At 36.6% G+C, this 72,089-nt stretch overlaps 2 protein-coding genes across 3 annotated transcripts in view; one reads left to right on the plus strand and one right to left on the minus strand.

Moving 5' to 3' along the window:
• Positions 1 to 734: 734 nt before the first annotated feature.
• On the plus strand, positions 735 to 57,600 carry DECR1 (2,4-dienoyl-CoA reductase 1). Its single transcript, XM_065895529.1, has 10 exons — positions 735 to 785; positions 10,676 to 10,878; positions 12,440 to 12,497; positions 12,625 to 12,711; positions 13,687 to 13,834; positions 47,580 to 47,679; positions 51,986 to 52,058; positions 56,768 to 56,914; positions 57,376 to 57,438; positions 57,541 to 57,600. Exons 1-10 carry the CDS (start codon positions 735 to 737, stop codon positions 57,598 to 57,600), a joined length of 990 nt encoding a protein of 329 aa, XP_065751601.1.
• Positions 57,601 to 63,692: 6,092 nt separating this feature from the next.
• The window catches only part of CALB1 (calbindin 1), a 22,621-nt gene continuing 14,224 nt past the window's right edge, over positions 63,693 to 72,089 (minus strand). The window contains exons 6-11 of one of the 2 annotated variants that reach the window (XM_065895089.1): positions 69,526 to 69,603; positions 66,985 to 67,040; positions 66,856 to 66,895; positions 66,673 to 66,726; positions 65,708 to 65,779; positions 63,693 to 65,364 (exon numbers count right to left, since the gene is read on the minus strand). In XM_065895089.1, coding sequence (XP_065751161.1) covers positions 65,251 to 65,364; positions 65,708 to 65,779; positions 66,673 to 66,726; positions 66,856 to 66,895; positions 66,985 to 67,040; positions 69,526 to 69,603 — 414 coding nt within the window. In that variant the 3' untranslated portion in view covers positions 63,693 to 65,250. The remainder of the gene's footprint in view (positions 65,365 to 65,707; positions 65,780 to 66,672; positions 66,727 to 66,855; positions 66,896 to 66,984; positions 67,041 to 69,525; positions 69,604 to 72,089) is intronic. The other variant, XM_065895090.1, reaches the window with a different exon arrangement.

A 72,089-nucleotide genomic window follows, 5' to 3' on the forward strand; every position in this document is an offset into this window, starting at 1 on the left:
AATCTTAACAATAATCTTGAGTTAGGTATGAATTATATTCACATTTTAGAAGTGAGGAAGAAATGTGATCTGTGCTTATGCAGGATGTCAACAGGTACATTACATTAAGATGAAGAATGATAAACCAGAGATCTGCCCTTAATTCTGAAGTGAGTATTATTAATCCCTTAGAGAGAAAAAGCAAAAGCAGGAGGGTCAGAGCCCCGCTGTCTCGGCGATAAGATAAAAGTCGATGTGTCCTTGGAAACATCAAAGCTGCCCGGAATCTGCAACTTTTATTAGATTTCAGCCACTTCCCCTTAGGAATATGGAGGCTGTCTTAAATATATTATTATTCTGATGATGTGTGGTTCAGCTTGGACTTAAACATGCACTTCAGGAATAGACATAAATTACTGAAAAGGCATTAGCACTCCGGCAGTGTATACATGCCTTTTGTTTCTGCAGTCTTCAAACTTTTCTGGCACAGTAATTCGTCCACCAACACAAGGACATATAAACCGCCATTACCAGCCCTATAAAAAACAATCGGGACAACACAGGGAAAGACAGCAAGAAAAAGCGTGAGAGAGGCCAAGTGAGGCAGCGCCCTGGGGTTCAGACCCGGGTGGAAAGGCGCAAGGCGCCTCGGCCTCCAGGGCCCGCCCGCTCCCAGCCCAGCCCCCATAGCTCTAGGATTTCTGGCCCGCCCCCCGCGCCGCCCGCATTTCCGGCCAGATGTTGGGAGGCTCTACATGGCGTTGCTAAGCCGTGTCCTCTTTGCTTGGGGCCGCGGTCCTCGGCGGGTAAGGCGGTGCTGGAAGGGCCGAGGGCCCTGCGCTCTCCCCGCAAACGCCCTGTCCGGGGGACTAGCGGAGCGAAGCGCAGCGCAGAGCGTGCATTCGCGTTACCGGGGCGCTAGGAGCGAGGACAGGGTATCTCGCGGAGAGAGTACAGAGGACTGGGGTTTCTGGGGAATCTCGCGAGGAGCGGGAACCCGGGGACTGGGATGAAGTGGGAAGGTCGCCTTGGGTTGCTGTCGGAGGAAGTCCTGGTGTATGTTTGTGTTTGGGGTGGGGATGGGGGTGGGGAGGCCACGCCGTGGTTCTCACTGGTTCCCATTCCTAGTACTTTCAAAGTTGTGTGTAAGTAGAAAGAGAGGACACTGTACACACCGGCCTTTAGAGGAGTGGGAGAGGGACGGGGTGGGGAGTGGGGCCCAGCGGGAGCATTGGCCTTATCTGTAGTTTTTTATTTTTTAATGAAGGAAGTCTTTCAATTGTTAGTCCAGTTAAACATTAATACAAACATATTCACATAAGAAACTTCCCTTCCTAGAGATAATGCTGGGCGAGCTGCATCTCAGGCTGGCTTCCACCACTTTCACCCTCATAATTTTGTTTTGTTTTGTCAGCATCTCTCCACTAGACCAATAATCAAAATAAAGTGTGCAAGAGAAGACAGCTGGAGGGGGGAAGAAAGAGATAGGAAAATAAAAAAGTCATATCCAAGACAGCCCCTTCCCCCAACTAAATTAAAAGAAAAAATATCTTAGTGAGCTAAACTAAAGGAAACCAGAGTTCACAATTTCCTTAGCCAGGTAGAAAAATTAATCTGCCAACTGTGAAAAAACTTTTTTTTCAGTTAGAATGGGCAGCCATGGTTTTCTTTTTTGAAAAACATGGACAAATTCCAAATGTGAACACAAGGAAATGGTATAAGGAGTCTCTGAAGTAAGAAAGAACTGCCTTTTAAAAAGTGAAATTTGTTCAAGGCTAGGGTTTTGTTGATACTGTTTTCTCTTATAAAGATTTAGGTTATAGGTTATTGTAAAAGAAAGCTACATTTTCAGATCCCTTCTTAAAGAACTCTCTCATTTGAATCCTGCAAAGTCTCTGTGAAGAAGAAAAGTCTTCAGAGAATTTTTTTTTAAAAACACAAATCATTAGGCTTGTAGTAATAAGGTCACACAGACTGTATCCCAGCTCTTCTGACACCATTAGACAATACAGCATGAGAGGGAGAAAATGAACGCATTTAAAAATTAACTGTAATCTGACAGTTGTGAAATTCCTTTGCTTAAGAAAAATGGAAGTTTTGAGGATGGGGGTTTGAAGGCAAGAGAGGCCCTTATAGGTGGTGTTTCTCTCCTTCCTGGCACATGCAGGCTTGGGTGTGAATTATTGGGAAAGGAAAAGTCTTCACATCTGTTAAGCGGGAGATTGTTCCAGGCAGCATAATGTTTCTGTGAGCAAATACAGGTTTTTTCAGTTGAAGCCCCTGATTTGAATATTTTAGTTAGCAAGAAACTGAGAAATGTTTCATTTGTCATACATCCTATTTATGAAGTGCTGTATTGTGCTGTTAGCTAGTACGGTTCCGTTCAGTGCAGCGTTTAATGAGAACTGGCTCTGTGCCTGCCCTGGGGATGCAAAGGTTAAAAAAAAAGTATGAAACTTGCTCTCAGTTTTTTTTTTAATAAATTTATTTATTTATTTATTTATGACTGCGTTGGGTCTTTGTTGTGGTGTGAGGGCTTCTCATTGCACTGGCTTCTCTTTTTGCGGAGCACAGGCTCTAGGCACACGGGCTTCGGTAGTTGTGGCACACGGGCTCAGTACTTGTGGCTCATGGGCTCTGGAGTTCAGGCTCAGTAGTTGTGGCACACGGGCTTAGTTGCTCCATGGCACGTGGGATCTTCCCGGATCAGGGCTCAAACCCGTGTTCCCTGCCTTGGCAGGCGATTCTTAACCACTGTGCCACCAGGGAAGTCCCGCTTTCAGTTTTAATGAGGAAAACATTCACTCATTCAGTAGTTTATCAAGAAATGCTAGTTAAGTGCCTACAAAGTGTTGGGCGTTCTTTGGCGATCCTTACTTGAAAAGTATCTCTACTGTCCTTGAGCTAATAGCCTCGTGTATTTTTCAAGTTATGGATAATAACTCATGAATGGACCTTGAAATAATTTAGTGGAACAAAATGAGTTTAAGAAAAATAAAGTGGAATGGAGTAGAAAATAAAGTAGAATAGAGTAGAAAACCTAATGTAGTAAGGTTAAGTTTACTTTGTGAAACTTTGTTTTTTAAATTTACTGTTCTTCCTTTCATAAATTCATTCTTTGTATCTGTGGTGCACATTGCTTTTTCTTTTTCGTTTTTTAAATCAAGAGTAATAACTACTGTTTTTATAAAAATGATACCTGGCCAATATGAATTCAAGTAATATAGTTAAATTAAAACAAGCAAAGTAACACATGTTCCCAAACTGGCCACCCAGAAATAACTGGGGTTAACATTTGGCTAACATCATTCCAGGCATCTTGTTTGTACTGGTAAAAGGATGGGTAGATAGGCATAATTTTGCTTGGACGTATCACATTTATTTTTCCCATTGAACTTCATCAACATTGCTTCATTGTTTTCTGATGCTGATTATTGTCAAGAAGAAGTGTAAGGCCAGCTGTTTTTTTTTCCTCTTGTTTGTGTTTTGAGTTTTCTTTCTTTCCTCCCTCCCTCCCTCTCTCCCCCTTTCTTTCCTTTTCTTTCTTTTTTTTCTCTCTTTCATTTTTCTATCCAGAAAGCCTAAGAAATCTTTCTTTACCCATCTCAGAATTTCAGAATATAAGCTTCCTGGAGGCAAGGGTTTTCATGTGATTTGTTCACCTGGGCTGTATGCCCAGGTCTAGAGTAGTTCATAGCACAGAGTAAATATGGAATATCTGTCACACGACTGAATGCATGTACTGTGTTGTGTATAAGGCATATTTCTTACTAGATCCTCATTCAGAATATGTCTGAAAAATGATATTCTAGTGGGTCATCACCAGACATCAACAGACGGTGAAAATGCAGATGTTTATTAGAATGCATATATGAACAAAGCAGTGTGTGCCTAGAGGAGGCAGGGAAGGCTTCATGGAGGAGGTGGGCTCCTAGAGCTCACTTTTGAAGGAGTTGCAGTGTACAGAATCCCAAAGGTAATCTAGATGTAAGGAATAGCATGTATCAAGAAGTGAAGGAGCATGACCTATTTTTAAAAATTCAAGTGTTTTGGCATTGTGGACTTTGCAAAGTATTGGAGTCAGAGAGAAGTTCATGGAGATGAGATGGGACAGGTTGCTGGGGGACCAGGGCATGGTGGGCTTCACTTATTTATGTGGCAAATTGAGCATTTACTATATGTTAGGCACTGTACTAGGGATATGAGCATGAGAAAAAGAGCTGATTCCTGCTCTCAGGAAGCTTAAGAATCTAGTAACATTATAGTTTATTATGGTATGTGTTATTTTTTTGCGGTATGCGGGCCTCTCACTGTTGTGGCCTCTCCTGTTGTGGAGCACAGGCTCCGGACGCGCAGGCTCAGCGGCCATGGCTCACGGGCCCAGCCGCTCCGCGGCATGTGGGATCTTCCCGGACCAGGGCACGAACCCGTGTGCCCCGCATTGGCAGGCGGATTCTCAACCACTGCGCCACCAGGGAAGCCCATGATGAGTGTTCTTGATCTTAGAGGGGGTACAAATAAATAGCATCCCTCTTCTCCCATCTGAAAAACCAGAGTAAAGATGGAGGCCAAAGTACCACTTGTTACAGTTTGATATTAGAGCCAATGCTAACTGGATTTCCTGAATTAGGCAGACTTATTATCTGAGGAGGAACATTTGCTTTCTGAGGGCAGCTAGCTCCCAAGAGGGAGAAGGTTTAAGAAGGACTACTCATGCCCAGTTATTCTCTCAAAATTTGCTGGTCAGATAAACCATTTCCAGGGGGACAGGGTGACTAAGGGGGCAAAAAGAAGCCTGGAGTTTAACTCAGCTCCCCTCCTGGAGGGAAATGAAACATCAGGATTAGGGAAGAAACATTTCCCATCCACAGTGGGAGAAGTGTACAGTTTTAAGGAGTATAGGGGCTTCCCTGGTGGCGCAGTGGTTAAGAATCCACCTGCCAATGCAGGGAACACACGTTCGAGCCCTGGTCTGGGAAAATTGTGCATGCCATGGAGCAACTAAGCCCAGCAGCTAAGCCCATGCGCCACAACTACTGAGCCTGTGCTCTAGAGCCCGTGGGCCACAAGAAGCCCACGCACCTAGAGCCCGTGCTCTGCATCAAGAGAAGCCACCGCAACGAGAAGCCCATGCACTGCACCAAAGAGTAGACCCTGCTTGCCGCAACTAGGGAAAGCCCGTGTGCAGCAATGAAGACCCAATGCAGCCAAAAATAAAATAAATAAATTAAAAAAATCACTTTAAGGAGTATAATTTTTGGGTTTTACATATAAGCTGGGACCTGAAGGATTAGTAGAAGTTAGTCAGGGGGAGGAGTAAGAGTAAGAAAGTTCTAGGCAGGAGAGTGGCCTATGTGAAGGCCCAGACTAGATTATAGGTAGCAAGTAAGGAGGCAGGTGGTGAGAGACAGGCTAGGGAGCAGCCTGTGAGCCACATTAAGGAGTGAGAGCTTTGTCCTGAAGGCCTGGGAATAGGGGTGAGAATGGAGGCAACCTGGGTAATCTTCTCTCCAGATGAGAGGCCGTGGTGGCTTCAGCTAAGGAATGGCAGTACATGAGAGACTTGAAGTCTGGTGATATTTAATAGATATATTGAGGGGTCTTGGTGATTGGTGGTAGGGGGTGAGGAAGGAAGATTGGGCCATGCTGAGGAAGTGAATGGCACCATCAGAATTGTGAGCCGGAAAGTATTATCATCAGGTGAGACTTGAGATGGGGATACTAGAGTGCAAGTATAAGTGGTAAGGGTCAGAACTAAGGGCAGTTGTTGGAGCTATTTAGGACTAAAATGAACCGAACTTAGTGGTTTGAGTATGTGGTGTGAGATGAAGCCCAGATTTCTATTTTTGACCCCTGAGCTAAGGGAAATGTTACTCTCTGAGAGAGAGCATTTATGAGAAGGAGCCAGAGGGAAGAGAGGGGTAAGTGATATATCTTGAACATGTTAAAGGGCCTCTAGGACTTCCAAGCTGGTATACAGATAATTTGATTAAGTTATAGAGATGGTGGTGAGAATGATAATTCTGTTGGGAGTGTTAGGGAAGCCTCAGCCTTGAATGATGAATGTTGAGTGATGGTGGGGATCAATTTTTATAAAGGTAGAGAGGTGGAAACAATTTGTGTTTGGGGAACCCTGCATATTTTGTTTTTTTGAGTATAAATTTCAAGGTGGAAAAGCAGAGGGAGATGAGGCTGGAGAGATGGACAAGAGCCAGGTCGTAATGACTTGCTGTGCTGGGTGAAGCTAAGGAATCTGGACTTTATACAGGGAGTCACTGAAGGATCTTAAGGGTAGAAGTACCATGAGCAGGTTTGCAGTACTCTGGAGCGCAGCATTGCAGATATGTTGGAGTAAAGGGAGACTGGAGGACAGAGACCACATAATGGATGATGTAGCATAGGCCCTTAGTATTTGTGAATGATGGAAGATAGGGACCTTTGAACTCAGGCAGTGGACGGAGAGTAAAGATACTGACTGGGGAGGTAAAATACATGGGACTTGGAGAGGGATGGAATATATTAGGTGAAGAGAAAGAGGATGTGAAGGAGTCACTAGAGGGAATCTCATGGATGAATGGTAGCCTCAGAGCTCAAATATTAATGTGAAGAAATTTCAAAACAAACTCCCTTCCAAAACTATAAAGCTAACTTTGTAATGTTAAAAAAAATCTAGATCTCAGATTATTCCCCACAGGTCATTATAAAGCACATCAAAAAAAGGAGGGGAATTCTAAAGTTAGCCAGGGTTTCCTAGAGCTCATATTAGAAGGCATTTCATTGGTGTTTGGCAACCCTTACTTTTTAAAGAAAATTCCAGGTAGAAAATAATCAATCTTAGCTGTCCTATATTCTCTTCCTAAGATGATAACTTACTTTAAGATTAGAAATGCCTGCGTAAGTATAAGTAAGTTAAGAGTAAGGGGACAGCTATACTTTGATCCCTTCCAGCATGGGGAAACTCCCACATTGCATTGCATCTAAAACAGTGATAGAACTGTAGGCTTTCACAGTTTGTGAAATGATGTTGCTGTTTAGCTTTAACCCTGATTTATTTTATTCTCTGTGCTTCAAAATTGTATTTCCAACTGCAGATTAGATATCTCCACCGGAATTGTCCACAGGCATCCCAGGTGGAGCGTTTCTAATACAGAACTGGTTATCTTCAGTTCTCCACCTTGAATCTTTTCGTGTCAGCCCAGTCATTTCAGTAACAGCATCACTCCACATGCAGCTATTTAAAGTAGAAAACTGTCATCTTCAGCTCTTCCCTTCTTGCTCACCATTTCCAGTTGGTTGGCTTCTGAGTTCAGGCAAATCAACATGTTAAATATGTGTGGTAAATGTTGTCTTGATTTCTGCTGTCCTCATTATTTCTCACTTAGACTAATGCCTTTTGTCTGACTCATATCTATTTCCTTCTAGCTCACAGTTAAATCTTATTCTTTGCAAAACACAAAGACAATGCAAAAAAGTAGCAGAGGTATTGAGGTGAAGGTGAGAGAAGTGGAAAAGGCTCTATCTGCCAAATGGCCTTGATCAAAGGGAGAGACCTCTTTGTCTGCTTTTAGTGAAATAGGTCAGTGTGTTGCTGAGGTTGGACTTTGAGGCAAGAAGAAATAATTGGATCAGGCAATATTAGGTACAATAGTAATTCACTGTATCCTCATTTTCTGGGACCTGCCCATCTGCAAGTAATTTTATTTGCTAACTTCTTACCCCTTCTATGATGGCATCCAGTCTAAATCATCATCTCTTGCCTGGCCTGGCATAAAAACATTATACTTACTCTCCCTGCTTCCAGTCTTGCCTCCTACGTTCCATTCTCAACTTAGTAGCCAGAACAATTCTCTAAAAACTTAAGGCAGCTCATGTCAATCCACTGCTCAAAACTTTGGAGAGTTTCCCACTTGACTTGAGTATAATTGTAAGTGGTTGACTCAGCCTGTGTGACCCAGTCCCCTTTACCTCATTGACTTCACCTCCTGTCCCTCTTTCTCTTCCCTCCTACTTCAGCCACACTCGCCCTCTGATTCTTTCTAATGTGCTAGGCATGCTTCCTTCTCAGGACCTTTGCTTTTAGTTTTCCCTCTGCCTGAAAGGACCGTGCAACTCATCCCCTCACTCCCTTTAGGTCTTTGCTCAGATGTCACCTCGGTGAGACCTTTGCTGACCACTCTATTTAAAATAGCAACACCCTACCCATATTCTATGCCTTATCTTTCCCCACAGCAACATATTAGCTTTTAATATACTCTATATTTCACTTAATTTATCTTCCCTCCCCCCAAAGATAATCTCTTTTAGGGTAGAATACTGTATCTGTTTTGCTCACTGCTGTATTGCCATTGCCTAGAACAGTGTCTGGAGCATAGCAAATGCTCAGTAAAAACATGCTAAGGATAAATAAAATGAGTTAACACAATAATCATAATATCATGTTTATCTCTAATACTTTTTCATACAAGCAAATTCCCAAATCAGAACAAACCCTTTACAAGGGTTTGTTATGCTATGTTGTAACCTGTTACATTGTAGACATTTATTAGGAATTTTTATTTCAAATGTGATTATTTTTACCTTTATAACCTTTCCTCTATGAGGTTGAGAAAATGTTTTAAAATAATAAGAAAAGAAAGTTTATATGCAAATATCTTGCTTAATTTATCTTTCATAAAGTACCAGATAAAATTCCCTATACAAATCAATACTAAATAAATAAAAATTCATCTTAGTGCTTTTGGGAAATTAGAACACATTTTTTCATTATTACTAGGTAATGATAAACTCACCAGCCTACTTGTGCAAATTTCCTGATTCATCATCTTAATGTAATAGTTCTGGAGTTGGTGGCAGCCTTAAGTAAAACTGCCATTTATGCAGAGAAAGATTATTGTAAGTTGCTTGGATTATCATGCTTTGGCAAAAGGGTACCAGAAAATGCTTTGTCAACATGAAGGTAAATGAAATATAATGACTGGCATGGAGGATTACCAGATTTGCAAATTTATCTTTCACAATTATTTTATACATGTTTTCAAATTTTATCTTTCACTAACTTTTTTCCCTGGTTAAAAAATCAAATTTATTGAATAGATTTTGAAATTACTAAGAACCAATCAAACTAACAAAAAGAACAAATCTTCCATTATCCCATCACCTAGACATACACAGTAACTGAAAGGTAATGAATGGACTCTGAAGTCAGACACATCTTCGATTTGAGTCTTTACTACTTATTATTATTTGTCTTTAAAAGTTAGTTACTTGACCTTTCTGTGCTTCAGTTTTCTCATCTATAAAATGGGAGTAACAATAGAATTTACCTTATAGGGTTGTTGAAAGTCCTTCATAGACCTGGCACATGGTAAATATTGAATCTACTACTAACTGTTGTTATTTTCTTCTAGTCTTTTTTCTAAGTATATATTTTTATTTATAGTTAAGAGCATCCTGTATATTTCTTTTTTTACTTAACATCATATTATAAGCATTTTCTTGTTCAATTTCTAGTTGATGAATAGCCTTATCCTAAATCAGTGACAACATTTCTATTTCCTTAGGGTAAATTTTAGATATCTCAGAACAACTAATGGCAGCCCATTTAACTTATAAGAATGCTCTAGCAGGAAATTATCGATTCTGGAGTTTTAATCTTATAACCATAACCTGATGGGGAATATCAGATACCCGACTGGTGTGATCATTAAACTCAGTAGGAGCTCAGTGAGTAGAGGGAGGCAGTATACAAGGTCATTATAATCTTGGTTTTGCAAGTTGGGCAACATACTTAACTTTTCTGGGCCCCTCCTGAACAATGGGGTAAAAATAATACCTATCTCATGGAGTGGTGAAGATTAGTTTCTAATCCTGATAAATGGTAAACACTTAATGAATATTAGCTCTTTATTGTTTGTTATTATGGTTAACACTTAAAAGTTTGTTTTCATAATGAAAAGTGAGAGAATAGCAGTGATTTTGACAAGTAATATGAGAGTAAGCTGTAAAATATAAGATAGGGCAGTATAAATAGTTTTCAGTTGAAAATGGTTTGATTTTATCCCCCCATTTTAGATATAACAAATATTTTTATCTGTTCTAAATTTATTATCCAGAAGACAACATGGGAAGAGGCATTTGGTTTAACAAATCTTATAAAGGACTTTTTATAATTTTCTTCAGTGATTCAAAGATGGAATGTGATTTTTATCCAAATTATTCTTGTTAAAAGACAAAAATGCTTTATGTAAGTTTTTTTGAAGTTAAATTTAAGCTAAACACATAAACTAATAATGCTAGCATTTATAGAGTGCTTTCTGTGTGCTACATAATTTTCTAGGTTTATTATTCATATTAACTCATGAAATCCTTATAATGTCCTATGAGGAAGGTTCTGTTATTATCTCCAATTATAGAAGAAACTGAGGCAAAAAGAGGTTAAATAACTTGCTGAAGTTTACTAGGGAGAAAATTCTGCCCTCTGTAGTCTAGCTCCAAAGCCCATGCTTTTAACCACTCTATGTTACTTAACATTCCAACAGAAAAAGGATAAAAATTGATTAAATACAGTACCAATATGTTTACAGTGAGTTTGTGTTAATCCAAGAATTTGATTAATATTAAAGAGTATGTTTAAAAAAATTCATATCTTTTGTGGGACTATAAGTATGCAAATTTCAATTCATTTTTTTTCTTTTAGTTTTTTAGGTATGGAACAAAAATATTATATCAAAACAATGAAGGTTTTCAGTCTAAATTCTTTCCACCCTTTCAAAAAGTGATGCTACCACCAAATAGTTTTCAAGGAAAAGTAGCATTCATTACTGGGGGAGGTACTGGCCTTGGTAAAGGAATGACAACTCATCTGTCCAGCCTAGGTGCACAGTGTGTGATAGCCAGCCGGTAAGTCAGTCTCAGCAAGTTGCCTGGCAAGAGTCTATTGATGAATAATTCTGTGCCACAATATTGAAAACACTATTTGCCAGAGTTGTTTGATTTGCGTCGTAATCGTCTATGAAATATCCTTTAGATTATTTAACTAAATCTCCTTGGAAAAAGTCAGTTATAATTTGTGATGATAGGACTTCCCTTGTGGCACAGTAGTTAAGAATCCGCCTGCCGATGCAGGGGACACGGGTTCGAGCCCTGGTCTGGGAAGATCCCACATGCTGCAGAGCAACTAAGCCTGAGCGCCACACTACTGAGCCTGTGCGCTAGAGCCCACGAGCCACAGCTACTGAAGTCTGCGTGTCACAACTACTGAAGCCCGTGCACCTAGAGCCCATGCTCTGCAACAAGAGAAGCCACAGCAATGAGAAGCCCGTGCACCGCAACGAAAAGTAGCCCGTTCGCTGCAACTAGAGAAAGTCCGCACACAGAAATGAAGAACCAATGCAGCCAAAAATAAATAGATTAATTAAAAATATAATTTGTGATAGAAATAATGATTGATTATGGAACTGATGATATATATATTTCACAAATTCAGTGATAGAATTTTTTCTGTATATGAAGTTAAAAAGTACTATATTGAGGCTGCTTTGTTTTCAGTGAGATTGATTATAATTACTGATTCAGTGGATAGTTAACCTTGTACCAGGATAATGAATATAATGCTTCCATTTTCTATAAGATGGGCAGATATTTCAAAACAGCTGTTGTGATGAATGTAGGGAGGGTGAGACCATGTGGAAAGAATTTCTTATTTAGGCATGTCCCAGTACCTTATAACAATGTAAATATAGAGGTTTAGCGACTGGTCAAAAAAATCTACCCCTTCTTCCAATTTTGAATAGTGTACAATTCTTAGGTAGGCTAAGTAGTAACCTGAATGACAAGTCACTATGTAATTTACAGGGGGCAAAAGGAATTTCTTTCAGATGTTGTTTTTAATGCAAATTGGCCAGAATATTTTTTTTCATGTTGTAATGTGTTTGAGTGTTAAACTATTATTTTTTTTATAACACTACATAATTTACATTGTTTATTTTTTGTGTTTCTCTCAAGAGCATAAGATTTTGACTATATATAGTTGTCCAGACCCATCAATTTGATCTAAAATCTACTAATGTCGATTTTATACATAACATAGATTTTTTTATAGTTTAACATAAGCTTACATCATTCCAGGAATGTATTTTCCTTCTCAAGCAGGCTTGGGCAAGGAAATACATAGAAATGAATATAATTAAGGAAATAGTTTAAAATCTATGAGTAGATATAAAATAACTGGCTTAGAAGTAATTTAATAAATTAGTGTCACATATATGAAAATTGCTTAAATTTAACTTCTAGAAAATAAATGCATTCAAACTACCTTGCTTGTAGATATAGCTTTTCTATTGTCTCAAAAATTCATGTCATTAAGCTGTAGATTCTCTTTTTTAATTTATGAAATTAAAAAGAAAAATGTAACATGAAGTTATTTCAGAACTCATGCAAAGTACCATGTGTTTTTTTCTAGAAAAATTGATGTTCTGAAAGCAACTGCAGAACAAATTTCTTCTCAAACTGGAAATAAGGTACATTAAAAACAGTTACTTAAATCAGATTTAGGAATTATAGCATGCTTAAGTAATTTACTCATACTCATGGATTAGGAAGTCTGAAAAAATGTAGGGTTCTTTTTTTCTCTTTGTTATTTTGCAGGTTCATGCAATTCAGTGTGATGTGAGGGATCCTGGTATGGTGCAAAGCACTGTGTCAGAGCTGATCAAAGTCGTAGGACATCCTGATGTAAGTGTAATGGTAATGAGGCGAAAGTGTGAGGCCTTTGATGTTGATATCACCTACCAAGATGTATTAAGGAAATAAAATATTGATGTGAGCCAATGCTGTGTTAAGAAGCATCTATTTTCCATTGCTAGCAGAAAGCTAGCTCTGTTTAAACCAGGGAATAGATTAGGTGGACCGCTACACCATTTCCTTTCAGGAGTACTTAAAAAATACATTTACAATCATATAGAACAAACGATTTTACTTTATTTAATAAGATTATGAAATAAAGAGCTGTTATCCAAGAGCACAATATCTAGTTTAAATGATTCATGCTGTTTGCTTTTTTAAAATAACTTGATTATCTCTGTCAGTGGAGGAGAATAATACAAACAAAGAAACCTACAAAAAACCCTCCAGATTTCTTCTTGTAAGACCTGAGATATGCATGGGTATTTTACTTTTGTTTGGTGCACATATTGGAAAGAAACCATTTCTTCCAGTAGTCTCAAAGAGAGCACTTTTCTATGTTAAAGGTATTTTCAGACAAACCGATAATGTATTATATTATTGGTAGAATAATAATATTGGAATCTTTATTGATATTGAAGAAGCAGGTCATCAACCAAGAATTTCATTAGCTAAATTAAGCCAAAATGATACCAGAAATTAAAGGCATTTTAATTAAGATTTCTTGAAATAAAGTATAGTCACATGGTAGATATGCTTAATCTGTATTTATATTTTTAATAATAGACTGTACCCTAATTTTGAGATGGGGATTAGAACTCTAAAATTTGGTAAATAATAATAGGAAATTTTCACAGGCTCAAAAAAGGTAAAACTGAACCAAATCTCATGGTATTTTTTCATAGCAGACTGTGAACTTTAGCTTTATTATATTATTTGGATTTATAAGTTTCAAAAATAAAAGCCCTTTAGGGAAAATATTCTTCCTCATCTAAGTTTCTGTAACTTGCCTTAATCATTTATTAGATTGTGATAAACAATGCAGCAGGGAATTTTATTTCTCCCACTGAAAGACTGTCTCCTAATGCTTGGAAGACCATAACTGACATAGTTCTAAATGGCACAGCCTTTGTGACACTAGAAATTGGAAAGCAACTAATCAAAGCACAGAAAGGTATGTATATTTATTCTTTACATGTTTATTGGATTCGTACTTGTGCAGGCTCTGTGCTAAGCCCTGGGATACGTAAAAACGTCAATGACAGTGTCTATTCTTGTACAACTCATAAGCTAGTGGGGAAGAAAGATACTTAAATAGTTACCATATGCACTTAAATATTTACCATATGCTGTGATCTAAGCTATATTAAATGCTATGTTTCAAGTGCATTGTAAATCCAGAGAAAGAAAGAAAGAACTCTCCCTAGGGATGATTATCATGTTGAGGAACAGAATGCAATTTTAGCTGAATTTTCAAAGATCTAGACATGGAGAAGGGGGAAGGAAAGGAAATGTGAATGTCCATGGGAAGAAGCTTGGTGTGGGAAAAGCAGAAGGGTTTAGGGACTGGTTACAGATGGGGAGGGAGATCAGTGGGAGATGATTATGGGAGGTGGGTTGGATGTAATTGGGAAAGTTCCCAATACCAAAATGGGGAATTTGATGTTAATTTTGAGGAAATGGGGAATTATTTCCTTATGGCTTTTTCTTGAAGGTGTCTCATAAAGAATGTGACTTGATTAGAAAGGTTACTGGGAACAATGTAGGGGCTAGAAAAGATTAGAGAGATCATTTAGGAGGGTCTTGTTTTCCTTTTGTTAGGATAGATGGCATGGAGGATAAATTAGGAGATATTTAGAAGATAAGATCAATAGGCCTTACTGATTAGGTGACAGTTTTTAGCTGGAGTGGATAGTTTAGATGATGATGACATCAATGAGAAAACTGGAAGGAGAGTAGATTTAGAATGTACTAGAACATTTTTGTTTAGTACTATAGGAACAGACTTCTTTAGAAAAGTTCATACAATATAAATAGTGAATATATTTGTAATGTATTTATGTGGGTATATACATATATGTCTAGAACCAGTGTACATTTATTCATTTAACAGAAACTTACTGATGACTTTTGTGTACCAGGCCCTGTGCTGCATGCCCACATGACAGGTGACTGAGACACTGTCCCTGAGCAGGTTGTGGTTGGAACTTGAAGGATGGGGGCATTTTCTCAGAGAGGTTGGAGAGTATTCTGAACCAGGACAAGGAGGAAGAATCCTTGTGTTCCTTGAAGGATGTCCTCTGGGGCTTGAGGGGAATGGCATAAGCTGACCAGTTTCCTTCTGTTGGTTCAAAGCCTTTGCCTCATTAGGTTCAGTTTCTTCTTCTTTACAGCGTGGATAATTCTCAAATCAGCTTGAGAAAGGATGTAGGAACAGACAGAAGGATGCTAGAGAGGCACTAGCTTTTTTTCTACACATGTGCTAATAACTTCCATCTTTTCTCCATGCACTCATTGAAATTGAAACCCCGGGTCACTCATTCCCATTACAACAAAGTGGATATGATTGAAATTTGGAATTTACATATTAAAAAAAAATTTTTTTTTTAAAGGGGTGGATGATTGGGAAGGGAGACAGAGAAGTGTGGGCTGACTTCTCTCTCTTCTCTGTTCTAGGATCCTTCTATCTCTTCTCACTCTGCCTCTGTCTGATTTTCTCTCTCCATACCTCTTACTCATTTCTCTATTTGTTTCTCTCTGTATGTCTGTCTGTCTCTCTCTTTCTCTCTCTCTGTCAACTCTTCACTTTTGCTTCTGTTTCTTTCTTCGGTCTCTCTCATCACTTGGTGTTTCTCTGCCTTGTCTCTTTTATTTCATCCCCTGCCCATCTGTGTTACTCTTGATTTCTGTCTGACTCTCCCTTCTTTTCTCATTATTGTCATTCATTTTAACGTAGACTTTGATCTATTTTTATTCATCACATTGGTTAAAATTCTATGGGCTTCATTAAAAATACATTAGCTAAGGCTTCTTAAAAGATGGAGCCAGTTTTCATTCTTCCAAAATTCCTGTCGGTTATAGATGCTGTAACCTGACAGGGTTTTAAGGACTTGTATTAGTGAGCTGTGGAGAGTACAATGCACAGGGTCTTTTCTGGTTTTGGAGTGATAGTCAAGGAACTCAGGTGCTAATGACCTCTGAGGTGTGTCAAAGTGGTAAATACAGAAGTCAGTTCAGGGAGCAGGCAATCTGTAATAATCTGTGATCAGAAGTATGTTAGGTGGTCTGGTATCTAGGAAGGTGGTCAAGGTAAGGTATCCGGGAAGTCAGACTAGAAAATATAAGGGCACCAGCAACTAGAAGCCAGATGCTCACTTGCTGGGGACAGGAATTGGTGATGAGGTGCACTCAGAGAGGGGCTAGCAGATGACTGAAGATCAGGAGAACTGTGGCCTTAGCAGGGGCAGAGAAGCTAAAATTAGAGGGACACTGTTAAAGTATGTTTCTAGGCAGCACTGATGCAAAACTAACAATTTTGAACAAATAAAAGATTTAGGAAACTCCTAAAGACCTTAGCCCAATGTGCTCTTATAGCCACAAAGGTCAGTAAATACATGGCTGATCCTTTCTGGGGAGGATTTGAAATTATCATGCTGAGGTTCATTCATCACTAAGATGTCATGTATAAATTTAAAATTTTTAGTAAATAGTGTGGAAAAGAGTACCTAATTTTATTAAAAATTTGAGAGAACTTGAAATGAGGAAAGACTAAAAGAATAATACAGAGTTTTATTTAAGAGACTAGTCATGAAGGACATGGATAGGATAAATATTGAATTTTTCCATCAAACCCTAGAGATCACTAGAAGCAAGAGATACCTCTTGAAACTCTTAAGAGGTTATTTTAGCCGCTTAAAGTAGCATTATTATTTAAGTAGCATTAATAATACTTTATACCACAATAGTGCTTTGTAATTTACAAAGTATTTTCATATATCAGTATAGAATCAGTATGAAATGCAGGATTATTGTATGCTGAAATACAGATAGATTAAAGAAAGAGTAAATCAATGCATAATGTAGCTCTAATGTATGTATTATTTTTAGTTTGCTAAATGGGAGGAAACATTTATATATAGTAAAATCCACAGATTTTCTATATATAAATTGATACAGAATTTTGATTGTTTTGTAAATTTATACACTTAGGTAACCATTACCAAACCAAGACATAGAACATTTCTATTGCCTCCAAATGTTCCCTCTTGCCGATTTCTACTTAATCCTCACTATCTGTGTTTTTAATCCATTTTTTATTGAGTTATTTCTCTTTATTATTTTAAAAATTCTAGATTTATTTTTTATTGAAGTAACATTGGTTTATAACATATATAAATGTTTCAAGTGTGCAGTATTTCTACTTCTACTTACACTACAGTGTGTTTACCACTAAAAATTTAGTTTCCATCTATCACCATACAGTTGATCCCCTTTACCCATTCCTCCCTGCCCCTTCCCCTGGTAACCACTACTCTGTTCTCTGTATTTATGTGTTTGTTTTTGTTTGGTTTTTTCATTTATTTTGTTTGTGTGTGTGTGCATGTGTTTGTTTTTTATAGTCCACATATGAGTGATATCATATGTATTTGTCTTTTTCCATCTGACTTATTTCACTTAGCATGATACCCTCAAGGTCCATCTGTGTTGTCACAAATGGGAAAATTTTATCTTTTTATGGCTGAGTAGTATTTCTGTGTGTGTGTGTGTGTGTGTGTGTATCACATCTTTATCCATTCAACTGTTGATGGGCACTTAGCTATTTTAATATCTTGGCTATTGTAAATAATGCCATGATGAACACAGGGGTTCATATATCTTTTCAAATTAGTGTTTCTGTATTCTTTGGATAAATACCCAGAAGTGGGATAGCTGGAAAATATGGTAGTTCTATTCTTAATTTTTTCAGGACCCTCTATACTGTTTTCCATAGTGGCTACACCAGTGTATATTCCCACTAACAGTTTACTAGGCTTCCCTTTATTCTGTATCCTCACCAACATCGGTTATTTATGGTCTTTTTGATGATAGCCATTCTGACAGGTGTGAGGTGCTATCTCATTGTGGTTTTGATTTACATTTCCCTGATGATTAGCAATGTTGAGCATCTTTTCACGTGCCTGTTGACCATCTATAAGTCTTCTTTGGAAAAATGTTTATTCAGCTCCTCTGCCCATTTTTTAAATGTTTTTTTTGTTGTTGTTGTTGAGTTGTATGAGCTCTTTACATATTTTGGATGTTAACCTCTTATCGGATATATCATTTGCACGTATCTTCTTCCATTCAATAGTTTGTATTTTCATTTTGTTGATGGTTTCCTTTGCTGTGCAGAAGTGTTTTAGTTTGATGTAGTCCCATTTGTTTATTTTTGCTTTAGTTTCCCTTGCCTGAGGAGACATATCTAGAAAGATTGCTAAGACTGATGTTAAAGAGCTTACTGCCTATTTTCTTCTAGGAATTTTGTGGTTTCAGGTCTTAGATTCAATCTTTAATCTATTTTGAGTTGATTTTTATGTATGGTGTGAGATAGTGGTCTAGTTTCATTTTCTGTCAGTGACTGTCCAGTTTTCCCAACACCAAGTACTGGAGAGATTATCCTCTCTCCATTGTATGTTCTTTGCTTCTTTGTCATATATTAATTGTCTGTATATACATAGTATTATTTCTGGGCTCTACTTTCTTTTCCTTTGATCTGTGTATCTCTTTTTCTTTCATTACCATGCTGTTTTGATTACTATAGCTTTGTAATTTACTTTGAAATCAGGGAGTGTGATACCTCCAGCTTTGTTCTCTTTTCTCAGGAGTGTGTTGGCTATATGCTGTATTTTGTGGTTCAATATAAATTTTAGAATTCTTTTGTTCTATTTTCATGAAAAAAGTCCCTGGGAATTTGATAAGGATTGCATTGAATCTATAGATTGCTTTAGGTAATAAGGACATTTTAACAAAGTTAATTCTTCCAACCCACGAGCCCAGAATATCTTTTCACTTATTTGTGTCTTCTTCAATTTCTTTCAACAATGTCTTATAGTTTTCAGTGTATGAGTCTTTTATCTCCTTGGTTAAATTTATTCCTAGGTATTTTATTCTTTTTTTTGTGATTGTAAATGGGATTGTTTTTTAAATTTGTCTTTCTGCTAGCTCAGTGTTGGTGTATAGAAACACAGCCGATTTTTTGTATGTTGATTTTGTACCTTTCAGCTTTACTGTATTTCTTTACTATTTCTAATACTATTTGGGGGAGTCTTTAGGGTTTTCTATATATTAAATCTTATCATTCACAAATAGTGACAATTTTTCTTCTTCCTTTCCAATTTAAATGCCTTTGATTTCTTTTTCTTGCCTAATTGCTCTGGCTGGGGCTTCCAATACTATGTTGAATAAGAGTGACAAGAGTGGATATTCTTTCCTTGTTCCTGATTTTAGAGGGATAGTTTTCAGTTTTTCCCCATTGAGTATGATGTTAGATATGGGCTTGTCATGTATGGCCTTTATTATGTTGCAGTATGTTCCTTCTATACCAACTTTATTGAGAGTTTTATCATAAATGGGTATTTAATCTTCTCAAATGCTTTTTCTTCTTCTCTTGAGATGATCATATGGCATTTTAAAATTAACTTTATTGAGGTATAATTGATGTATAAAAAACCGTACATATTTAATGTATACATTTGTGTATACCCATGAAACCACCATTCAATCAAGGTAATAAAACATATCCATCACCTCCATGAGGTTTCTCATGTCCTTCTTCTGTGTGTGTGTGTGTGTTAAGAGCACTTATGTGAGAACTACTATCTTAATAAAAAATTTTAAGTGCACAATACAGTATTGCTAAATTTAGGCACAGTTTTGTACCTAAAGAGATTTTGCAGATCTCTAGAACTTATTCACCTTGCATAACTGAAACTTTATAGTCATTGAACAACCCCCATTTCCCCTTCTCCCCAGGCCCTGGCAGCCACCATTCTACTTTCTTCTTCTATGAGTTTTACCTCTTTAGATACCTTATATAAGTGTAATCATGCAATATTTGTCCTTCTGTGATGGGCTTATTTCACTTAGCATAATGTCCTTCAGGTTCTTCCATGTTGTTGCACATGACAATTTCTATTAAGGCTTAATAATATTGCATTGTATATGTATACCAAATTTTCTTTTTTTCTTTATCTGTCGATGGGCCTTTGGGTTGTTTCCATATATTTGCTATTGCGAATAATGCTGCAATGAACATGCATGTGCAGATACCATTTCCAGGTCTTGATATCAGTTCTTTTGGATATATACCCAGAAGTGAGATTGCTGGATCATAAAGGTAGTTTTATTTTTAATTTTTTGAGGAGCCTCCATACTGTTTTCCACAGTGGTTGCATCATTTCACATTTACACAATGGTTGCACATTCACCAGTAACAGTGTACAAGGTTTCCATTTTCTCCATATCCTTGCCAACATGTATCTTTTTTTTTTTTTTCCAAATAATATCTGTCCTGGCAGGTGTGAGGTGATACCTCATTGTGGTTTTGATTTGCATTTCCCTGATGATTAGTGAAGTAGAGCACCTTTTCATTTACCTGCTGGCCATCTGTATATCTTCTTTAGAGAGATGTCTATTCAGGTATTTTGCCTATTTTTTAATCTGACTATTTGTTTTTTGCTACTGAGCTGTTGGAGTTCCTTATAGAATTTGGATATTAACCTCTTACCAGATATGTAATTTGCAAATATTTTCTCCCATGCTATAGGTTGCCTTTTTATTCTGTTGATTGTTTCTGTTGCTGTGCAGAAGCTTTTTAGTTTGATATAGTCCCACTTGTCTATTTTGGCTTTTGTTACCTGATTCCTTATGCATCCTTGAAAAAAGAACAAAAATTTTATTCTTCTGTGTAACACCATACCATTATTTTACCTAAGAAAACTAATAATTCCACAATGTTTTATTATCCAGTTCATATTCAAATTTCACCAAATATCTCCACAAAATATCTTTTTAAATTGAAGTATAGTTGATATATAATATTATATTTTACAGGTGTGCAATATAGAGATTTACAAGTTTTAAAAGTTATATTCCATTATAGTTATTATAAAATATTGTCTATATTCTCTGTGTTGTACAGTATATCCTTATAGCTTATTTTATACATAATAGTTTGGACCTCTTAATTGTCTCCCCTAAATTGCCCATCCACGCCCCCCTCTCCCCGCTGGTAACCACTAGTTTGTTCTCTATATCTGTGAGTCTGTTTCTTTCTTGTTATATTCACTAGTTTGTTGTATTTTTTAGATTTCACATGTAAGTGATAACATACAGTATTTGTCTTTCTCTGACTAATTTCACTCAGCATAATACCCTCCGAGTCCATCCATCTTGTTACAAATGGCAAATTTCATTCTTTTTTTTAAGGCTGAATAGTGTTCCATATATACACACACACACACACACACACACACACACATATATATATATATATGTTCCATATATATTTTACATATATATATAAAACATCTTTTTCTTTATTGGAGTATAATTGCTTTACAATTTGTGTTTCTGCTGTACAATGAAGTGAATCAGCTACATGTATACCTATATCCCCTCTCTCTTGGACCTCCCTCCCACCCCCCATCCCACCCATCTAGGTCATCACAGAGCCCTGAGCTGAGTTCCCTGTGCTTTATAGCAGGTTCCCACTAGCTATCTATTTTACACGTGGTAGTGTATATATGTGAATCCTAATCTCCCAATTCATCCCACCCTCCCCTTCCCCGCACTGTGTCCACATGTCTGTTATCTACATCTCTGTCTCTATTCCTGCCCTGGACGTAGGTTCATCTGTAACATTTTTCAAGATTCCACAATATGTGTTAATATACGATATTTGCTTTTCTCTTTTTGACTTACTTCACTCTGTATGACAGACTCTACATCCATCCACATCTCTACAAATGACCCAATTTCATTCCTTTTTATGGCTGAGTAATACTCCATCATACATACGTACCACGTCTTCTTTATCCATTCGTCTGTTGTTGGAGATTTAGGTTGTTTTCATGTCCTGGCTATTGTAAATAGTGCTGCAATGAACATGGGGTACATCTGTCCTTTTGAATTATGGTTTTCTCAGAGTATATGCCCAGTAGTGGGATTGCTGGGTCATATGGTGGTTCTACTTTTAGTTTTTTAAGAAACCTCCGTACTGTTCTCCACAGTGGCTGTATCAGTTTACATTCTGAGTGCAAGAGGGTTCCCTTTTCTCCACACCCTCTCCAGCATTTATTGTTTGTAGATTTTTTTACGGTGGTCATTCTGACTGATGTGAGGTTATACCTCACTGTAGTTTTTCTTTGCAGTACGCGGGCCTCTCACTGCTGTGGCCTCTCCCATTGCAGAGCACAGGCTCTGGACGCGCAGGTTCAGCGGCCATGGTTCACGGGACCAGCCGCTCCGCGGCATGTGCGATCTTCCCGGACCAGGGCATGAACCTGCGTCCCCTGCATTGGCAGGTGGACTCCCAACCACTGCACCACCAGGGAAGCCCCCTCACTGTAGTTTTGTTTTGTTTTTTTTTTTTCGGTACGCGGGCCTCTCACTGTTGTAGCCTCTCCCGTTACGGAGAACAAGCTCCGGACGCACAGGCTCAGCGGCCATGGCTCACGGGCCTAGCCGCTCCATGGCATGTGGGATCTTCCTGGACTGGGGCACGAACCCGTGTCCCCTACATTGGCAGGCAGACTCTCAACCACTGTGCCACCAGGGAAGCCCTCTCTCTGTAGTTTTGATTTGCATTTCTCTAATAATCAGTGATGTCGACCATCCTTTCATGTGCCCCTTGGCCATCTGTATGTCTTCTTTGGAGAGATAAAATTTAGGTCTTCCACCCATTTTTTTGGTTGGGTTGTTTGTTTATATTGAGCTCCATGAGCTGTTTGTATATTTTGGAGATTAATCCTTTGTCCATTGCTTCATTTGCAAATATTTTCTCCCATTTTGAGAGTTGTCTTTTTGTCTTGTTTATGGTTTCCTTTGCTGTGCAAAAGCTTTTAAGTTTAATTAGGTCTCCTTTGTTTATTTTTGTTTTTATATTCATTCATTACTGTAGGAGGTGGGTCATAAAAGATCTTGCTGTGGTTTCTGTCAAAGAGTGTTTTTCCTATGTTTTTCTCTCAGAGTTTTATAGTGCCCAGTCTTACATTTAGGTCTTTAATCCATTTTGAGTTTATTTTTGTGTATGGTGTTACGGAGTGTTCAAATTTCATTCTTTTACATGTACCTGTGCAGTTTTCCCAGCACCACTTATTGAAGAGGCTGTCTTTTCTCCATTGTATATTCTTGCCTCCTTTGTCATAGGTTAGGTGACCATAGGTGAGTGGGTTTATCTCTGGGCTTCTTATCCTGTTCCATTGATCTATATTTCTGTTTTTGTGCCAGTACTACTCTGTCTTGATTACTGTAGCTTTGTAGTAGAGTTTGAAGTCAGGGAGCCTGATTCCTCCAGCTCCGTTTTTCTTTCTCAAGATTGCTTTGGCTATTTGGGGTCTTTTGTGTTTCCATATAAATTGTAAAATTTTTTGTTCTAATTCTGTGAGGAATGCCATTGGTAATTTGATAAGGATTGCACTGAATCTGTAGATTGCTTTGGGTAGTATAGTCATTTTCACAGTATTTGTCTTCCAATCCAAGAACATGTTCTATCTCTCCATCTGTATGTGTCATCTTTGATTTCTTTCATCAGTGTTTTATAGTCTTCTGAGTACAGGTCTTTTGCCTCCTTAGGTTTATTCCTAGGTATTGTATTAGTTTTGTTGTGATGGAAATGGGATTGTTTCCTTAATTTCTCTTTCTGATCTTTCACTGTTAGTGTATAGGAATGCCAAGAGATTTCTGTGAATTAATTTTGTATCCTGCAACTTTACCAAATTCATTAATTAGCTCTAGTAGTTTTCTGGTGGCTTCTGCAGGATTTTCTATGTGTAGTATCATGTCATCTGCAAACAGTGACAGTTTTACTTCTTCTTTTCCAATTTGGAGTCCTTTTATTTCTTTTTCTCCTCTGATTGCCATGGCTACGACTTCCAAAACTGTGTTGAATAAGAGTAGTGAGAGTTTACATCCTTGTCCTGTTCCTGATCTTAGAGGAAATGCTTTTAGATTTTCACCATTGAGAATGATGTTTGCTGTGGGTTTGTCATATATGGCCTTTATCATGTAGAGGTAGGTTCCCTCTCTGCCCTCTTTCTGAAGAGTTTTTTATCATAAATGTGTGTTGAATTTTGTCAAAAGCTTTTTCTGCATCTGTTGAGATGATCATATGGCTTTTATTCTGTAGTTTGTTAATATGGTGTATCACATTGATTGATTTGCATATATTGAAGAATCTTTGCACTCCTGGGATAAATACCACTTGATCATGGTATATGATCTTTTTAATGTGTTGTTGGATTCTGTTTGCAAGTATTTCGTTGAGGATTTTTGTATCTATGTTCATCAGTGATATTGGTCTATAATTTTCTTTTTTTGTGATATCTTTGTCTGGTTTTAATATCAGGGTGATGGTTGCCTGGTAGAACGAACTTGGGAGTGTTCCTCGCTCTGCAATTTTTTGGAAGAGTTTGAGAAGGATGGGTGTTATCCTTTCTCTAATTGTTTGATGGAATTCGCCTGTAAAGCCATCTGGTCCTGGCCTTTTGTTTGTTGGAAGATTTTAAATTACAGTTTCAATTTCATTACTTGTGATTATTCCTTTTATATTTTCTAATTCTTCCTGGTTCAATCTTGGAAAATTGTACCTTTCCACAAATTTGACCATTCCTTCCAGGTTATCCATTTATTGGTATATAGTTGCTTGTAGTAGTTTCTTATGATCCTTTGTATTTCTGCAGTTTCAATTGTAATTTCTCCTTTTTTATTTCTATTTTATTGATTTGAGTCCTCTCCCTTTTCTTCTTCATGAGTCTGGCTAAAGGTTTATCAATTTTGTTTATCTTCTCCAAGAATCAGCTTTTAGTTTTAGTGATCTTTGGTATTGTTTTCTTCATTTCTATTTCATTTATTTCTGCTCTGATCTTTATGATTTCTTTCCTTCTACTGACTTTGGGTCTTCTTTGTTCTTCTTTCTCTAGTTGCTTTAGGTGTAAGGTTACATTGTTTTTTGATATCTTTCTTGTTCCTTGAGGTGAGATTGTATCGCTATAAATTCCCCTTTTAGTACTGCTTTTGCTGCATCCCATCGGTTTTGGATCATTGTGTTTTCGTTGTCATTTTTTTCTATGTATTTTTTTTGTTTTGATTTCTTCAGTGATCTCTTGGTTATTTAGCAATGCACTGTTTAGCCTCCATGTGTTTGTGTTTTTTCCATTTTTTTCCCTGTAATTCATTTATGATCTCATAGCATTGTGGTTGGAAAAGATGCTTGATATGATTTCAGTTTCCTTAAATTTTCCAAGGCTTGATTCGTGACCCAAGATATTATCTGTCCTGGAGAATGTTTTGTGTGCACTTGAGGAGAAAGTGTATTCTTCCACTTTTGGGTGGAATGTCCTATAAATATCCATTAAATCTATCTGGTCTATAGTGTCACTTAAAGCTTTTGTTTCTATATTAATTTTCAGTCTGGATGATGTGTCCATTGGTGTAAGTGGGGTGTTAAAAGTCCCCCACTAGTATTGTGTTACATCAATTTCTGGCTGTTAGCATTTGCCTTACGTGTTGAAGTGCTCCTATGTTGGGTGCATATATTTATAATTGTTATATCTTCTTCTTGGATTGATCCCATGACCATTATGTAGTGTCCTTCCTTATCTCTTGTAACAGTCTTTATATTTTATCTGATATGAGTATTGCCATTCCAGCTTTCTTTTAATTTCCATTTGCGTGGAATATCTTTTTCTATCCCCTCACTTTCAGTCTGTATGTGTCCCTAGGTCTGAAGTGGGTCTCTTGTAGACAGCATACATGTGAGTCTTGCTTTTGTATCCATTCAGCTAGTCTTAATACTTTTGGTCGGAGTATTTAATCTATTTACATCTAAGGTAATTATCAATATGTATGTTCCCATTACCATTTTCTCAATTGTTTTGAGTTTGTTCTTGTTGGTCTTTTTCTTTTCTTGTGTTTCCCACCTGCAGAAGTTCCTTTAGCCTTTTTTGTAAGGTTGTTTTTGTGGTGCTGAATTCGCTTAACTTTTGTTTGTTTGTAAAGCTTTTGATTTCTCCGTGGAATCTGAATGAGATCCCTGCTGGGTAGAGTAATCTTGGTGTAGGTTTTTCTCTTTCATCAAGTATATCCTGCCACTCCCTTCTGGCTTGCAGAGTTTCTGTTGAAATATCAGCTGATAACCTTATGGGATTCTGTTGTATGTTATTTTTTGCTTTTCCCTTGCTGCTTTTAATATTTTTTTTAAATTTAATTTTGTTATTTTGATTAATATGTGTCTTGCTGTGTTTTTCCTTGGGTTTATTCTGTATGGAACTCTCTGCTCCTCCTGGACTTGGATGGCTATTTCCTTTCCCATGTTAGGGAAGTTTTCAACTCTCTTTGAATATTTTCTCAGACCCTTTCTCTTTCTCTTCCTCTTCTGGGACCCCTATAACTTGAATGTTGTGTTTAGTGTTGTCCCAGAGGTCTCTGAGACTATCCTTAATTCCTTTCATTCTTTGTTCTTTATTCTGCCTCTCGGCAGTTATTTCCACCATTTTATCTTCCAGCTCACTTATTCATTCTTCTGTCTCAGTTATTCTGCTATTGATTCCTTCTAGTGTAGTTTTCATTTTATTTATTTTGCTGTACATCACTGTTTGTTCCTTATTTCTTCCAGGTCCTTGTTAAACGTTTCTTGTATTTTCTCTATCTGTGCCTCCCTTCTATTTCCAAGATCTTGGATCATCTTTACTATCATTACTCTGAATTACTTTTTAGGTAGGTTACATATTTCCTCTTCATTTATTTGGTCTTGTAGGTTTTTACCTTGCTCCTTCGTCTGTTGCATATTTTTTTGTTGTCTTAATTTTTTGTTGGGTGGGAGCGTGTTCCTGTCTTAATGGTTGTTTGGCCTGACGCTAACAGCACTGGAGGTTGCAGGCAGTTGGGTAGAGCCAGGTTTTGGTGCTGAGATGAGGACCTCTGGGAGACCTCACTCCAATTAATATTCACTGGGGTCTGAGGTTCTTTGTTAGTCCAGAGGTTCAGACTCAGCACTCCCTCCACAGGAGCTCAGTCCTGACCTTTGGCCCATGAACTGATTCTGCAAGTGATGTGGTGTGACAAGTAAAAAAAAAAAAGGAGCAGAACAATGACAAGGAGTAAAAAAGAAAATAAAAATAAAAAACTAACAGGTATATTAGAAGAATTAAAAATATAAATGAAAAAAAAAATATATAAATGAAACAGCAACCAGAAGGTAAAACATAACCCCAGTAGCAAAAAAAAAAAAAAAAAAAAAAAAAAGAAAGAAAAGGCCTTGGCTGTGGGGGGTGGAGCTTAACTGGGGCGGGGCTTAGCTGGGGGTGGGCTTTAGGCTGGGGAAGAGCCTGTGTTCTGGACCTATGCTGCTGGAAAAGGCCCTGGGGATTGGGGGTGGAGGTTAGGCTCAGCGGGGCTCGAGGGGCCCTTGGGGTGCCTCCAGCCTCGGAGGGTGGAGTGCCTGGCCCAGCACCCCAGCAGTTTCGATGAGGCCGGAGTGGGCAGGGAAATGCTAGCTGTGTTCCCTCCGATTCTCCTATCCCGAGAGTCCCTCCCTGTTCGTGTCTACTCTTCCTCCCCCTTCTTCCACACCCACAGGACCCACATGGCTGGAGGGGGCCTCAGAGGGGAGAGATCCAGGCCCAGGACCCCAGCTGGCTCCCAGGGGCTTGAGTGGGTAGGGGAAATGCTAGCTGTGTTCCCCCCGGATCCTCCAACCCCGGGGGTCCCTCCTGGCTCACCTCTACTCTTCCTCCCCCCTCCCTCCCATGTTCCCATGACCCATGCTGGAGGGGGCCCTGGAGGGCAGAGGACCAGGCCCCGGACCTCAGCAGGTTCCCCAGGACCTGAGTGGGTAGGGGAAATGCTAGCCTCTGAACCCCTGAGGGTCTCCTCCGACCCCTGGTCCCCACTGGTTTGCTCATGGTGAGTGGGCCTCTCCAGAAGTGGGAATCCTTCCCCTTCCCCAGCCACCTGTCAGGCGTGCTGGTCCCATCCGGCCTCCACTTCTCCCCCCTCGTTCCCCACCACGCCCTACCCGGTCGCTTGGGGGTTCCTCCCATTCCTTTGGATATTGAGGTCCCCCACCAGCATATGGTAGGTGCCCTACTTGTGAGGACATGTGAACTCTGTGTCCTCCTACTCTGCCATCTTGACTCCACCCTGTTTATCTCACATCTTAATCCACTCATCTGTTGATGGATATTTAGGTTGCTTCTGTATCTTGACAATTGCAGATAATACTACTTACAAATAAATGTAAGATGTTAGGGGAAAACCAGAATGAACTTTTTGGTCAACCCAGTACAATGAACATTGCAGTGCATGTATCTTTGCAAATTAGTATTTTTTGGATGTATACCCAGGAGTGAAGTTGCTGGGTCATATGGTAGTTCTATTTTTATTTTTTTGAGAAACTTCTGTACTGTTTTCCACAGTGACTGCACCAATTTACATTCCCACCAACAGTGTACAAGGGTTCCCTTTTCTCCACATCCTCGTCAACGTGTGTTATTTGTGTTCTTCATGATGGCCATCCTGACAGGTGTGGGGTACTATGTTATTGTGGTTTTGATTTGAATTTTCCTGATGATTAGTGATGTTGAGCATCTTTTCACATGCCTGTTGGCTATCTGCATGTCCACTTTGGAAAAATGTCTATTCAGGTCTTCTGTCCATTTTTAAATCAGGTTCTTTGTTTTTTTGATGTTGAGTAGTATCGTCATTTTAACAATATTAATCATTCTAATCCAAGAACATGGTATATCTTTCCATCTGTTTGTCTCATCTTCAGTTTCTTTCATTAGTGTCACAGTTTTCTGAGTACATGTCTTTTACTTCCTTAGATAGGTTTATTCCTAGGTATTTACTCTTTCTGATGTGCTGGTAAACAGGATTGTTTCCTTAGTTTCTCTTTCTGATAGTTTGTTGTTAGTGTACAGAGATGCAACAGATTTCTGTATATTAATTTTGTATCCTGCAACTTTACCGAATTCATTGATGAGTAATTTTTTGGTGTGTTCTTAGGATTTTCTATTTATCTTGTCATCTGCAAGCAGTGAGTGTTTTGCTTCTTCCTTTCCAATTTGGATTCCTTTTCTTTTTCTTCTCTGATTGCTGTGGCTAGGACTTCCAGTATTATGCTGAATAAAAGTGGCAAGAGTGGGCATCCTTGTCTTCTTCCTGACCTTAGAGGAAATGCTTTCAGCTTTTCACCATTGAGTATGATGTTAGTTGTGGGTTTGTCATATTGGGTCTTTATTATGCTGAGGTATGTTCCCTCTATGTACACTTTCTGGAGAGGTTTTTTTTTTTTTATCATAAATGGATGTTGAATTTTGTCAAAAGCTTTTTCTGCACCTGATTGAGATGATCATGTTTTTTATCCTTCATTTTGTTAATATGGCATATTACATTGATTTGTGATCTTGAACCATCCTTGCATCCCTGGGATAAATTGCACTTGATCATGGTGTATGATCCTTTTAATGTATTGTTGTATTTGGTTTGCTAATATTTTATTGAGGATTTTTGGATCTGTTTTCATCAGGAATATTGACCTGTAATTTTCTTATTTTTCTTTTAATTTAATTAATTAATTAATTTATTTTTGGCTGTGTTGGGTCTTCGTTGCTGTGCGCAGGCTTTCTCTAGTTGCGGTGAGCGGGGGCTCCTCTTCGTTGCAGTGCACGGGCTTCTCATTGCAGTGGCTTCTCTTTTTGCAGAGCATGGGCCCTAGCCACACGGGCTTCAGTAGTTGTGGCTTGCAGGCCCTAGAGCACAGGCTCAGTAATTGTTGTGCATGAGCTTAGCTGCTCTGCAGCGTGTGGGATCTTTCCAGACCAGGGCTTGAGCCTGTGTCCCCTGCATTGGCAGGCAGGTTCTTAACCACTGCACCACCAGGGATGCCCCTGTAATTTTCTTTTTTGTTGTTGTCAGGATGATGATGGCTTCATAGAAATGAGTTAGGAAGTGTTCCCTCCTCTTCAAATTTTTGAAAGCTTTTTAGAAGAATAGGTATTAATAGATATTACATGTTTGGTAGAATTCACCTGTGAAGACATTTGGTCCTCTGCTTTTGTTTTTTGGGAGGTTTTTGAATACTGTTTCAATCTCTGTACTAGTGATCAGTCTACTCAGATGTTCTGTTTCTTCATGATTCAGTCTTGGAAGGTTGTATGATTCTATGAATTTATCGGTTTCTTCTCAGCTGTCTGATTTGGTGGCATATAGCTGTTCATAATATGTTTTTATAATTCTTTGTATTTCTGTGTGTCTCTTGTTATTTCTCCTCTTTTGTTGCTGATTTTATTTATTAGAGCCCTCTCTTTTTCTTGTGAGTCTAGCTAAAGCTTTGTCAATTTTGTTGGTCCTTTTGAAGAAATAGCTTTTAGTTTCATTGATATGTTCTTTTGTCTTTTTAGTCTCTATTTCATTTATTTCTGCTCTAATCTTTACTGTATTCTTTACAGACTTTGGGCTTTGTTCTTTTCTTTCTAATTCCTTTAGGTGTAAGTTTATTTATTTGAGATTTTTCTTATTTCTGTGGTAGGCCTGTATTAGCATAAACTTCCGTCTTAGTATTGCTTTTGCTGCATCCCATAAATTTTGGTATGTTGTGTTTTCATTTTCATTTGTCTTCAGGTAATTTTTGATTTCTCCTTTGGTTTCTTTATTGAACCAATAGTTGTTCAGTAGTATGTTGTTCATTCTGCACATATTCATGATTTTTCCAGCTTTCTTCTTGTAGTTGATTTCTAGTTTTACACCATTGTGGTTGAAAAAGATGCTTGATATGATTTCAAATTTCTTAAATTTTTTGAGACTTGTTTCGTGTCCCAACATATGGTCTATCCTTAAGAAAATTCCATGTGCACTTGAGAAGAATGTGTTTTCTGCTACATTTAGATGGAACGTTCTTTACAAATCTATCAAATTCATATGGTATAATCTCACATTTAAGGCCACTATTTCCTTGTTGACTTTCTGTCTGGATGATCTATCCATCAATGTAAGTGGAGTGTTAAAGTCCCCTACTATTATTGTGTTGCTGTCAATTTCTTCCTTTAGGTCTGTTAATGATTGTTTCGTATATTTTGATACTCCTGTGTTAGGTGCACATATATTAATCACTATGTCTTTTTGATAAATTGTCCTCTTAATCATTATATACTCTCCATTTTTGTCTCTTGTTACCTTTTATATTTGATGTCTATTTTGTCTGATATAAGTATAGCTATAGCCACTTTCTACCAGGATTGAGTAGATGTTCTATGTGAATCGTTCCACTTGTACATGTGTTTTTGATGTTTTTGTGCGAGGAGTAGAGCTTCAAATTCTACTCCTCTGCTATCTTTTTTTGTTTGTTTGTTCCCAAACAACATGGTGGAGCCATCTTGATGGCTCCCCTATACCCACTTCCTTTTGGCTACTATTTGCTTGGAATATTATCTTCTGTTGCTTCACTTTTAGCCTACATTTGTCTTTAGAGCTGAGATGAGTCTCCTGGAGGTAGCATATATTTGGGTCTTGTTTTTTAATTCATCTAATTCTGTGTCTTTTGATTAGTGAATTCAATCCATTTATATTTAGGGTGATTATTGTTAAATGAGGACTGCCATTTTATCTCCTGTTTTCTGCTTGTTTTGTATCTCCATTGTTTCATTTTCTTTGTGTTTCTGTCTGCTGTTTTGGTTTGGTGGTTTTCTAGACATTTTACTCAGTTTCCTCTTTTTTATGTTTTGTGCCTCTGCTCTAGATTTATGTATTGTGGTTCCATGGGGTTTGTATAAAATGTCTCATAGAGAAAATTGTCCTTTTTCTGACGATAGCATCAGACCTTTATTTACCTATATGGGTTCCATCCCTTACCTCTTCACTTTTGTGTTTTTGTTGTCTCAACTTACCCCTTTTTATGTTGTTTGTTACCAAATTGAAGTAGCTATATTTTTCTGCTTTTGTTCCCTTTTAACTTTTTAAAAATTTTATTTATTTATTTTTGGCTGCGTTGGGTCTTTGTTGCTGCACGTGGGCTTTCTCTAATTGCGGTGAGTGGGGGCTACTCTTCGTTGTGGTGTGCAGATTTCTCATTGTGGTGGCTTCTCTTGTTGTGGAGCACAAGTTCTAGGCATGCAGACTTCAGGAGTTGTGGCTCGCGGGCTTAGTTGCTCTGCGGCATGTGGGATCTTCCCGGACCAGGGTTTGAACCTGTGTCCCCTGCATTGGCAGGCGGATTCTTAACCACTGCGCCACCATGGAAGTCCCCTTTTTAACTTTTATGCAATAATAAAGTGTTTGAAAGACGTGTTCTGTAAGTTTGTTTATGTACAACATGATTAATATAATTAACATGCTATATGTATGCTATATATGAAAGTTAAGAGAGTAAATCCTAAGTGTTCTCATCACAAGGAAAAACCTCTCTTTCTTTTATTTTGTATCTGTATGAGGTGATCATTGTTCACTAAACTTATTGTGGTAATCATTTCATGATGTATGTAAGATTGTTATGTTGTACACCTTAAACTTATATAGTGCTTGCTGTATGTCAACTTGATCTCAATAAAACTGAAAGAAAAAAACCTATTCTGATAAAGAGTTGCAATTTTCCGATTACGTATTTTCTATTTAACATCTTACTCAACGTTTTGTGTACTTTTGCCTTTTTGTTTCTAGTAGAAGTGATGCTTTCAACATTTTTTGTAAGGCAGGTCTAGTGTTGATAAACCCCGTCAGCTTTTGTTTGTCTGAGAAAGTCTTTATTTCTCCTTCATATCTTAATGATGACTTTTCAGGATAGAATATTCTTTGGTGACATTTTTCTTTAACATCTTTATTGGAGTATAATTGCTTTACAATGGTGTGTTAGTTTCTGCTTTATAACAAAGTGAATAAGCTATACATATACATGTATCCCCATATCTCCTCCCTCTTGTGTCTCCCTCCCACCCTCCCTATCCCACCCTCTAGGTGGTCACAAAGCACCGAGCTGATCTCCCTATGCTATGCAGCTGCTTCCCACTAGCTATCTATTTTACATTTGGTTGTGTATATATGTCCGTGCCACTCTCTCACTACGTCCCAGCTTACCCTTCCCCCTCTCTGGGTCCTCAAGTCCATTGTATACCTCTACATCATTACTCCTGTTGTGCCCTTAGGTTCTTCAAAACCTTTTTTTTTTTTTTTGGTTCCATATATATGTGTTAGAATATGGTATTTCTTTTTCTCTTTCTAACTTACTTCACTCTGTACGACAGACCCTAGGTCCATCCACCTCACTACAAATAACTAAATTTGGTTTCTTTTTATGGCTTAGTAATATTCCATTGTATATATGTGCCATATCTTCTTTATCTATTCATCTGTCGATGGACAGTTAGGTTGCTTTCATGTCCTGGCTATAGTAAATAGAGCTGCAATGAACATTACAGTACATGACTCTTTTTGAATTTTGGTTTTCTCATGGTATATACACAGTAGTGGGATTGCTGGGTTGTATGGTAGTTCTATTTTTAGTTTTATAAGGAACCTCCATACTGTTCTCCATAGTGGCTGTATTAATTTACATTCCCACCAACAGTGCAAGAGGGTTCCCTTTTCTCCACACCCTCTCCAACATTTATTGTTTGTAGATTTTTTGATTATAGCCACGCTGACTGGTGTGAGGTGATACCTCATTGTTGTTTTGATTTGCATTTCTCTAATGATTAGTGATGTTGAGCATCCTTTCATGTGTTTGTTGGCAATTTTTATGTCTTCTTTGAGGAAATGTCTATTTAGCTCTTCTGCCCATTTTTGGATTGGTTTGTTTGTTTATTTGAAATTGAGCTGCATGAGCTGCTTGTATATTTTGGAGATTAATCCTTTGTCAGTTGCTTCGTTTGCAAATATTTTCTCCCATTCTGAGGGTTGTCTTTTCGTCTTGTTTATGGTTTTCATTGCTGTGCAAAAGCTTTTAAGTTTCATTAGGTCCCATTTGTTTGTTTTTATTGCAATTTCTCTAGGAGGTGGATCAAAAAGGATCTTGCTGTGATTTATGTCATAGCGTGTTCTGCCTATGTTTTCCTCTAAGAGTTTGATGGTGTCTGGCCTTACATTTAGGTCGTTAATCTATTTTGAGTTTATTTTTGTGTATGGTGTTTGGGAGTGTTCTAATTTCATTCTTTGACATGTAGCTGTCCAGTTTTCTGAGCACCACTTATTGAAGAGGCTCTCTTTTTTCCATTGTATAGTCTTGCTTCCTTTATCAAAAATAAGGTGACCATATGTGTGTGGGTGTATCTCTGGGCTTTCTATCGTGTTCCATTGATCTATATTTCGGTTTCTGTGCCAGTAACATACTGTCTTGATTACTGTAGCTTTGTAGTATAGTCTGAAGTCCAGGAGCCTGATTCCTCCAGCTCTGTTTTTCTTTCTCAAGATTGTTTTGGCTATTTGGGGTCTTTTGTGTTTCCATGCAAATTGTGAAATTTTTTGTTCTAGTTCTGTGAAAAATGCCATTGCTAGTTGGATAGGGATTGCATTGAATCTGTAGGTTGCTTTGGGTAGTAGAGTCATTTTCACAATGTTGATTCTTCCAATCCAAGAACATGGTATATCTCTCCATCTATTTGTAACATCTTTAATTTCTTTCATCAATGTCTTATAGTTTTCTGCATACAGGTCTTTTGTCTCCTTAGGTGGGTTTATTCCTAGGCATTTTATTCTTTTTGTTGCAGTGGTAAATGGGGATGTTTCCTTAATTTCTCTTTCAGATTTTTCATCATTAGTGTATAGGAATGCCAGAGATTTCTGTGCATTAATTTTGTACCCTGCTACTTTACCAAATTCATTGATTAGCTCTAGTAGATTTTTGGTAGCATCTTTAGGATTCTCTATGTATAGTATCATGTCATCTGCAAACAGTGACAGCTTTACTTCTTTTCCGATTTCGATTCCCTTTATTTCTTTTCCTTCTCTGATTGCTGTGGCTAATACTTCCAAAACTATGTAATAATAGTGGTGAGAGTGGACAACCTTGTCTTGTTCCTGATCTTAGTGGAAATAGTTTCAGTTTTTCATCACTGAGAATGATGTTGGCTGTGGGTTTGTCATATATGGCCTTTATTATGTTGAGTTAAGTTCCCTCTGTGCCTACTTTCTGGAGGGTTTTTATCATAAATGGGTGTTGAATTCTGTTGAAACCTTTTTCTGCATCTATTGAGATGATCATAGGGTTTTTCTCCTTCAATTTGTTAATATGGTGTATCACATTGATTGATTTACGTTTATGGAAGAATCCTTAAATTCCTGGGATATACCCCCACTTGATCATGGTGTATGATCCTTTTAATGTGTTGTTGGATTCTGTTTGCTAGTATTTTGTTGAGGATTTTTGCATCTATGTTCATCAGTGATATTGGCCCGTAGTTTCCTTTCCTTGTGACATCTTTTGTCTGGTTTTGGTATCAGGGTGATAGTGGCCTCGTGGAATGAGTTTGAGAGTGTTCCTCCCTCAGCTATGTATTGGAAGGGTTTGAGAAGGATAGGTGTTAGCTCTTCTCTAAATGTTTGATAGAATTTGCCTGGGAAGCCATCTGGTCCTGGGCTTTTGTTTGTTGGAAGATTTTTAATCACAGTCTCAATTTCAGTGCTTATGATTGGTCTGTTTATATTTTCTATTTCTTCCTGGGTCAGTCTCGGAAGGTTGTGCATTTCTAAGAATTTGTCCATTTGTTCCAGGTTGTCCATTTTATTGGCATATACTTGCTTGAACTAATGTCTCATGATCCTTTGTATTTCTTTCTTTCTTTTTTTTTTTTTTTTTTTTTTGCGGTATGTGGGCCTCTCACTGTTGTGGCCTCTCCCGTTGCGGAGCACAGGCTACGGACGCGCAGGCTCAATAGCCATGGCTCATGGGCCCAGCCGCTTCGCGGCATGTGGGATCTTCCCGGACCAGGGCACAAACCCGTGTCACCTGCATTGGCAGGTGGACTCTCAACCACTGTGCCACCAGGGGAGCCCGATCCTTTGTATTTCTGAGGTGTCAGTTGTTACCTCTCCTTTTTCATTTCTATTTCTATTGATTTGAGTCTTTTTTTTTCTTGATGAGTCTGGCTAATGGTTTATCAATTTTGTTTATCTTCTCAAAGAACCATCTTTTAGTTTTATTGATCTTTGCTATTGTTTCCTTTGTTTCTTTTTCATTTATTTCTGGTCTGATCTGTATGATTTATTTCCTTCTAATTTGGTTTTTTTTGTTTTACTTTCTCTAATTGCTTTAGGTGCAAGGTTAGGTTGTTTATTTTAGATTTCTCTTGTTTCTTGAGGTAGGATTGTACTGCTATAAAGTTCCCTCTTAGAACTGCTTTTGCTACATCCCATAGGTTTTGGGTCACGTTTTCATTGTCATTTGTTTCTAGGTATTTTTTGATTTCCCCTTTGATTTCTTCAGTGATGTCTTGGTTATTAAGTAGTGTATTGTTTTGCCTCCATGTGTTTGTATTTTTTACAGTTTATTTCCCTTAATTGATATATAGACTTACTGCGTTGTGGTTGGAAAAGATACCTGATACAATTTCAATTTTCTTTAATTTATCAAGGCTTGATTTGTGACCCAAGATATTGTCTATCCTGGAGAATGTTCCATAAGCACTTGAGAAGAGTGTGTATTCTGTTGTTTTTGGACGGAATGTCCTATAATAAATCAATTAAGTCCTATAAGTGTCGATTAAGTCCATCTTGTTTAATGTATCATTTAAAGCTTGTGTCTCCTTATTTTCATTTTGGCTGATCTGTCCATTGGTGAAAGTGGGGTGTTAAAGTCCCCTGCTATGTTTCTGTTTTTGTCGATTTCCCCTTTTATGGCTGTTAGCATTTGCATTATGCATCATATGTTGGGTGCATAAATATTTACAATTGTTATATCTTCTCTTGGATTGATCTCTTGATCATTATGTAATGTCCTTCTTTGTCTCTTGTAATAGTCTTTATTTTAATGTCTGTTTTGTCTGATGTGAGAATTGCTCCTCAGCTTTCTTTTGATTTCCATTTGCATGGAATATCTTTTTCTATCCCCGCACTTTCAGTCTGTATGTGTCCCTAGGTCTGAAGTGGGTCTCCTGTAGACAACATATATGCAGGTCTTGTTTTTGTATCCATTCAGCCAGTCTATGTCTTTTGGTTGGAGCATTTAATCCATTTATATTTAAGGTAGTTATCGATATGCATGTTCCTATTAACATTTGATGAATTGTTTTGGGTTTGTTATTGTAGGTCTTTTCCTTCTCTTGTGTTTCCTGCCTAGAGAACTTCCTTTAACATTTGTTATAAAGCTGGTTTGGTGGTGCTGAATTCTCTTAGCTTTTGCTTATCTGTAAAAGTTTTAATTTCTCATTCCGAATCTAAATGAGAACCTTGCTAGGTAGAGTAATCTTGGTTGCAGGTTTTTCTCTTTCATCACTTTAAATATGTCCTGCCAGTCCCTCTGTCTTGCAGAGTTTCTGCTGAAAGATCAGCTGTAACCCTTATGGGGATTCCCTTGTATGTTATTTGTTGTTGTTCCCTGGCTGCTTTTAATATTTTTTCTTTTTATTTAATTTTTGATAGTTTGATTAATATGTGTCTTGGCGTGTTTCTCCTTAGATTTATCCTGTATGGGACTCTCTGTGCTTCCTGGACTTGTTTATTTCCTTTCCTATTTTAGGGAAGTTTTCATCTATAATCTCTTAAAATATTTTCTCAGTCCCTTTCTTTTTCTCTTCTTCATCTGGGACCCCTATAATTCAAATGTTCATAGGTTTTTTGTTTTCCCAGAAATCTCTATGACTGTCCTCAATTCTTTTCATTCTTTTTTCTTTATTCTGCTCTGCAGGAGTTAGTTCCACTATTTTATCTTCCAGGTCACTTATCCGTTCTTCTACCTCAGTTATGCTGCTATTGATTCTTCTAGAGAATTTTAATTTTCATTTATTGTGTTGTTCATCCTTGTTTATTTGCTCTTTAGTTCTTCTAGGTCCTTGTTAAACGTTTCTTGTATTTTCTCCATTCTATTTCCAAGATTTTAGATCATCTTTACTATCATTATTCTGAATTTGTTTTCAGGTAGACTGCCTATTTCCTCTTTATTTGTTAGGTCTGGTGGGTTTTTACCTTACTTCTTCATCTGCTGTGTGTTTCTCTGTCTTCTCATTTTGTTTAACTTACTGTGCTTGGGGTCTCCTTTTCACAGGCTGCAGGTTCATAGTTCCCGTTGTTTTTGGTGTCTGCCCCCAGTGGGTGAGGTTGGTTCAGTGGATTATGTAGGCTTCCTGGTGGAGGGGACACTGGTGCCTGTGTTCTGGTGGATGAAGCTGGATCTTGTCCTTCTGATGGGCAGGACTGTGTCTGGTAGTGTGTTTTGGGGTGTCTGTGACCTTATTAGGATTTTAGGCAGCCTCTCTGCTAATGGATGGGGTTGTGTTCCTGTCTTGCTAGTTTTCTGGCATAGGGAGTCCAGCACTGGAGCTTGCTGGTTGTTGAGTGGAGCTGGGTCTTAGTGTTGAGATGGAGATCTCTGGGAGAGCTTTTGCCTTTTGATATTACATGGAGCTGGGAGGTGTCTGTTGGACCAGTGTCCTGAACTTGGCTCTCCTACCTCAGAGGCACAGGCCAGTCACCCACTCGGAGCACCAACACTGTGTCAGCCACATGGCTCAGAAGAAATGGGAGAAAAAAAGAAAGAAAGAAAAAAAAAATAGGTACATGGGGAGTTTTTGCCTTTTGGGAAGTCTGAGGTCTTCTGCCAGCATTCAGTAGGTGTTTTGTAGGAGTTGTTCCACATGTTGATGTATTTCTGATGTACTTGTGGGGAGGAAGAGGATCTCCACTTCTTACTCCTCCACCGTCTTGAAGTTCTCCCAGATTTGTTTTCGTAAGGCCTTACTTACTACTCTGTCAGTCCTCAGCTCTACTTTGCCAATAGATGATATGTTGTTTACAGCCCTATCTTTTGAAATTGATATTATATTTAAGCTAAATTCAACCAATGCCTCTTGTGCCACTGTGAAAGACATATTAGATAAGTGTTCAACATAGTATGATACTCTTCATACTTGGTTGTTTTTCAGAATCTTAAATTACTTAACATTTGAGTAAGAATATTGACCACATATCCACTACTGTTTTTTTAAAAAAATATATTTGTTTGGATTCTATTTAAAGAGAACAATTTTTCTTAAATTTTACTTTTTTTGTCTGTGTGAGTGTATTAATTGACAAAATATGTGACAGCCTACCCAGATACTTTACCTGATTTTGGACTATCTTTGATCATTGAGTCACATAGATTACTTTATACCAGGAAGCTAGAATTTCTTCCACATAAGACCACATATGAGAAATCTGTAGTGATTACTGCAACTTGCATAATTATTAAATACAGATATAAGATGCAGTAGATGTTAGAATACTGAACAGTATTATTTATAAGTAAATGCTCTAATTTTAACTAAATTTTCTTCCATCTTGTCTCCCTTACTTCTTCTCCTTTCCTCCCTCTCCCCTCCTTCCTTCCTTCCTTTCCTCTTACTTTTTTAAAACACCTAACATTTATCAAGTGCTTATTCTATATCAGCTTTTGTTCTAAGTGTTAAATATTTATGAACTTATTTAATACTTGTAATGACTCTGGAAGGTAAGTGCTGTTTATAGTTATGGGTAGAAACTGAGGTGCAGAGTTAGTCTTTTTTAATATATTGCTAGATGTTTTTAATTCTCACTTTTACAGATGAGAAAATATGGTTTATTAAATAACTAAGAAGTGTTAATTATCACTGTTAAAACTGATGATTGACAATTTTTTTTTTTATTGTCAGAAGTAGTCCAGGGCTTCCCTGGGGGCGCAGTGGTTGAGAATCCGCCTGCCAATGCAGGAGACACGGGTTCGATCCCTGGTCCAGGAAGATCCCACATGCCGCGGAGCAACTAAGCCCGTGTGCCACAATTACTGAGCCTGTGCTCTAGAGCCATGGGGCCACAACTACTGAGCCCACATGACACAACTACTGAAGCCCACATGCCTAGAGCCTGTGCTCTGCAACAAGAGAAGCCACCACAATGAGAAGCCCACTCACTGCAACGAAGACCCAACACAGCCAAAAATAAATAAATAAAATAAATAAATTCATTAAAAAAAACCCCAAAGAAGTGGTCCAGTAGGAAAAAAGGAGCAGTAGTTTAATTGAAGTCATTGTCACCTAGTTTATACCTGATACTTAGATGGGGAGTCTTGATATTTTGACCACTACTCAGCTTTCTCATCTGTAAAAAAGATTGGATAATCAACTACTACTCCAATATTTAGTAAGCAAACAAGGTATTAGATACAAAAGTTTTGTGAAAAACATAAATTGCTTCAAAAATATTCATGTGCTTCTTCATGTATGTGAATGAACATATGGTAGCTTAGATAATTTAAATAATTAGGTAGAATTAATTTTCAGATATTCAGGGAATCTAAGATTATGGAATAGTCAGAAGCAGCCCAAGGAAGCTTGAATCATATGGACTGTGTCAGGGAAAGGCAAGAAGTGAACGGTTATTGTCTAGTCAGATTAATCATGAACAATGAAGGGGAAATAGAAAGTAGTTAAGAAGTGTCTGTAAAGGAAATCATGGATAGGATCAGTGTCATTGGAAGTATGCCTGAGATGATCTTACCAGCAGCCTGAGAATATCTTACCAGCAGCCTTGTGCTAGAGGAAGAGAAGAGTAAATGCAAATAATGAACCAACCGAAGAAACTAAAAAAGGAAAGATCCTTTTAATCAATAGTTATGAAGAATCAGTTGAAGGCTTTGAACTAAGTAAAATACTTTATGCCATTCTTGCAATTGAGTTAAAACAAATTATCAGAAAACACAAAGTTTTTAACCATCTTGCTGTTCTAGACACATAATGTGTGAACTGTAAACACAGAGATAAATTTTAAAGCATTCTTATTTTCAATCCATTGATATTGAACTCAGCCAGTTACTTTTCCCTCATCATTCAGTGAACCTCAGCCTGTCCAATCTCACATCCTTCTGTAATCACCCTTTGTTTGACTGCTCTTTTACATAGACTCTGACAGAATCATTTTCCCTTAAGCCATATAGAATTGTCATGCCCAGCTTTAGTTCCACACCTTAATGAATCATGTCCTATTCAAAAGCTCTAATACACACTTCAGCATTTAAAAACATGCTGCACATTGTTCTTGTTCCATGTTGCAAGTCTCCTTTTCTCATCCATCAAAACTGGAAATGCTATTACCCATCAGTATACAATACTTCTGCCCCACCTGAAAACCCTTTCCACCCTTACTCCATTCTTCTCCCCACCAGTTCCTAACTCATCACTAAGCACAAAGGTGACGCTTTGTTTATGGAATGAAACATTTTTGAGACTCACAAAAAAAAGGTGAATTGAGGGCATGTTTAACACTACTTTCAATTATGTCCTTCAGCTTTACTATTAGGGGAAAAGAAGATGATGAGCCATTTGACAAAAATCAACTGATAAGGAGGCAAATGCACCTTGTTTCAGAAGAAGGAAGAGGCATAGGATGAGGCTTTTCTTATTTGTCAGTGTGAGTGCAAGTTGTATGCTGTTTAGATTTTAAAGTATAGAAGGACCATATGGCTACATTTCTGTGTATTGCGACTAGGCCTTCCTTAGAACAGTGGGTGCATTTTAAGAATGTTTAAAAACACTTTCTTAGTAATGAGTTGGCATTTATTAAGGCAGTGTTAATATCCTTTTAAAATCACTTTTTGCCAGAGTTACTAATTTGATACAACATTTCTACCTCATTTATTAAATTTTCTTATAGCAACTGTGTACCTTACTTTGATGTTTTGTGAAGATAATGTAAAGGTAAGGTGATTTGGAAATTTTGGAAAGGAATCTTTTTTTTTCTTTTTAACTATATAACTGAAAATTTCTTCGAGAGGAAATTTTATGAGTGTAGGCTCTGGATCAAACTGCCTGGTTCTAGTCCTGATGATACCACTTATTAGTAGTGTGAACTTGGGAAAACTACCTCTGTGCCTCAGTCTCTTTTGTAAATAGGAGGATAAAGATAGAACCTTCCTCCTAGGATTGCTGTGATGATTAAGTGAGCTAGTGCCTGTAAAGTGTTAAGAATAGTGCCTGGCTCAGACTACTGCTCAGTAAGTATTAGCTATTAAAGAAAATGTTAGATTCCTCCAAGATAAGTGTATTTTTACCACCTGTTTTACAAGGGGACCATAAAGTATCTGAATGTGAGGCTATGTTCCTATGTCCCATAGTTAAAATAGACTAGAAAAACCGGAGATCTGATACGACTTACTGTAATTAAACTTTTAAGTCTCAACCTACATGAAGGATGTATTTATGTTAAATGTTCAAATGAGATGTCTTCATTTAGTAGATAATATTCTTTTAAAAAGAGTTATGCTGTTTGTTTTTAAGTTATATGATCATCCTGTGAGTAACTTTTAGAGTGTTGATGACTTTTAGATTTAAATTCAATTGAGTTTCTTATCAAAAAGTGGCTAAGAGTTAGTGTCCTCTGTGCCTTCATCAAAAAGAGAAGTGAAGAGTTTTCTCTTCATGTTATGATTGTCAGGAAGATTAATTGCTGGCAATAACAGTAGGAGAGTTAAAGCTGCAAGCAATAGCTCACCTGTGTTCTTAGAAAGTACAAGGAGTTCAGGCTTACTTACGTGTAGTATGTAATGCCTGGAGAGGCAAAGATGAGGCTAAGGGGTGTGGACTTTACCCTCTGGAATTGGATAAAGATAAACTGAAGGATCTTAACAAGAGATATATTCAGAGTGGAGACTGAAGCATGATTAATGACTGAGGGGAGGGCCCAATGAGAAGTGTTGAGAAAGAAAGAAGAGAGAACCAATGAAGGAATGTTGTAGTCTCAGGAGATGTGAATCAGAAACATAGGTGGAGGAGCCTACTCTGGATACTGAAAGAGTTGATAAATGATGTTGAGGGCCCTGGTGAAATTGTAGATGCATCTTTCCAATGGCATTTACCTACAGCTTGGAACAGTTTTAGAACTCCCTCCTTATAAGAGTGGAGAAGGCCGTTCTGGTATTGAGAACTGCAAGGTGGATGTTTGAGAGAATGTGTGGCTAGGAATTGAGTGCCTGATTTCATGTAATAGTCTAGGCTGTAAATAGAAAAGTTAGACTAGGAGGGAACTATAAGCCTAAAGAATATGGGAGATAAAGCACCCAGAATTTATAATGAGGTCTCAAAGAGCACATGTAGTATGAGGATGTGAAAGATCTGGAAGGACAGAATACAGAGAGTAACACATTGCATTCAGTATTTTGGAATGATGACAAAGTTCAGGTTGTGGCTAAATTGGGGTAGCACCGAAGGTCATGGAACTGTAAGATTTATGATCTTGTCCACCTGAATGTTGAAATCTTCCAGATTGTTGAGAGAAGTTGGCTTTGAGATGTGGTTACAGATATTTTTGTAGGTTTAAGTCCAGGAGTCAAATTTTAATTAAAATGGCAGAGTAGGTTGGGAAGTCAAAGTTAACATCAATTGAAGTTACAAACGGTGGTTAAAGAGCTGGATATTATCATTTTCAAATGGGACTTTTTGCATGAGGGTAAAAGAGTAATAGGTAGAATCGATAGCAATGATTAATTAGTGAGTAATCTGTAGAATGTAATGACATTTGCTGGAAACTCTCTATTTTCCTACTTTACAGTGATAAATCTGGGGCCCGGAACAGGGAAGTGATTTGCCCAAGGTCACACAGTTATAGAGCTAGTAAATAGTAGAATTAATGTTTGAGTCAGGTGTCTTTAAACTGCAGTATTCCATCTCTACTGGACATTGGAACTAAAATTTTTTATTTTAATTTTCAAAATTTGTATTTAAACCAGATTTTAGAGCTTTTGAGTCTTTTTTTGAAACTGGCACGTAATCTTACACATTTTATCCTTTTTAATAGTGTGATTTTTAGTGTTTCTTTGTTACTATTTTTTTCCATTTTGAAATAGTTAAGGATGGGCAAGCATAATATTTATTTTATTTATTGCTCCCTTTCTCTGTTTTCTTAACTTCACTAACATAGGTTCTATTTTTGTTGTCAGCACTGGGATGTTAGAAACTTGCCATTTACAAGCCTCTTCCATAGGTAATTCTAATTTAAATGATTAGCCTTCCTATGAAAAGAAAAAAATATATCTGTGACTGACCCTGGGAATCCTTTACTTTGAGCTATTAGCACCACTGTTCATTTTTTGAAATCCAGCTGTTAATTGTTTATGCAGCATTCATCCTATTGGAACAGTGCAATTTCAAATGTTTGCCTCTTTTTTACACTCAGGGGTAATTAAAAGCAGCAGTATCTCATTCTAAGCAGTGGGCTGCCCACATCTTAAATAAAATCTAGAGAGAAAGAGAAGAGGATGATAACTTTCATTTCCAGTATCTCAATTACATAATAATGACTTAACTCCTCCTTTCCCACACCTCAAGAAAAATTGCTGTTAAATCTGAATGGGAAGATAGAGCACATTCTATTGGAACATTGGCAGTACATAAGTAATTGTCATTTTTAAAATTAGTTTTTATAATTTTGTTGTAAGATGATGCAGTTAGCATCTGTTGTCAGTGTACTGTAATGGTGTACACTAAAGTTCTACATCCTCTTCTTTAACAGGGTGAATTTGGAAACAAAGTAATTTTCAGAGATCTGAGAGACTGCGCTTGATATATTAGAAAAAGTTACCATAATGCCTAACATAACTATTCTTATTTCTCATGTCCTTAAAATGGTACTCCTGTCCCCTCTTCCACTCCCAATGTTTTCCGGGTTGTGCTAAGTTTTGTTTCTACTCTGGAGTGTGTGGAGGGAAAGAGAAACAAAATATGTCAAGGAGAAAAAAAACTTATCTGAATATTCTTTAAATTATTTTCCTTTTAGTCCTTAAAACTTGTAGTCTTAAATTTCTTAAAGTATCTACTGTTTCATATATATATATATATATTATATATATATAGTTTGATTCATTTGCTAATATTAACTTACAGTATTTTCAGTGTTGTGGCTAAGTAGGAAGTAGAAAATCACTGATTTTTCAGGAGCTAAAGATTATTATTTTAAACTTTCATACAGTCAATTTACTGAGAACCCACTATGTCCCAGGCAGTGTTGATTACTGGCTGTATTTTCCTGTGCTGTACAATATATCCTTGTTGCTTATTTTATACATAGTTTGTGTCTCTTAGTCTGATACCCCTATCTCACCCCTTTCCCCTTTCCTCTCCTCAGTGGTAACCACTAGTTTGTTCTCTATATCCGTGAGTCTGTTTCTGTTTTGTTATATACATTCATTTATTTTATTTTTTAGATTCCACGTATAAGTGATAACACAGCATATGTTTTTCTTTGACTTATTTCCTTAAGCATAATACTCTTTAGGTCCATGCACGTGTTGCAGCTGTCAACATTTCATTCTTTTTTATGGCTGAGTAATATTCCATTGTGTGTATATATACCACATTTTCTTTATCCATTCATCTGTTGATGGGCGCTTAGATTGCTTCCATATCTTGGCAGTTGTAAGTAATGCTGCTATGAACATTGTGGTGCATGTATCTTTTTGAATATATTCTTTTTCTTCAGACACATACCCAGCAATGGAATTGCTGGATCATATGGTCGTTCTATTTTTAGTTTTTTGAGGACTCTCCATACTGTTTTCCATAGTGGCTGCCTCAATTTACAATCCCATCAACAGTGTACTAGGGTTCCCTTTTTTGCACATCCTCACCAACATTTATTATTTGTAAACGTTTTGGTGATAGCCATTCTGACATGTGTGAGGTGATATCTCATTGTGGTTTTGATTTACATGTCTCTGATGATTAGCATTGTTGAGCATTTTTTCGTGTGTCTGCTGGCCATCTGTATATCTTCTTTGGAAATATGTCTTTGCCCATTTTTTAATTGGGCTGGTTTTTTTTTGATATTGAGTTGTGTGAGCTGTTTACATATTTTGGATATTAACCCCTTATTGGCCATCTTATTTGCCAGTATTTTCTCCCATTCAGTAGGTTTTTACATTTCATCCATGGTTTTCTTCATTGTATGAAAGCTTTTAAGTTTAATTAGTTCCCATTTGTTAATTTTTGCTTTTATTCTTTTGTCTTAGGAGACACATCCAAAAAAATATTGCTGTGGTTTATGTCAAAGTGTGTTCTGCCTATATTCTCTCCTAGGAATTTTATGGTTTTAGATCTTTTTAGATCTTTAATTCATTTTGAGTTTATTTTTGTATATGGTGTGAGGAAACGTTCTAATCTTATTCTTTTACATGTAGCTGTCCAGTGTACAATATCATTTGAAAGGTCTTCATCTGCTGATTCTATCTTCTGTGTCATTTATGAGAGTCTTTCTGTTATTTGATTTTTCTCCTGGTTGTTTCTGTGTCTTTTTATGTGTAGTAATTTTTGGTTGCATGCTATGAATTTTATGTTGTTGTTGTTGGTGTGTGTGTGTGTGTGTGTGTGTGTGTGTGGTGTCCACATATGTGTATGCATTTTAATTTCCCTTTGAATTAAAAACTTGTGGACCAGCTTGATCAGTTCAGTGTTCATTTTTAAGCTTTATTTGGGTGAGTCTAGAGTAGACTTTACTTTTGGGCTAATTTAACCCTCCTATTAATGCACAGCCCTTCTGAACTTTTCCACTGAAAGCGCTGGATATTCAACAAAGCTGCTCAGACTCACTTATCTCCCAGCCCTCTGTGTACTCTGGGAATTGTTCAGCTTATGGTTCCCAGGCAATTGTTCTTTGCCTGGCCTTATGGAATCTTACCCTAAACATGTACAGCTTGATATTTGGGCAGAGATTCAAGGATACACTATGCAGATTTATGGGGCTCTATCTTTACATACTTTTCTCTTCGGGGGAACTCTCCTCACAAATTGCAACTTCCTCAGTCTCTCTAAAATCTGATCTGTCTCCTCAACTCAGTGATAATGCTTTATTTGGCTACTTTCCTACTCCTTATGCCACAGTCTATATGACATATGTATATAGTATAATATAGAGTATGTAATATAGAATATATAGTATGTATATATATGTAGTATATAGTACATACTGTGGTATACGTACAGTACCTTTAGGCAAAATCTGATCTTAGAGCTCATTTCATTTGTTTTTCTTCTCTCAGGAATTGCCATCTTTCCCTGCCTGCTAAACAGTATCTGAAAATAGTGGTATCATATATTTGATACAGTTTCTTTGTGTTTACAGGAGGAGGACAAATCCATGATGCTGGAGGCAGAAGTCCCTGCTAATTTAGTTTTGGTTCTGATTTATTCTTATAAATGGGTTAATGGAAATCCTGTCCAGCTGATTATGCAGGGTATAATAGGGCCATACCTTTGAGATTTGAGCCTTGGTATTGACTCACCTGGTATAGAATTTTAATTAAGCACAGACTGGACCATCCTGAATGGCAGCAAGATTACTAGCAAAGATGTAGCAATTTTATTAGATTACTCTTTTATTAATTTAGGCTTAGTGAAGTTTTGAAAATTTCTTCAGTTTTTGTTATACCCTCTTGAATTAGATCCCATTATTATAAATAATGTTTTCCTGATGTGAATTGATTTAGCTGTATTGTTAATTACTGTATCATTTTAAAATGTCAGGAGCATCGTTTCTTGCTATTACAACCATCTATGCTGAGACTGGGTCAGGTTTTGTAGTACCAAGTGCTTCTGCCAAAGCAGGAGTGGAGGCCATGAACAAGTGAGTACTGCTGTGTTAATTCTGTCACTGAAGATAAATAATGTGCTTTGGTAGCTTGTGTAACTAAATTCCTGCGTTCTGTTCTCTTTCCAGAGAAAAATAAAACAAAGACTAATTTGGATTCACCAGGAGACATTCTATTTCATGAATAGGTCCTATTTGTCTATAGCAACACTGTCCAATAGAATTTTCTGCAATGATTGAACTGTTCTGTAAATCTGCAGTATCCAATAGCTATATGTGGCCATTGAACCCTTGCATTCTGGCTACTGTGACTGAGAAACTAAATTTTATTTAATTTTAATTACTTATCCAGTATGACTGTGTATTATAAACTATGAGAAAAAGGCTTATAGGAACTCAGACTAGTGTACCCATGTATCTTTACTAGTGCCCCCTCTGACCTCTCTTAAACATACCTTCATCCTTTTATTGTACCTACTATACACGATTAATAGAACTAATATAGACAGTGACCACTTGTCAGCTCTTTTGGCCTTTTCTCAGCAGCATATGATTGCTTTTTGAGTCTGTTCCCCATTGGCCTTTTCTACTGTCTTAGTTGTAATATAAGGTCTTATCATTGCTTGTCTTGCTTACTGTAATAACCCCATAACATGTTTCTCTGCTACCAGTTTCTTTTCACTTTATTTTTTATTCACATTCCCACCAGACTCATCTTTCTACAAATGTATATCTGCTTATTATAATGCCTAGTTAAAAACCTTATATCATTTTTCTATGACTCTTTGGAATAAAAGCCAAAACTCAATATGGTATTCTAAACAGACTTGTCCCTGGCCTTTCTTTATTCATTGACTTATTTGATAAATAGTTATTGTGTATCTTTTGTGTACATGGGATACAGGGATATGATAGTGATGGAAATAGAACAGTCCTCATTCTCACCTGAACTTGCATTCTTTTACCGTTATTCCTGTGCTTTTAATTACCATCATTCCTGTGCTCTATATTTTCTTAAACACACCACGCATTTTCATATCTCTATGCCTGGGTTATGCTGTTGTTGGAATTTGCTGTGATATTTTGCCTCCCTTCAGGGCGCTTGTATCACCTCCTCTGGGATATTTACTTTCATTTCTCTAGAAGAGAATTAACCATCCTCTACTCTTTGCACCCTTAAAACTTTGTTTATTCCAGTCTAGTGAGAAGACTAACACATTAATAAATGCCATCCAGTGTTGTAGATTCTAAAATGAAGGGGCACAGAGAAGGGCACTGTAGACTATTTTTAACATATCATTAAAGCTGTATGACTTCCCCACTAGAATGTGTGTCTGTGAGAGAAGAAAGCATATCTTATTCATCTTTGTGTACTCATTGCTCAGCAAGATCGGGTACATAGCTGGTGCTCAGTGCTTGTAGAACTACATAATTGTTCTCTTTTTCGAGTAGTCTCAAGGTTCTTTTTAACATTTAAACCAGTAAAACACATTTGTTTGAGATACAAAGAAGTCATACTTTACTCAGCAGTTTAGTTTGAATAGAGATAATTACCATTTTGGGTTTTTTTTTTTAAGGTCAAATGGTATTGGAAATAAGGGATTTGAACTTGACTATTTTGGCAACATTTGTACAATATTTGTTTTGTTGAGATCTTTGACTCTTGTTAGAGGTTTCAATTTCATGTCTTTTAAGGACTATGATTCTGTGCCGCTTTTTTGGTATTACTGCATAGTGAATTGCACATAGCAGATGCTCAATAAATGTGTACCTTCCTCCCCAGCCCGTGTTCCCATCAGCCCTCTTTCATATTTTATAGTACACAATCATACCAGATAAGGTCTTGTAGGTCCCTGAATACTGCATGTTGTTTATGCCTTTGTCCTTTACTCACACTGGCCCATATGCCTGGGCTGTCTTCTTTTTTCCAGCCTACCTTCTAATATCTCCCATCCTCTTCTTTCCCCCTTACTCCCACAAAAAACTCCTAATCCTTCTTCAAGTGTCAGCTCAATTATCACCTCCTGTGGGAAGCCTTCCATGTAATTCAGGAAGGCATAGATACTTCTTCCTTTACGTAGCCTTGGCACATATTACACAGTTTACAGGATAGTAGTATCTAGTGCTTTATACAACTAAAGCGACCTCTCTTGAGAGAGGGACTATCTCCTGAAAGCAGCGCTGCCTTTCTTTGTTTGAGGATATTGGCATATAGTAAGCTCACAATAAACACCTGTTGATTGAAAAACAATAATGGTTAACATTATTGAATATATTGTACTTAGCATCTTAACATGCAGAGTGAGCCAGTGAGGTGGATTCCTTATGTTACAATAGATCTTGAGAATATAAACTAGGTTAAAAGAGCTGGCACTAGAGCAAATTTATTCGTTGCACCTATGAATAGAGATAGCATGGCTTTTCCTCCTAAGCCAGTTTCCTTAATAGCTTGCCCAGTTTTTCACAGAATGCTGTAAACTCTGCTCAGCTCAGTAATTCTGTTAAGACACACAGCTACTACTTCCCTAGCAATCTAGTAGGTGCACTACAAGTACATACCCAGAGTAGGTATGGTCTTGGACTCTGTCAAAGGTATCACTCAGAAAAGCAGTTTTTAATGTATGATTTGCCTGAAAGAGATGCAGCCCATTTCTCTAAAATATACCAGTGGATTAATCAGATTAACAGACTGTACTTGGAGCACAATGCTTTATAAAGCATTGTTAATGTTAATGCTTATCTTAGTGAGTATCTTATAATTACATAGAGCTTATGTTAATGGATATCTTATAATTATACAAAACTTATCCCTTTGTATCTATTGCAAGGATACAGTGTCTTAAGGACATTACTATACTACACAATTTTCCTTTTATACATTTTCTTGGAAGAAATGTTTTATTAAATTTTTTTGTCAGAAACGATTGTGTTTTTCCTGAGAGATTAGCTTGCTTTTTTCGTTATGGGCAGTGTGAATTGTGTAACTGGTTAGACTTACCTTTTGCATAGCATCATGGAAGGAGTAGATACAAGTTTTTCACCTGCCTATTATAATTATATGGAATATCACAATACATTTAGTTATAAGTTTCATTCTTGGCTTCTTTATATTTCCTTATCCTTGTTTTGTTTGTTTTCTTTCTTTTCAAATAATTTTGTCTTCTTCATTTGCATTACATGTATTTCTTAAGTTACGTTAAATCATTTTTTTAAAGTAGATTAAGTATATATGCACACAAATATACATATGAATATAAATTTCTAAAATAAGTTTAGGTAGTAAAAGTTAGACATATCTATCAAGTAAGCTTTTTTTTTTAAATTTATTTTTGGCTGCATTGGGTCTTCATTGCTGCGCATGGGCTTTCTCTTGTTGCAGCGAGTGGGGGATGCTCTTTGTTGCGGTGCACGGGCTTCTCATTGCAGTGGCTTCTCTTGTTGCGGAGCACGGGCACTAGGCGCACAGGCTTTAGTAGTTGTGGCACTCAGGCTCAGTAGTTGTGGCTCTCGGGGTCTAGAGCTCAGGCTCAGTAGTTGTGGCACATGGGCTTAGTTGCTCCACGGCATGTGGGATCTTCCCGGAGCAGAGCTCGAACCCGTGTCCCCTGCATTGGCAGGCAGATTCTTAACCACTGCACCACCAGGGAAGTCCCAAGTAGGCTTTTAAAACAGGTTGCTTCTTCAAGGTTTCATGTTTGCTATTAGTGTTCTATTTTGCTTCAGGGCATTTAGCAAGTTTCTTTTAGATTCTTACTTCCTTTTTAGCTCAGTTCAACAATTGTATTAAAGCCTAGTTAGACATGATATGGTTAATATTTTAAATCTATGTAATCCGACTCTTACTCAATTAAGGCACTTGTAATGTTGCAAACATTGTAATCTACTGTACTATGAGTAAAGTTACATTGAACTTTATAAGTGCAGGACTGAACTCCAGAAAATGTGGGAGAGAGACATGAATCTCTTCCTTCTTTGTGCTAAATAATGATACCCTTTTTAAAAATGTGTATTGATATTGGACTTCGTTCAAAATGTGAATAGTAGGTCATCTAGCGTGGTGCTTAAGGACACTAAAGTGTAAACGGTAGATAGTACAGCAGAGTGTGACTAAGGGCACAAACGCTAGAGCTAGACTGCTACAGGTTGACTCACTACCATATGACCCAGAGCAAATGATTTAACTTCTCTGTGCCTCAGTTTCCTTGTCTGTAACAGGGGGAATAATAATAGTACCTACCTATTGGAGTTATAGTCTCTGGCATTTAATAAGCATGCAGTCTTGGTTATTAGTATTTTTAATATATAGTATAATATTTTAGAATCTGTGTTGTTTAATTTTTAGGTCTCTTGCAGCTGAATGGGGTAAATATGGAATGAGATTCAACGTGATTCAACCGGGGCCTATAAAAACCAAAGTAAGTTTTGGTTTGCTTATGATCACATTTTGAGTGATTAAGGAGTGAAAGATAGATAGATTCTCATGTGTGCAGGATTTTCCAGCGATACCTTAGTTTGGAGCCCTGGTGGAAGGGAAGAGGGTTTTGCCATTATCCAACATAAGAAATAAGGAGGTGGGCAAGAATACAGCAGCTATACAACTCCTTGATAAGGTCTATTTCAGTGTCGTAATCTTTCTGGGATCTTTTATGCCATCAATTTTGGCATTTTGTCTGATTTGCTTTAATGATCTGTTATTGTGTTATATTTCTTAATTTTTACTATATTTTAAAGGTTCTTTGACATCCTTTTATAAAATGGAAATGTAACTGTATTTTAAATTTAAGAGATGCTTTAGAAATTTATCATATAAGCTTGGTCTTGTTATAGGCAACATTTTCTTTGACACATGTCTGTGCCTTTTCACTTTCAAACACTGTTATGCACATCATCTAATTCCCATGTCTCTCTGATTAAAAAGCCTTCTGATGGCATGCATTTCACCTGAAATCAGATATTGCAACTCATAATTATCACTAATGCTGTTACAGATGTTGCTTGAAAGGTTCACAGGTTCTCTGTTCTCTCACGTTACCCCAAATGACTTCACTCTCATACTTCTTTTTGTTTCCGTGTAAAGCAAGAATTTATAATCCCAACTGGGATGTTTCTTTGAAGGCCCAGGTGAAATTTGCTAAGTTGTTTCTGTTGTATAAACTGAAAGTAATGCAAAGGAGTATTTGGCTTGTAGATGGTTCTGGGGTATTAAATATTAACATGGAGATGGTTGTATTAATTTTTTTAGCAGTTTGAAGGGTGGAAAATGGAAAGAACAACTACCTGAGTGAGTGAAACTTGACTGAATATCTTATTTGTTTGGCACTTATGTAATAAAAAATAATAAAATTAGTGGAAAAATAATTCAAAGGCACATATTAAAACACATGATTCAGAATAGCATTGTGCTAAGCACTATCTTATATATAGTCATAGAAACTTCTTTCTAGGACCTCAGTATCTAGGAAAGATCATCTGCATTTTATTATGTATTTAACATGTACTTACTGAGTGCCTTCTGTATGCAAAGGTGCTAATAAGAAAGATACAAAAACATTTGTGACAGATGCTTGCCATCAACTTTTAGTCTAGCAGTGTAGGTGTAAGTTTTATGCAAATAACATGCATATAGTTTTAAAGAGATTAAAGAAAATTGAAATATAGAAACTCTCTAGCAAGCACTGATAGAACCAGGATTGGGACCTTTGTCTACCCTTTTTCTTTGATGCTTTATACCTGCCTAGGGAGAGCTGAAGTGCTCACAAGGAGCCTGTGTGTGCTTGCTATGTCTCATGTCTGTGTTATTGAAGAGAGTTGTCACCTAGACTTACAGGCACTGGTAGAGAAAAAGCCAATTATTTTTATTAATCAACACGCATGCATACTTTATCTTGGTCTGCTCCTTTTTTTTTTTTATTGGAGTATAATTGCAATACAGTGGTGTGTAAGGGTCTGCTCCTTTTTATCATTAACAGAAGGCAGAAATTGTTTGGCAAATTTAGTTAACGGTTTTTCTCTCTCTGGAATCTACTTGAATTTAATATTCCTACATACTTGTTTTCTTCCTTTTCTATTATTTTGAGAAGTAAGGAGAAGCAAAGGAATTTCCTCTGAAATATTTCCTATTTGAATCATTTTCCTGTGTTTAAAAAATCAAATGACAGTAGCAGCCCTACCTCCACCACACTAAATTTGTACATATTTCAGAGTACTTTCATATGCATTTTCTCATTTCTCAGACAACAATTTTGTGAGATAGCTAAGACAGGCATCCTCATTTTACATATGAAGAAACTAAGGTAAAAGTTATATTTTCTAGTGTTTTTTTTTAATATCTTTATTAGAGTATAATTGCTTTACAATGGTGTGTCAGTTTCTGCTTTATAACAAAGTGAATCAGTTATACATATGTCCCCATATCTCTTCTCTCCTGCATCTCCCTCCCTCCCACCCTCCCTATCCCACCCCTCTAGGTTGTCACAAAGCACTGAGCTGATCTCCCTGTGCTATGCGGCTGCTTCCCACTAGCTATCTATTTTACGTTTGGTAGTGTATATATGTCCATGCCACTCTCTCACTTTGTCCCAGCTTACCCGTCCCCCTCCCTGTATCCTCAAGTCCATTCTCTAGTAGGTCTGCATCTTTATTCCCATCTTGTCCCTAGGTTCTTCAGACCATTTTTTCTTTTGATTCCATATATATGTGTTAGCATGAGGTATTTGTTTTTCTCTTTCTGACTTACTTCACTCTGTATGTCAAACTCTAGGTCCATCCACCTCACTACTAATAACTCAGTTTCGTTCCTTTTTATGGCTGAGTAGTATTCCATTGTATATATGTGCCACATCTTCTTTATCCATTCATCAGTTGATGGACACTTAGGTTGCTTCCATGCCCTGGCTATTGTAAATAGAGCTGCAATGAACATTTTGCTACATGACTCTTTTCGAATTACGGTTTTCTCAGGGTATATGCCCAGTAGTGGGATTGCTGGGTCATATGGTAGTTCTATTTTTAGTTTATTAAGGAACCTCCATACTGTTCTCCATAGTGGCTGTATCAATTTACATTCCCACCAACAGTGCAAGAGGGTTCCCTTTTCTCCACACTCTCTCCAGCATTTATTGTTTGTAGATTTTTTTTTTTTAAGGAGAGTTTAAAGATGCTTCCCATTTTTTTTTTAAGATGTTGGGGGTAGGACTTAATTAATTAATTTATTTTTGCTGTGTTGGGTCTTCATTTCTGCACGAGGGCTTTCTTTAGTTGTGGCAAGAGGGGGCCACTCTTCATCGCGGAGCGTGAGCCTCTCAATATAACGGCCTCTCTTGTTGTGGAGCACAGGCTCCAGATGCACAGGCTCAGTAGTTCTGGCTCACAGGCCTAGTTACTCCGCGGCATGTTGGATCCTCCCAGACCAGGGCTCAAACCCGTGTCCCCTGCATTAGCAGGCAGATTCTCAACCACTGCACCACCAGGGGAGCCCTGTTTGTAGATTTTTTGATAATGGCCATTCTGACTGGTGTGAGATGATATCTCATTGTAGTTTTGATTGGTATTTCTCTAATGATTAATGATGTTGAGCATTCTTTCTTGTGTTTGTTGGCAATCTGCATATCTTCTTTGGAGAAATGTCTATTTAGGTCTTCTGCCCATTTTTTGGATTGGGTTATTTCTTTTTTTGATATTGAGCTGCATAAGTCGCTTGTATGTTTTGGAGATTAATCATTTGTCAGTTGCTTCATTTGCAAATATTTTCTCCCATTCTGAGGGTTGTCTTTTCATCTTGTTTATGGTTTCCTTGCTGTGCAAAAGCTTTTAAGTTTCATTAGGTCCCATTTGTTTATTTTTGTTTTTATTTCCATTCCTCTAGGAGGTGGGTCAAAAAGGATCTTGCTGTGATTTATGTCATAGAGTGTTCTGCCCATGTTTTCCTCTAAATATGATGGTGTCTGGCCTTACATTTAGGTCTTTCATCCATTTAGAGTTTATTTTTGTGTATGGTGTTTATCTCTGGGCTTTCTATCCTGCTCCATTCTGTTTTTGTGCCAGTACCATGCTGTCTTGATTACTGTAGCTTTGTAGTATAGTCTGAAATCAGGGAGCCTGATTCCTCTAGCTCCGTTTTTATTTCTCAAGATTGCTTTGGCTATTCGGGGTCTTTCATGTTTCCATGAAAATTGTGAAATTTTTTGTTCTAGTTCTGTGAAAAATACCATTGGTAGTTTGATAGGGATTGCATTGAATCTGTAGATTGCTTTGGGTAGTAGAACCATTTTCACATTGTTGATTCTTCCAATCGAAGAACATGGTATATCTCTCCATCTATGTGTATCATCTTTAATTTCTTTCATCAGTGTAATTTTCTTAGTTTCAGTTGTTTTTGGTGTCTGTCCTCAGTGGCTATGGTTGGTTCAGTGGGTTGTGTAGGCTTCCTGGTGGATGGGACTAGTGCCTGTGTTTTGGTGGATGAGGCTGGATCTTGTCTTTCTGGTGGGCAGGTCCACGTCTGTTGGTGTGTTTTGGGGTGTCTGTGGCCTTATGATTTTCGGCAGCCTCTGTGCTAATGGATGGGGCTCTGTTACTGTCTTGCTAGTTGTTTGGAATGGGGTGTCCAGCACTGTAGCTTGCCGGTCGTTGAGTGGAGCTGGGTCTTGGCGTTGAGATGGAGATCTGTGGGAGATTTTTGCCGTTTGATATTACATGGAGCTAGGAGGTGTCTTGTGTACCAGTGTCCTGAATGTGGCTCTCCCACCTCAGTGGCACAGCCCTTACTCCTGGCTGGAGCACTAAGAGCCTGTCCTCTACATGGCTGAATCACTGCAGAAACATTCTGGAAATGAAGCATGCTATTCTCCTAAGCCCATTTAGAAATACCTTGGAGAAGAATCATGGAGTCCCTCCAATCTGGTTTTCCTTTTTCCTTCTGTCCTTTCTAGTGGTTTTTTAAAGGTCAATATTGGGTAAAATGAATATGGAAGAATTTGGCAAAACTCTCTGTTGCTTACAAGTACTAAGGTATGAACAGGTTGCCATAGTAACATTCCATTTACTGCAAATTTGTTTCTTAAATAGGAAAGAGGTTGTATTAAAAAAAAAAAAAAGCAACCTAATTATTTTCTTAATTCCTAAGGGTGCTTTTAGCCGTCTTGATCCAACTGGAGCTTTTGAAAAAGAAGTGATTGACAGAATTCCCTGTGGTCGGCTAGGAACTGTGGAAGAACTTGCAAATCTTGCTGCTTTCCTTTGTAGTGATTATACTTCTTGGATTAATGGAGCTGTAAGCATTGTTGTCTCTCAACTTTTTTGGGAGGTGGATTTGGCGTGGGGAGGTGGATTGTAGAACCAATCCTGACGATGTTGAATGTAAATATGATTTAAAGTATTTAATTAGCTGTATTTAGTATATTATTTATAATATAGAAATATTAATATATTTTGTTTAGCTTATGGAGTTGATTCATTGATAAATTAATTTTATTAAATGTAAATCACTCTGGTAGACATGCCTCTAAGATGAACTTTAAGATTGGGTATAATTTGAAATTGTAGAAATGATGGAGAGAGGATTTTAAAGAGAGTAAATCAGTTTAGGTTTAATCATCAGTTTTGTCCTTAAAATTTAGGCTTTGATTGAAAGTGCCAAGGAGATATTCTATCCAGTTAGGAGGGAGAAATGGCTAATGGTTCAGAAACTTTTTAAAAGAAGTTAGTTTCACAGCTTTTATTATTATTTTTCAGGTAATTAGATTTGATGGTGGTGAGGAAGTACTTATTTCAGGGGAATTCAACAGTCTGAGGAAGGTAATGCCATTTTGTGAGTATAATATAATATTGGCAGTGAGGATACTAAGCTTTAAAAACACACAAGAACCTCATTAAATTGACTTTTTCTTTTTGTGATAGGTCACCAGGGAGCAGTGGGACACAATAGAAGGACTCATCAGGAACACGAAAGGCTCCTAAGACTACTCTGGGCTTCATCTTGGTTATAATGGAAATTATACAAACTGTCTATAATCTTTTGAATATTTTCAAGTCTAATAAATTGTTACTTAGCAAACATTGAGCGTGTATTATGTGCTAGGCCAATGGTAGGTAGATCTTGTATATTAAAAGATAAATAAGATGGGCTGTTGTCCCTTTAAAGAATTTTTTAAAAATAAAAAGAGGAAAGTGAGTGAAGGCTTTTGATAGAGGTGAAACGAGACTGGAAGTGCAGAGAAAGGAACAGATATTTGTAACCTGGAAAAATCAGGAGAAACTTACTGGTGAAAGTAGTATTTGAATTATATATTAAAACTATGTCTTAAAAAAAAAAATAAAAAAATAAAAACACCAGATAAAACAAAAAAAAAAAACAAAAAAAAAACTATGTCTTTGGTGATGGTGCCTAAAAGAAAGTAGAGGATTTACAGTAAATCTAATGGACTCTGTCTTTTCAGTGTATTTCCTTTTCATTGGACTTATGAATTGTCTTCTTTGGATAGCTCAGTATTAATTCAAATAAGTTCTTGCCAGGACCTATTTTGTAGCCAGACATTTTATTTGGTACTGAGAATAAAACATGAATAATCTACAGCCTTTGCCCTCTTAAAACTCATTATCTAGCAGGATAGATAGACCTGTAAATAATTATTTATGATTCATTGTGATAAATATTCCAGCAATGTTAAAGTGTGGAGGGGGAAGTAATTCAATCTGTCTCCAGAGTTTAGAGAAAGTGACACCTAGGAGACAGCATTCCATCTCAGCTTTTAAAGTATATATTCTCTATGAATTTATGGTCACCAGGGGGTGGGGAGGTGGGGAGGGATAGACTGGGAGTTTCAGATTGACATGTACACATTGTGATATTTAGGATAGATAGCCAGAAGGGACCTTCTGTATAGCACAGGAAGCTCTGCTCAATATTCTGTAATAACCTAAATGGGAAAAGACTTTGAAAAAGAATAGAAAAAAAAATTTTTTTTAAATAAATTATTGTTATAAAAAAATAAAGGATACTGGAATAGGAAGTGCTAAAAAAGATAAAGTATATATTCTCATGTAGAGAAGATGAACAAAGCTCATAAAATATTTTTATGTATCATTTCATTTCATTCCATATTTGGTTTGACTAATTTGTCATCCTAAGAATCAAATAATAAGAAAACCACAGTCTCAAGTGTATATAGCTATAATTTTGATTTTATATTAAAAAAAAGTATTTTGCTTTCATAGGAATCATTCATTACATGCTCACTAGACTGACTTTCCCAATTGCCTGAATTACCAAGAGAGGGGACCAGCTTCTATCTTACCCCCTCTGAATAGATCTGAAAAGGAATCTAGTTTTCCTGTTTGAATTTATATGCTGTAAGCCTGATATGCAAATACTTATTACATTGACAGTTAATTTCGTGCATAAGTTACATTAAATTGTGTACATAAATGGTTTAGAATGAGTGGCCTTGACATTTCCAATAATTTTGCCTTTCACTGGGGTACCATACCCAGTCTCCATTTTACCTTTAACACTAACCATAGTTTTCCTCTCTTCTATCTACATCTTTCTTCTTTATTTTTAAATTATCAATACTTCTGTGGTGTAGGAATAAAAAGTGCCAGTAGTTATATAAATTACCTTTTGTAAGTTTCATCACTTCTTATTTTCTTCATGATAAAATTCAGGATTATAATATCTGCTTCACAGGGTTGTTATGAGGATTAAGTGAGATGAAACAATTAAAAACACCATGTAAACACAAAGCACACAAATGAAAGACAAGACCCTCCTGTTTTTCTACTCTTTGATTTTTAAGACATGATTATCATAGAAAATGTGAGAATACAAAAGAATAAAAAATTTAAAAACTAACTTCCTAAAGAAAACTTCTATTAATACTTTGGTATATTTATTTTCAACCTTTTGCCTTTTTTCATTTAATTTTTATTTTTTATGAAACTAATTTGTTTATATAATTTATATAGGGAAGAGTACTACTGCAATCTCTGCTCCAAAGCTATCTTCCCATGTAACTATCTTCAGCTCTTTTAACCAGTTTTTTGGTTTGTATTTTTGGGTTTTTTTTCTGGAATATACATTCTTGCCCATCCACTAATTCTACAAATATAACCATATCCCTATTTTTGGTTAAATTTATATTCAGTGTTTACATTTTTATAACTTTATTAATATTGCTTTTTCCTCAATGTTTTCTCAACTTCCCTACTTCTTTTTAACCTACTTCATTTTAACAGTTGAGATTATATGATGTCAGATCCTGTTTCTCATAAATAAAAGATTTTTTTATATTTCATTGTTTTATGTATCATACTTTGATTTTTTATTCTTAGAATTAGTTAAAAATTTTTTTTGGTATAGTATATAAAACTGTGATGAATATTTTTATGCATAAAACATTTTTAGAGTTTGGAATTTTTTCTCCTGATAGATTCCTGGAAGTAATATTATTAGTCAAAGTTATGAAGCTTTTAAAGACTCCTGATACACATTTCCAAATTGCTATTCCTGAGATTTGTATGGGTTTAAAAAACCCTGAGCTATGTGTGCTAGTGCCAATTTCAACAAATACCTACCAACATGGGGTAGTTTCACTTTCAAACTATTTGCCAATTTCATAAGTAAAAATTGATAGCTCCTTCAAACATGTATTTATTTAATCATTAGTGATAATACTTTTCTATACTTAATGAATGTCCTGTTTGTCTTTTTACCTCTTAATGGGGTATCATAAAAATTTTGACTTGTCTGAGTTTGTACACAAATTTTTCTTCCGTTGATCATCTCTTAGAGTTTGCTTCATTATTGTATGTTATTACAAACGATGAATGAAGAAGCAAAGCTTGCAGGCATGGCAGGGAGGACCAGAAAAGAGATCATGGTAATATCATTTGACTGAAATTTCTTCCTAAGAAAAATTTCTTAGGAAGTCTGAAAGAGAAACAAACATTATTGATGGATAGTCACTATATTTTATGACACAACACCTTTGGGCTGTAACCATATCAATGTTTTACCGTAAGAATTATTACTTTTTCACACTACTTAGTAACTTCTCTAAGAGTCCTGCTTCTAATGCGTTAACAGAAGAGTTAATACTCAGAAAATTAAAGTGAGGATTATTGGTAACAATATCACTCATCTTAGAATTAATGTATGAAGACATCCCCAGGAAATGTTTCAGGTAAGGAGTAACAGCTATTGTTACTTTTTTCTTGAGGAAAACTAAAGCAGTGAGAATTTAAGTGTCTTTCAATAATAGAATTTTAGAGCTGGAAAAGTCTTAGAAGATAGTACTCTCAACCCCTTCATTTTATAGTTAAGGGAACTGAGGCTCAAGGAAGTTGTGACTTGGCCAGGGTCACATAATTAGTCAAGCTCATGTCTCATCAACTGGACCAGTTTCTTGGGATCATAATTTAAACCAAGAGACAATAATAGGGTCTTTATGAGGTATAGTTCTATTGCAAAATCCTTCTTCAAAGGAAAAAAGCCCATTAATTTTTTGGGGGGAGGGTTCTTGATCAATTTTATTTTGTTGTAATTAAGCATAAAAATATTTATTAGACTTTCATAAATTCATTCTCAACTTCAATCCCTTTAATTTTCTTCTAAGGTCTTACATTTCTCAACTGTACAGTAAAATAATCCTTGGATTTGGAGACAGAAAAATGGCGCTTAGTATAAAATCTCAGCCCCTTAACACTAGCATAGGTGATCTTGCCTGCTCTACCTTGTACACACTCTCCCCTCACACAGGCTCTGTCACAGCAGCTTTCTTTCTGTTCCTTAGGATTGTTCAACCTAGGGCCTTTGCACTGGCTGCTTATTTGTCCTATGAATGTACTTTTCCTTATCTTTATATGGCTGGCTTCTTCAGAGAGGCTTCCCTATATCCCTATTTGCACACCATTAATTTTTAAAAACTTTTAAGTGACCTATGATTTCTAAAAGTACTCAAATCATGAATTTTCACAAAGTGAATATGCTTTTATAACCGCTAACCAGGTGAGAAACAAAATATCACCAGGAATCCAGAAGCCTCGCTTATGTCCCCCATCATGACTCCATTTCTCTCCCTAAAACTAACCACTATCTTGACTTGTAACCTCTAAGCTAAGCTGCTTTTGAAGTTTATATAAGTAGAATTACACAACACGTATTCTTCTATTGCTGGCTTACTTGCTTATGCATTCTCATTGTTACATAACATTCCACTGTATGAATATACCACAATTTATTTGTTCTGCTATTGTTGGACATTGGGTTGTTTCTAGTTTGGGCTATGTCAAATACAACGCTGCTGTGAGCATTTTTTTTTTTTTTTTTTGGTGAAGATAAAACATAGAAGTGAAATTGCGGGATTGTGAAATGTGCATATGTTCAAATTTAGTAGATACCGCCAAATGGCTTTTCGAAGTCTTCACAACCTCCCATCAAGCAGTGTGTAAAAATTTCCATTGTGCCACATCCTCATCAATACTTTTAGCATTCAAAAATCTCTAACTTTAGCCTCTCTGATGAGTGCATGGTAGTATTTCATTTATTTTAAATTGTATTTCTCTTGATTACTAATAAAGTTGATTAGTTTTTATTTTGGATATTTAGATATCCTTTTATTTGTGAAATGCCCATTCAACTTTCTTATATATTTTCTGTTGTGTATAAACATTATTTTTAGGAATAATGTTTATATATTTTGGATATGTACCTCTGTCAGTGTTACAAATTGTTGGAGGAGGTCACCGAGAGGACGTGACTGCAGGTCGACCCAAGAGCTGAATCTAGGCTCCTCACTCCCTCCCTCGTTCTGGAATGTAGATTTGAGCTACCGTTCCCACAGCCAGAGCTATTTCAAGGAAGTAGCCTTGAGTGAGTAAGGTGCTGTTGAGACCATCTGGATTGAACTATGACTGAACCCAGTTTAAAGGCTCTAGAAACTTTAAATTCTGGTGGGCGGGTGTAGAGATCTACTCATTTTACACCCAAGCCGAACCTTGTACATAGGTTTCCTTGCTTATTAAACCTGCCACCTACCAATAATCTGGAGTGGTCTGACTCTTTCTTAGGTCTCTCCTTGTCCTCCATGTACCGGGGCCAGTTTCAGATTTCACCTGGGGAACTCTCAAGGTTGTGAGCCAACATAAATATCTTCTCACACTCTGATGTTTGGTTTTTCAAACTACAAACAAATTTACTCTCTTAATAGTATATTTTTGGAAACAGAGTTCTTAATTTTAATAGAGTCCAATTTCTCAATCTGTTTTTTCATAATTGGTTAAGGAATTTTTCCATGCATGAGGTATTAGAGATACTCTCTTGTCTGCACATACTTCCCATTTATGTTTAATAATATACTTGGAATGAATTTTGTGATATGAGGTCGGCATTATATAAGCTATCTTCCATTTGCCCTTTCAGATTCATCTTCCATTCTTCATTCTGTTCTCGGCTCCAGGGGGCTGGCCTGTCACTCATATGTAATTGTGACTGATTTAGCCGAGTTATAAGAATTTCTTTTCCTGGTAGTGCTCGGGAGTTAAAGTCCACCATGATAGGCCAGGTGCTGGATTCGTTGCCATTATTACTATAAGCACTCTAGGAAGTTCCCTCAGATATACTCCTATCAGACTTTTTCTTGTTGCTTTTCTTTCTTTTTCCATGCTATTATTGTAAGAGTACCAAACCTGGTCTAGTTATGGAGTACACTTTATAATGGATAGTTGTTTTCCCACAGATGAAATGTAGGAAAATTCTGTATATTCTTCCTATTCCTCTGGAGAACATCTTTCATACAGAAATATTTGATTATGTCTGTTGGGCAAAGAGCTACAAATATTTGGATTTTTTGAGATTTCTTTGTAAATCTTAATGCCAGAGACACATATTAATTCAATGAGGCATCCAATAATGAACTGAGTCAGGCAGGTTTACATTTATTTAGATTTCCTAGGCTGTATTAATTTCAGTAACCTACACTTCCCCTGAATCGATCATGGGCTACGTATTCACTGACTTTTTGAGGAAGAAAACAAATATACAAGATTATTAGAGTTATTTTCCTTTTTATTTATTCTTAGTAGTTAAATTCAGCCTAAGGTCAGTGCTTCCATTCACACACTAGAAGCAAAGCCAGTCTACTACTGCCATAATATGAGAAATTTTATTTTTTGGCAATCTCTTTTCTGTTCATTCTTTGGGGAAAGAGAGACCTCACTTTTTTGTTATTTATATGAATTGAGAAAATCAGTGCAGAATTTATAGAATGGGGACATTCAAAGTGACCCAGAACCATTAACTCTTTGGCAGTAACTTTATAAATTTCAAAGAGACACATCTCTCATAGTTCCCTGCTTCACATCAAAAAATGAGAAATCACCAACCGTAACATGTCAACTATAACCAGTATCTAGCTACAAATATATGAAATTATGACTTGGATGTGGGTCAAAAGAATGTTTTAGAGTCACCCTTGCTACATAAGATAAATGATTGCATTAACATTTCTCCTGAGATGTTCTTTTTAACTCATTTGAAACTATTCGCAGATAGAAATAGAACTATGTTTGAATGCTGATCTCAACATAAAATATAGAATTCACAGAATACACAAAATTATTGATGATATAACATTCAACAATCAGGGTGCTATGAATTTTAAATTAAAATTCAATTATGTAGTAAAACTAGAGTTGTAGCTAGAAAAAAAAAAAAAATTCAGAGGCAGCAGTTACCCTTGGTGGAAATGAACAGTTCTACATAAAAAGAAAATCCAGGAAGAATGCAAACTAAACACCAGGATACCTGATATATATAATTTAATCAGATAATACATAGACTGTGACATAAAAACAGCAGTTTACTAGAATAATTATAGTCTGCAACACATGAAAACAGTTTAGAAAATGGGTTAAGGTCATACTCTGACAGTAGACTCGGAAATACAAATGTAGAAGAAGACAGATTTATGCATTGTCTGGTGCTGCCTTTCCTTGTCATCAAATCAACTTGAACCAATAGATTGGTGTGGATTCAAGCAATAGGTGTGTTGTTGGTTAATTGACTAAATCTTGCCAAGTGAGACTGTTAACCACATAGAGCCATAGTTAACTAACTATTGATTGATATTTTGGTATTTTAGATGCAAAAGCACATTTCTTTTAATTGGAAACACAGCTTAGAACTACTTTGTGGGGCAGATTTACAATTGTCTGAAATAAGAATGCTTGGCTTGTTATGTATAATTCTTCTATTCAGTGACAAATGCATTTACATATCAGAGACTAGGATTTTAGAGATTAATCCTGGTGGAATTTCTAGGGAAATCTTGTCCAACTATATTTATGGAAGCAAGAATATGTTAGATTATTTTATTTTAATTGGGTGTATTGACTGGCCTAAGCATAGACATTCTCCTTTTCAAATGTACAAAAAATGTACGTTACAAAGAGTATAGAAACAAACTGAAAAGAGTGTGCCACACATCCTGGATAATTGTCTATATGCAGTTAAATTTACAGATACAAAACAAAATACAGCCTACTCCCTTATAGTGCACAGTTATTTTTTAGATACAATGTACTGCTAGTAAGTGGTCATGGGCATCAACTCTAGTTGTCCCCAGCAGAGAGAATAAGAGCAAGATCCGTTCGGTACAGCTTCCCTCCATCCGATAAAGCCATTATGCTTTTCTTGTACATTGGAATATTATTAATATCCAGATCCTATATAGAACATAGAATGTATTATAATCCAGTTAAACATGGAAGTGAATTAACCACTGTCAAGTGATAAAATGTGAGATGAAACTGCTTGTTACATCAATCCATCAAGAAAAGAGCTGGATTAAATTCTTATACAAATGTGGATAAATCACAAGGTTGTTTTTGAAATCTATTTATCACAGTTAAACACTGATTCAGGCTAGTACCAAATCAGGTTAAGAACTGAAATCTACTTCTGCTCCTCTATAAATTTTTAAAGTAGATTCTCCAAAATGGATGTGAGGTTGCTTCTAGATGGATCCATCAAGTCTGCTTAAGAAGTGTGGCAAGGTAACTAGATTACCTGTTTATTCTTCTCACATAGGTCCTTCAGTAAAGCATCCAGTTCATTTTCATCTATGTATCCATTGCCATCCTAAGGGAGGAGCAATAAAACAGTATATAAGCAAACTCATCCATAATAATGGAGAATGTAGTAAATTGGAAATAATTGAAATCCTCAGAAAATCTTCCTACTACAAACTTGGCAGATATTCTAACCTCTTAGGTCAGACACTCAAATTTTTAACTGTTCCAAAGTTCCAAAATAGATATGAATTCCCTCTCATTCAGCATCTTATATTTGTAAAATGCTTTGAAATTTTCAAAGTGATTTCACATTTAATATTTCTCTTTATGTTAACAATATCACCACCTTCTGTTGAAGTAATTAATATTTTCATTAAATTTTTCATTAAATACTTTCATTAAATATTTCAAATTTCAAATATTTTCATATGAGTGAGGACATAGGCTTGGGGAACCTATATTACTGGCTTGATGTCACATCAGGCAGTGGAAAGGCTGTACTAGAGCCTGCAGAGGACTGATTTGGTCCAGGAGTAGAGAAATTAGAAGAAACAAAACATGTTAACTAGTGACATCATACACAACCTTTCCTCACACACATGATCTTACCATACACTTAATGGGAGGATTCTGCTGGATATTTTCATTGGCTTAATCCTCATTCTACCCTGCAAAGTGAGTATTATTATCTCTTGGTTACAAATGAGGAAACTGAGGATCAGAGGAGTTTGGTATCTTATTCATAGCCTCACAGGAGATAAATTGTTGCATGGGATTTGAATCAAATTTGTCTAATTTGGGATATAACATAACTCATTTCCCATGACAAGAATAAATTGGCTGAGTAATTTTAATAGCTCATGTTTCTTTTAATATAACCTTGAGTTTGAGGTCAACCCTTCCTGAGGATTTTCCAAATTTTTCTAAAGAATTAAATTATAGATAAGAAAATTTTTTTACCTGATCATATAACTCAAAAGCTTTATTGAACTCTTTCCCACACATTTTGACTCCCTAAATGATAGAGAAGAGAGCAAAGATTAAAATGCAACTATTATATTCTATCGTGTTTCCCTTGGCAAATATCCCACATTCTAACCTTTTGAGAAAAATATTATTTATGGTAGAGAAAAAGAGAAATACCTGAAATTTAAGAAGAAAATTCTCCTGCACTGGCAGTAACCTTTTGAGAGAAAAACATTATATTAATACATTAGATTTTTGACAAGGATCAGCTTTTTATAATAATATTTGCATAGTTCCTAAACTCACCTGGCCATCTCAGTTAATTCCAGCTTCCCATCATTATTTGAATCAAACAATTTCAGCTGAAAGACAGAATGCATTACTGTAGTCATTGAAGAATTATTTATTGCATTAAGGAGAATGAAATTCAAAATAAAGCAGTTTGAGTTATCAATTACCTATATAGACAGCAGAATTCTAGAAACTAGCATCTATTAAACTTTCAGTGCAAAATTTCTATTCTATGACCTGTGTCAATTGCCAAAATTTACCAGAACAATATAGAATAGTCAGAGTAATAGTGATCTTAGGCTAGGCTTCTGGAACATAATCATTTATTTTTCTTGCAAATATGTGTTTATATGTATCAAGATGTGGGAGAGATGGTGTTTGGCAGTACATAGCACATCCTGAAACTTTCCAGATAATAGTATGAAAATTAATATTTAATTTGTTTCTCTCTTTTAGAGCATCAAAAAGTACAATCAGAATAAGCAAATAATATGAATAAATCCTCAGAGAACAAATTTTTGAGTAAGTTTGAATTGTTTTATTTTGCCTTGGGTACTAGGTACTCAATAAAGCTCCTTACCTCCCCATTGCACTTACATACACATCATATACCAAGACACAGCCAGGTATAAACACATTCATACCCATATTTGGGAAGCATTCACATTTTAGAAAGTTGCAACTACTGTTCTAATATTTTATATAGAAGGACTACATATAAAACAAAATATCTAAAATATGTGAGAAAGTGGCATATTATTTTTGTTTTTAAAGAAAGGAGTGTGATCATAAGGGATATAGGTTTGATGAGGTCTTTTTAGGGAAAAAAAGTAGGGCATTCTGTGGTCTGAGATGTTCTAACAATCCTTTGTAGGAGGTAGATTTTTTCAGGATCTGTTACTAATGCAACATTTTATAGTCCATTGACTATAAAAGTTCTAAATTGTCACAGTGTCTGACAAGATACTGGACACCAGATCACACAGTTTAGTGTCCACAGGGAAATATTTCCCTACAAATATATTTAAATTTTAATTAGTTCTTGATTAATCTGCTTCCTGGATTTGAGCTTGTTTATGACATTTAACCAGATAGGCCAGGCCAATTCAACAGGGGGAAAACTCCCATCTGAGTGGTTTTAAAAAGGCTGCTTCAAATTTCTACTTGGAAAGGAGTCTTTAAGTAGACATCCTTTAAGACTGGCGCAAAACAGAAAATTGATAAATGTAGGTTATTGTCCATTTCCCAAAAGTTATTCAGAGTGTAGATCTGCCCATTGTAACACGTGTATGTTAGTGCTGTGGTAAGTGGCAATGTAATGAGGAATTAAAGAGGACACTTCCTTACAGTGAAAATTTTTTTGATTGCTTTGAAACTAAAGATTAGTCCCACTTTATAATAAATATCCCTGTGTAATGAATAGGGCAATAGTAAAGTTCTAGTGGTTTTTTTTCCCCCACATAAAAGTAGGCTGACAGGCTGAAAGTAAACCTCAGTTACATCAAATATGATCAAACTCTTTATAAAATTATTTCTCAGGAAAAAATTCGAACTCCTTTATTGGTCTAAAATAACATAATTGTTATAATAGGCACTTATGTTTTACAAGTTATTTATATCAATAAGTTAAGAATTCACTGTACATTTATAGTACTTAAAGTGTGTATAAATATATGTACTGATCTGGATAATTTAAAACTGTCTGAATTTCAAGAATTAAACCGTTAAAATAATGTTGCCAAAATATTGGGCCATGGCTTAATCAGTTTGGCAAAGGCTTTTTCCTCATAGTCCTAATGCTGTGAATCAAAATGAACAAATTTTACCCACTTGGAAGTTAATTAACTTCATGGGCATTGTATTATTTTATCTGGAATTTTATAAATTTATTCATTCATTCTTCAAACATTAAGTGCTTATGTGTAAAGCAATTTTCTTCACTCTATTATCAATATTCTAAAATAGTTTTTGGTTATACTATTTACCATAGCATCAAGCTCAGGGTGTATTTGGACTTCCTCACCCAAAGCACCAAGACAATATTCCAAAATAACAAGAATCAAAAGAAAGAAGGAGGAAATATCCATTTTTAGTCACTCAATGAATAAGGTAGCCAGAAGTTTTCTTTAAACTCTAACAAAATCAATGATTTCCTAAGACATGATAAAAATGGATTCAGAATCTCTATAATAAATGAGTTTTTGGTGATATAATTTATATATCTATAATGTAACTTACATATATATGTGATATAATTACACTGGCATGTAAGAAAAACAAGTGATATTTTGATAGATGAAAATTACCTACCTCCACAAGAAAGGAAATGCTCATATGCTGAGCCTTAAAGCCAGCCTTACAATACACTTGTAGCATTCAGCCTTACAAGGTATAAGCATCCCTAGGTATTTCACTTTTGAAGTGAAATGATACCTGTGTGCATGTGATGCCCACACCATGGCTTGTTTATTTCATCCTGTGTAGACTTGGGAATTAGCCAGAACACAGTAATATTTCATAGGCTCTTGGCTGTAGTCTTTTCAAGATTAGTCTTACCATTAGGTCTGTATACTCAGCTAGTTTTTTATCATCAACAGTCTTGTTTGCTTTTTCCAGCAGGTCCTTTAGAAAGTTCTGTTAAGACAAAAAAGTCAGATAAATTTCATCAGTAACAAACAACCTGCTTTCATTTCAGCCTGCCTTGAAATGGAACACCCCAGGAATACAAAGGAAGTCTCTTTTTGAGGGTAGAACCGGGTAACGGGAGGAGCTTAGAAGGGAGGTACTCTTGGCGTTCCAGCAGTTCTCTTTGACTGAAAACTGATCTGTCACAGTCTGCTATGCTATGCTATGCTTTTATGATTTCAATTAAAGAAGTATCTGGATTGTACACCATGTAGGAATCAGAGTAAAAACTTGTAAAACCAGCCAGCCCAGTGGATGCATTTCTACCTAATACTATTTTCACAAATACTCATGTAACTCTTCTCCAAGAAACAAGAAACACAAGGGACCCCCTTAAACCTTTGTAAGATATGTGAACAATTATCAGTAAAGAAGGTGGAGACCTACCCTTAATTTCAAGTGCATTTTCTGCCCTCACAAGCTGTATTTCCACATCAGTTTATAGCCAATATGAAGTACATTTCACCAGAGGGTTTTTAGGCTTGATGCGGTACAAATCACCTTGGTTAGAATGTTTCAGCTGACTGTTCAAACTAAAACAGTTGGCTACAGATGTTACCTAATCTTTGAAGGATATATGAATCACATCAAAGTAGAGATTAATGTGGGAAGGATGAAAAAAGATGATTATTAATTTGACAGTTGAAGTTTAGGAGTGAATTTAATTTTTTTTTTACCAGAGAAATAAATTAAAGCTTTACAAAAACTTGCCATATAAATGACAGTGTAAGTACTTAATATAAACGTCTTTCATTTTGTCTAGTGCTGTTCATTTGCAACTTCTTTATTTGTTCAGAAAATGAATTAATGCAATTATGGAAAACTGAGCAGATATTATGTTCAAACATTATTGAAGGGTTGGGTTTCTTCAGTTTTTCAGCTATCTCCCTCCCAGATTTTCTAGCTCTGCTGGGCTGATTTAACTTCATTAATTTCAAGGAAGGAGACCTTTTTCTTGGTTTGATAAATTTAATTTCACTTCAAACATTCCACTTCAAATTCAAAGTAAAGCATGGAAAATTCAAAATTATCTGTTGGGGGGTGAATTTTACTTTTGAACCATATGAGGCTTTTGTCAGAGACTAATTGGGTTAAAAATCCTCATCAGAGACTAAAATGGTGGTCACAAAAATAGCCTGGGAGAAACCTCGGGATGCTGAGATTCAAAGTCGTGTCTGAGAGCGAGCAACGTTTTACTCTATTACGGATCTTAAAATTAGCTTTCTTGAAAGATCCATTAAAAAAGAATGCCAACTTATCTTCAAAATTCCCCAGAGAGGAGTACTTCTATTTAGAATCTCTTCTGAGAATAAAATTTAGAATAAAGAAGGCCAGTATTGCAAATGAGCTAAAGTTTCATTATGAACTTGAAATGATTTTTGGAAGAATTTTTTTTGGGTCCAATAGAATAAAAACACAATAGTTTAACTGTCACCTTGTGGGTAACCTTGTGGGTTGCTGAGTTGCAAATTTGTGAAAGACATTGTTTTTGGTGATTTCACATGAAAAATGTTTACATTTCTAAGTGTTTTTTATTTTCTAAGATGTTATTACTATTATTTCCCTTTCTTAAAAATTTTTAAAGAAATTTAAAAATATTATTTTTTTGGCTGTGCCACGAGGCATGTGGGATCTTAGTTCCCCTATCAGGGATTGAACCCGTGCCCCCTGCAGTGGAAGCGTGAAGTCTTAACCACTGGAGGGCCAGGGAAGTCCCTGTAAGTGTTTTTAGTTAAATATGTTTTAGCAATTTTGCAGTGGTACAAATATAGGTAACTCAAACCATGTTAAACTATGACCAGGAAACTGTGTTTGATATTCATGTTTCCCTACATAATAGCAGAAGAGGTAGCTCTTGATGACTGAAGCTTGAAAATGTTTGGCCTTGTGGGAGAAAAAAAAACATTATTATCATTATCAGATATTCTGTGTCCAAAACCAGGTTCTTTTCTCAGGCAGCTGTGTACTCTTTAAAAAATTATCTAATCTCTCTGAATTTCAGTTTCTCTGTTTGTATAATGGGAATTATAATACCTCCCTTGTAACTTTTCTGTGAGGATTAAATGTTAAAATATATTTTAGGCATCTAGTACTATGCCTACCACATAGTAGGTGCTCAGTAATTATTAATTTGCTTCCCTTTTAGTCACTCTATACCATGAAGATAGAGAAAATAGAGTCTTTCAGACTGAGAAGTATTGAGGTCAATTTAAAGAAATGAGAGAAAGATGCTTCTATATTTCTGAAGGCTAGTAAATTATTGAGTTCATGAATAATATAATTTATACTGTGCCTGTATTTCACAAAATCTTCCATGTGCAACATCTTACTTGATCGTCACAATAAATCTGAAAGGAAGGTATTATTACCCCCACATAAAAGATGAAATAAATCAGGCAGAATGATATAGAGATTTGTCCAGAGGTAAGACTTGA

This window comes from Phocoena phocoena, chromosome 17, assembly GCF_963924675.1.
Source record: "Phocoena phocoena chromosome 17, mPhoPho1.1, whole genome shotgun sequence".
NCBI lineage: Eukaryota > Metazoa > Chordata > Mammalia > Artiodactyla > Phocoenidae > Phocoena > Phocoena phocoena.

Excerpts from the sequence above, each read along its gene's own strand:
- DECR1 (XM_065895529.1), top strand. The coding sequence starts at position 735 with ATGGCGTTGCTAAGCCGTGTCCTCTTTGCTTGGGGCCGCGGTCCTCGG. Across the intron at positions 12,712-13,686 it reads AAGTCGTAGGACATCCTGAT|ATTGTGATAAACAATGCAGC; the intron begins GTAAGTGTAATG and ends ATCATTTATTAG. Across the intron at positions 52,059-56,767 it reads CGGGGCCTATAAAAACCAAA|GGTGCTTTTAGCCGTCTTGA; the intron begins GTAAGTTTTGGT and ends TTAATTCCTAAG.